Source organism: Eublepharis macularius, chromosome 9 (assembly GCF_028583425.1).
Source record: "Eublepharis macularius isolate TG4126 chromosome 9, MPM_Emac_v1.0, whole genome shotgun sequence".
In the NCBI taxonomy this organism is placed as follows: domain Eukaryota; kingdom Metazoa; phylum Chordata; class Lepidosauria; order Squamata; family Eublepharidae; genus Eublepharis; species Eublepharis macularius.
In genome coordinates, this window is record NC_072798.1 from 65,460,057 (window position 1) to 65,532,145 (window position 72,089).

At 43.1% G+C, this 72,089-nt stretch overlaps 1 protein-coding gene across 1 annotated transcript; it reads left to right on the top strand.

Moving 5' to 3' along the window:
• Positions 1–491: 491 nt before the first annotated feature.
• Positions 492–52,297, top strand: WIF1 (WNT inhibitory factor 1). Its single transcript, XM_054988938.1, has 10 exons — positions 492–784; positions 1,934–2,073; positions 24,314–24,422; positions 35,485–35,625; positions 36,322–36,417; positions 44,042–44,137; positions 45,968–46,063; positions 47,026–47,121; positions 47,368–47,463; positions 48,245–52,297. The coding sequence occupies exons 1-10, from the start codon at positions 634–636 to the stop codon at positions 48,364–48,366; spliced, it is 1,143 nt and encodes a 380-aa protein (XP_054844913.1). The 5' UTR covers positions 492–633; the 3' UTR covers positions 48,367–52,297.
• The last annotated feature ends 19,792 nt before the right edge of the window (positions 52,298–72,089 follow it).

The window sequence follows — 72,089 nt, forward strand, 5'->3', positions numbered from 1 at the left end:
CCTGATCCAACTCCGTTTCCGTGCCATGTATGCCTCCGGAGGTCAATATGAGTTTATCTCTTCACCGAGATTTTGTTTGTTTGCTCCAGCTTTAGACAACCAGTTTCTTTAGTCATGTTGAAAGGTGTTTTTCTAAAAACAAACAAACTTCAAAGCCATCTGAAACAAACAACCAGATGACAGACCCATGACTTCGCCAGCGATCCTTAAAAAAAATGAAGACGTTTTCCCCAAATGGACACACGGATCCTGTTAAGGCCCTGGGAGATGATTATCTTCGCTGGGCCCCCAACGTTCCCTACCCCAAGATCATCAGGCCGGACGCCCAACGCTCCAACGCCTCTGCCAGGGCGTCCTCGGAGCCGCCGCGCCCCCTCGCGGAGCCCAGCGGCAGCGCCCGCGCCCGCGCCCGTTCCTCTCCAGGCACGTCCCCTTCTCGCAGTCCCGCTCACAACTGCGGCGGCTGCCAAGAGGCAAACCCTCCCCGGACAGCCGGCGAAGAGGCAGGCAGCCCGCTCGCCTCGGAGCCTGCCGAGCGGGGGACCCAGCTGGGCGCGCGTGAGCCGTGCGAAGGGCGGGCTGCCGCTCGGGAGAAGGAAGCGCCCGCGAGGCCCCGGGCTAGCGGCGGGCAGCATGGCCAGCGCAGCCAGCCCCCTCCGCGCCGCCGCGCTGTGGCTCTGCGGCGCGCTGTGGCTCTCCAGCCTGCAGGCTCTGCGCGCCGCGCAGCACCAGGAAGACTCGCTCTACATGTGGATCGACGCGCATCAAGCCCGCGTGTTGATAGGTAAGCTGGGCCTCTGCCGGCGGGTGGACGACGGGGTCTTGCGGGCAGCTCTTCTGCCCCAGAGGCGGGGATGGCAAGCGGCTCCCACCGTCTCCAGGCTCCGTGAGATCCGCTCGGAGTCAGGAGTCGGACCCTGCAAACTTCAGCTAGCGGGACCAGAGCGAGAGCGGGCGTCCATCGCACAGCGTGCAGTCCTCCTGCCTGGCCGCTGAAGCATATGTCAGTTTGCGACTGGAGGGCAGCCTCCCGGGGAAAGGCTCCTGCGGCGGCTGCAAGACTCTTTACCTTTCGCTCTGCTTAAATGTTCTTCTTTGTACGCATCACGGGGAAACGAAGGTGCTGGGGAAGGAGTGCTCTCTCTCCTTCGGACAAGCCACTTCGTCTACCTGGAAAGCCCTTCCACGCAGCGCAAGGGAAAACGTGAAAACTGTAAATAGATGGTGTGCTATGACTGATCGCACATGTGTGTATTTCCTGCGGGGAACCCAGCCCATGCTTCTGCATGTAAACATTGTCATGCGTGATGATCTCATGCACACACCTATGGTAGTAAACATGCGCTATAGACAATCAGAGCTGCATAATGTATGGATGACTGAAATTATCACACACTCCAATATAGCAGAGAGGTAGCTGTTTTAAGTTTACTGCAGCAAAAGGAAAGAAGTCTAGCGGTAAACAAAGTTTATTCCAGCCTAAGCTTTCATGAGCCATCTGAAAGAAAAAGTGAGGTCTGACTCATGAAGGCTTTTGCTGGAAAACCTCTGCTAGTCTTTAAAGGACTGGGCTAATGTTCTCTTTTGCTGCACTCTACCAGATCTGCCCAGAGCCAGCGGGATAAAATCCCCCAGGCGTTGGTTAGCCTGATGTGAGTTGGGCAAGTCATGCAATTTCCTTTCCTACGCTGTTTGGACATGAATGGGGGGGACAGGGATGGGATTTTCCGGGGGGGGGGGGGGTGTTAATGGCTTTTAGCAGTCCTGCAAGCTGCAGACTATTGAAGTGTTTTCTGAGTAGGAACCTGGAGGGGGAGGGAAGCATCTGTGTTTAACGGGATGTGAAACCATTTCAGAGTAAAATGTTTGTTTTTCATCCCACATTCGGATGGATTTCCCACCTGTTTCTTGTTAATTAGTGGCTGTTTTTCAGGCTTTGAAGAGGATATTCTGATTGTTTCGGAAGGGAAGATGGCCCCCTTCACTCATGATTTCCGAAAAGCCCAGCAGAGGATGCCAGCAATCCCGGTCAATATTCATGCCATGAATTTTACCTGGCAAGCAACTGGCAGGGTAAGTAGACCCCGAATCTGGAGTCATCGTGGCAGAGCCTGAGACGGGGGGGAGAAGGGGGGGAGAAGAGAAGCAAGACATTTAGCTGGAGCAAATATTTGGCTTATAAAAAAATTATGGAAAGTATTTCAAAGACGTGCCAAAAAGTGGCTACAGAGTGGTGGCTTGAATCACCTGTCATGAGAAATATTAATAAATCAAACCCACAGCAAGCAAAAAGTAAACAGTGTTCCTTTTTCTCATCCTTCAGGGAAACTCTTTTCCTAAATAAATAGTTCACAGTTTAATCCAGAAAAATATTATCAAATATAAGGTGTCTGAAGAAAAAAAATTCTTCTTCGGTATGCATACAAATGACTAAAGGGCAAGTCGATTGGAAAGAGATCTGAACACGCATGATGCTGCCTTATGCTGAATCAGACCATTGATCTATCAAGCTCAGTGTTGTCTGTTCAGACTGGTAGAATATGTTGAGAAGAAAGAATGCGTAGCTTTACCAAAGACGGGCTTGATGGTATAAGCCACAAGGATAATTCTAGTTTAGGCTTGTGCCTTTACAAAATGCTCTTGGAAGCATTTTAGAATGCTCTTTACAGTTTACGCCACCCTTCTGTGTATTCAAAACCATAATATTTACAACCATCTTGTAAAGTAGATTGGTTGATGGCAGGGCTTTTTTCTGGGAAAAGAGGTCGTGGAACTCAGTGGTGGAACTCAAGACCACACAATGATGTCACTTTGGGTCAGCTGGAACAAGGGGGGAGTTTTTTAAAGTTTAAATTGCTCTAGGTGAAAATGGTCACATGGCCGGTGGCCCCACCCCCTTATCTCCAGACAGAGGGGAGTTTAGATTGCCGTCCACGGCAATTGCTTGGCGGCACGGTCGGCAATCTAAACTCCCCTCTGTCTGGAGATCAGGGGGCGGGGCCACCGGCCATGTGACCATTTTTAAGAGGTGCCGGAACTCCGTTCCACCGCGTTCCCTCTGAAAAAAAGCCCTGGTTGATGGTATTATCTCCACTGGGTGTCAGGCTGAGAATTATCCTTAACAGAATTATACATATCTAAGCCCATGGACTTCAATGGATTTAGAAAGGTTCGATCCGTTTATGTTCATGGCTGTTTCATGGCTTGTTTCAAGGCAAGTAGTAATTTCATATTTCTTGATTCACAGCTTAGTTTTTTTACATTGAAATCCTGAGCAGTGCATAAAATCAATTAATTTTCATGGTCTTAGAAGGATGTGACGCTGCTCAGGACTTGCACCACCAGACCCCGCGCTGCAGTATATCTTAGATTTCAGTGCCGTGGAGTGTAAGCATGTGGATTCAGGATGTTAGCCACAGTTAATATGAACTCATTCAGTTATTACTGTACATTTGATTTGTGGCTAACAGGTCTGGTATTAAAATTACCATGTCCAAATGATGCTATCACCTGACCCATCAAAGTTCATTCCATTTTTATCTTCAGGAATTTCATGTATGACATACTTCAGAAACCAATCACATGCACAGTTCGGCACACTGGCAATATATGGTGAATCTGGGTGAGGTTAACATAAACTGAAAACACGTATTTACTTTTCAAGTTGATTTTTTTGGGGGGTAAAGAACAGTTTATAAATATTAAGTCTTTAAAACATGTATTGAAAACAGACCCTGATAGATTCTCAATAAATAGGTAAGTCTTTCAAGACAAGATTCATTGTTATATCTAAGTTGTTATTTATTTGGTACATTTTATCCTGCCCTTCCTCCAAGAACCAAAGGGCAGTATACCATAGTCTGTGCTCTTCTATTTTATAAGCACAACAATCCTGTGAAGTAGACTAGGCTGAGAGAATGACTGGCCTAGGGTCACTTCATGGCAGACTGAAGATTCGGTTTTTCCAGATCCTAATCTGACGCTTTAACCCCTAAAACACACTGGTATCGTAGCTTTGTTCCACCATAGCAGGAAACTTTTTAAATGAGGCTATAGTAAGATGGAAAATCAGTACTCCATTATAGAGGTTGCTAGAGAATAAATCACCTTACTTTCTCCCTTTGTTTTTGTCTTCATCTGTTTGAAAACATTGTTGATTTTTCAAAGGTGGGCATGTAAAATAAGTAATCAATGTAGTCCTGGACCCATTCCAGTCTGGTTTCCGTCCTGGCCATGGGATGGAGACAGCCTTGGTTACCCTCACAGATGACCTTTGCAGGCATCTGGATCGAGGCAGGTCGGCACTGCTTGTGTTACTCGATCTCACAGCAGCGTTTGACATGGTTGACTATGACTTGTTGACCAGCTGCCTCACTGACGTGGGGATTAGGAGGACAGCCTTACAGTGACTGGTCTCCTTTCTCCAGGGTCAGAGACAGAGATTGGCAGTCAGGGGAGATCTATCGCCCCATCACCCTTTCGTGTGTAGGGTTCCGCAAGGGGCAATACTCTCCCCGATGTTACTTAACATCTACACGCACCCCCTCGCCCAGTTGGTGCGGAGGTTTGGGCTGGGTTGTCATCAATATGTGGATGACACCCGGCTTTTTCTGTTGATGGATGGCCAGCCAGACACGGCCCCAGACAATCTGGCCAGAGCTCTGGAGGCTGTGACGGCATGGTTGAAACAGAGCAGGCTGAAACTGAACCCAGTGAAGATGGAGGTCCTGCAGCTGGTACTGGGGCTGCCAGATGTTGGGATCCAGCTCCCTGCCCTGGATGGGACACCACTGGCAACTTTGCCAGTGGTGAAGAGTCTGGGCGTGCTTCTGGATGCCTCCCTGTCAATGGAGGCCCAGGTCATGGCGGTTGCCAAGTCTGCATTTTTCCATCTTTGTCAGATCAGGCAACTTGCCCCCTACCTGACACCCCAGGACCTGGCTACAGTGACCCATGCAACGGTCACCTCCAGGCTAGATTACTGTAACTCACTGTACGCTGGGCTACCCCTGGGCCTGATCCGGAAAATACAACTGGTCCAGAATGCGGCAGCGCGGGTCCTGACCAGTATATCCTACCAGTCACATATCACACCTGTCCTGTGCCAGCTGCACTGGCTTCCAGTTGAATTCCGAATCAGGTTCAAGGTGTTGGTTCTTACCTTTAAAGCCCTGAGCAGGTCGGGACCGACATATCTTCGGGACCGCCTCTCCCTGTATGTTCCCCGAAGACCGCTTCAATCAACGGATAAATGTTTACTGGTGGTCCCTGGCCCTAAGGAAGCCTGCCTCACTTCAACCAGGGCCAGGGCCTTTTCAGTCCTGGCCCCAGCCTGGTGGAACACTCTGTCAATGGAGACCCAGGCCCAGTGGGACATATTATCGTTCCGTCGGGCCTGTAAGACAGAGCTGTTCTGGCAGGCGTTCGGGGGTGCCATGTCGGCCTCCCACCTTTGGGGTGGGGGTGGGGTTCTCCCCACCATTGCACTTTAATGTACTTTGTTAATTTATTTTATTATTGCTTATTATATGTTGATTTTAAAATTATTGTTTTCTTGTTATTATTGATTTTAACTGTTGTTCACCGCCCAGAGCCCCTGAGGATGGGCGGTTTATAAATCGAAATAATAAATAAATAATAAGAAAGCAGAAGCTGAGTTGGCACTGGTTAGTTTCACTGGTTCAGTTTCCATATTGGAGCATTGTTTTTGTGACTGTCTGCACCAGATTTACCGCTATTAGTAGTCACTCCAGCCATTATGCAGCTTTTCTACAGTTTTCCTGGGAGCACTTATACCACGACTTTTTAAAAATTCCGCTTTGCATTAGACTGTTTCCCTGTGCATACTCTTTATTCAATTTTTGGTGTTCCCCCCTCTCCTACTTCCTGCCAGCCCACTGCATTGTGATTGGCTACTCTCATCTAGCCAGCCACTCCCTCTCCCCTCATTTCCATCTCCTTCTCCTTTCCATTCCTCCCCCCTCCCCTCTTTCCTCTTTTTTTTTTAAGTCCAGCGCAGGATAGATGAATCACTGGTTTGAAAGCACACAGGGGGAAGTTCCCTTTTTATTCTTTTTGCCTTGAGATGAGTGGGAATATTGTTTAGGGGGCTAAATATCTGAGTATCAGAAATAAAGATTTTAATATCGAGTTTTAGATTTTAATCCCATGGTGAAGAAACAAATGCTTGGGGGCAACAGAGAAGGAGGCAGGAACAGAGCTTTGCCAGCAGCTCATCACTGCTCCAATGAGATGATCACTTCAAAATAAAATTCCTTCTTTAAAAATTTCTTTTAAAAAATATGATTTCTCTTTGTTTCTGAGAAATAATAGTTGCTTGTTTGTGCGAGTGATTCAAGATCATGCATAAATCGCCCACCCACCCCTCCTCTATTGTTTCCACTGTTTGGCTGGCCAATAGACAATTCTCACAGCCAATCACGCAGCACAGGTGAATCAGCCAGTCAGGATCAACAAAGGGAGGGCTAAAGAGGGTGAAATCCAGGAAAAGGTTGATCCAGCACTCCTGCGATGCATCAATTCAGCACATATGCAACAAAAAAAAAAGGAAGAAAGGGCTGGCACTTTGACACATCAGTGATGACAATGCAAGCATTCATGTTCCCAACTCATTTTGACATGGTGTGGATGAAAAAGAACTAGGGCCACATGGACCAAACATGAGAGGTGCGAACGTCTACATACAAGTTGATTCCATGCAGAAGGGACTAGAGAGATTAATTTTGCAGCAAATGTATTGTCATGTTTGGTTAGATTACCAGGCGAAGGCCTGCTATTGTACTTGCATGTGACCCCCTTCTTCAGTCTGTTCTGCCTTGGGCAAATATGGTTATCTATGATTGGCAAAAATAATAAAACATACACAAACAAAATGGAGGTGACCGAGCAATGAGGATGGTGCTTCATACCAGTAGCTTTTGTGGCACAAAATACGATGTAAACATTTATACTTTGCATTTTTTTAAAAAAAACTGGTACCAATCTGTTTCAAAGCTGGTGCAAGCCCCATACATATTTGCCTTATAGGAAACACCAGGTTGCATTCAGATACTAACAAGCTCCAATTAACCAAGATGCTCATGAACACAGGTTATTACCATGCTTGGGTGTGCACCCCTTTCTTACCTTCTTACACAGAACACAATTAAGGAATCATGGTTTGAAACAAACTCTGGTTCCCCATAATACATGAATACAGGCGCACAGCTGAATTGGAGATAGTTTACTCTCCACAAGGCAGGATTCTATATCTGGATTGACCTGTGGTTTAGAAACCTGGCTTGTGGAGAGTAAACTGACTTTGATCATGTGCCTGAATTTTCATATGATGGAGAACCGTAGTTCATCTAAACTGGAAACCCTTAGTTGCTCTGTGCCTGAAAGAAGGCATGTAAGTCTGAACATCAGCAAACCGTGTTCATGCATCTCTCAGTCATCTTCCTGCTACGTAAAGTACTTGAGTGTTGAGTCGGACTCATCCACGATTATACAATAAAGTCATTCCATTGTGTTACAACTTCTCTTTCTTACACAAGGATGAGAATGAAAAATGAAGTGGCAGATCTCGATTTACAGTGAAATCCTAAGCAGAGTTACTCTAGTCTAAGCCCAATGAAATCAATGGGCTTAGACTGGAGTAACTCTGCTTAGGATTTAGTTGTTAGCCAAATTTAAAATGAAAAGAATGTTTATGCGTATTTGGGAAATCTTACATAAAAGCCAAAAGATATTCTGGCTTTCCCACTCAGCTGTTCAAAACAGTTTTAGTATCTAGCATCCAGATAATTACAACAGATACAAACGTGTGAACAAATTCACAGGAAATGTTGTAAGGCAGGCAACACTGAAGGCCCAGCCTTTCAGTGTAAAGGCTGTAGTCCAAGAGGAGGGAAATATAATGGAGACTGGCAAACATAGATGTCTACTACCTGGGGGGAAAACCAATGTACAATGACTTGAATATCTTTGGATTGAGACAGGTGTTACTGAGTTCAGACGTTGGCTTGGGGAGAAGAGGAAGGGAATTTTGGCTGTGCTAAGGTTACCAGTTTGACCCAAATCTTCCCTAGAAAGGTAAATAGACTGTTTCTTTTTCCCCACTGTTAGCATAAGGGCAATATATAGGGATTTTAAAAAAAACCAATATGATAGTATCTTTAGATAATGTAAAGTGTGGTGTTGTGTTCAGTTTCAGTTGTCTTTCAAAAGGAACTGCTAAATGTACATAATCCACCCTCTTATAATATCAATTCAGTGAACAATCCTGAGCATACCTTCTCAGAAGTAGGTAGGTCCCATGTTATTTAATGGAGATAACTCCATGGAAAGTATAATTAGGATTGTACTGAAGTAGATTTGGCATCCACCCCTTGCCCTTTATACATTCATAAATCACCCTTTCTTTGATAACACTTTATTTTTTCACTGCTTCTAAAATTCTTTGATGAATTCAGATCACATTCCTCCCCAATGTCTCTTTTTCCTCTCACACTCCATTCCTTTTTTTATTCTGCATTTCTCAACTAATAGCCACACAAGTGGTCCGCAGAGCTATAGACTTATGGCCATCTTGGATACTGCGGCTGATGCAATTGTTCATAACCCTCTACCTTGAACAATACCTTTACTATGCTTTCATGTCACCCAGCAGGATAAATACAATCTTTTAAACTTCTGCGCTGCAGTTGCAATGTGGAATGTGGAGCTTATGGGCACAATAAAAAAATGGGAATATCTGTATCAAAAGCAAAGCTCTCAACTTTTAATATTTAGATTCAGCTCTGCTGTGGTATTTTGCATCTTGGTGTTGTAGACATGCCACCAGAGATCAAAGAGTCATGCTGTAGAGATCCCACTTCATTTAGCAAAGCAGGCATGTGCCAGCCATCTGCTGTAGCTGTTGACAGAAAACAGCACTAAATTTCTCAAACTTTTGCCAAAAAAGCTTTACTGCTCAGCAGAGATGAGTTACAAGGTACCTTGTAAGCTACATCTGGTTTGCATAGTAATTTACATGGCATATATGTAAACTACAGAAGTACTCCTTTTTCATAGTAGCATCAACTTTTGGCAAATACAGTATTTTCTATGTGTACATTTCTAAAACAAAGACAAAGTGCTTTGACTAAACATACGAGCACAGTAAATTGCTTTTCTTATTTTGGCAACAGTCAGCTTTCATAACCAACAGCAGCAGCAGGAATCAACAGAATAGCAGCTGAGTAGCACAAGTTGCACCAGTGCAATCAGGAAATTGAGCTGCCATCGCTCCCACGGCATCCCATGCTCAGCAGTTGGGGGAAGAAAATCCATCTGGCCTTTGCAGGTGTAGATCTTTTCCCTCCTCTGAAGACTCACCACTGGCAAAGCAATAGGCACAACTTCGTTGCCACACGCAGCTGCCGTAGACACTCTAGTCAAGAATGTTGGCTTTCTACTCTTTCTATCCAGAAGTACCTATGACCTTCAGGGGCAGCTGACACCCAAGCTACAAGTGACGCCTTACACAGGTTGGACACTTGTCAGCTTACCTCAAGTTTTGATGGGAAATGTAGGCGTCCTGGTTTTACAGCTTGGCTCTCCATTACAGCTGCAAGACCAGGATGCCTACATTTCCCATGAAAACTTGAGGGAAGCTGACAAGTGTCCAACCTGTGTCAGGCGTAACTTGTAGCTTGGCTCTCAGGCTGGCAGGGTAGAGAGCAGGGCCAGAATCAACAGTAGGCACAGCCAGATACTTCTGATTTTGTCCCCATTCTCTTTACCCTTGTAAAACTGCAGAAGAAGACAACTGCCTTTAGAAGACAGTCTAGAAGCATTTCTCCAACTGTACAAAAGGGAAACAACAAACCCTATGCAAGTGTCAACCAAATGCAACCTCTCCTTTGGCTGTTGGGTTTACAACAACACAAAGCATGCCCAACACAGGAGAAAAAGTCTGCCTCATATCCTCCTTTCCTAAAACCCATCCCCCAACACTGTAGTCAGAGGAGATGTATGAGACAACGAAGGCTATGAGCATAGCAAGTCTCAGTTTGGCCAACTCTCCAAATTCCTAGCTCAAGAACACATTTTCCATGCTATAAAACAACATAAAGCAATGAGGGCTTTGGCTGCATGCAGATTATAGGGCAATTAACTGCACACAGTTTCAGAAGTGAGACTTTCAGAAGTCCCAGCATCCTTCATTGGGGAAGAAACATCATTTCAGAAGCTACAGCAATGAGGTACCACTGAACTCAAATCCTGCTGTTCTGATAACAAAATGACTGAGATCATGTGCAGAGTGCCTTTAATTTGCTACTAATACTGCAATTCTATGTATGTTTAATTAACAGCCAATCTCTCTCAGGCAATTATATACAGGATGGCAGCCTGAAAAGGTTTGGTTTTCTTTGGGTAACAAAGTTTATATTGGGAAGGGTGAAGCTCTTTGTTCAACAACTGAGTTACTGAAGAAGTTATGCTTTCAGAATTCTCCTTCTTCAAATTTTGACACCCAGGGGAAAAGATGAAGGGCGTTTCCCCCCTCAAGTTCCTTAATTCTGTAGCAGTAAAATATCGTAGCAAGAGACATACCTGTTAATCTTCCTCTCCAGAATTCCCTCCTCTTATGAGCAGAAAATGTCTGTTTAGTGTTTTGAGTTTGAAGAGGCAGTGCTCTTCCTTTTCAAACTGAGTGAAATGGGCATGTGTTACAAAAACACCTTGAATTTTTTCCTCCTGTGTAGGCCGAATTCTGAATACTAGGTACATGGAGACAAAGAGACAGTACATTAGTAGTCATAAAAATACTCCATCTGAGAGAGTCCAGTCAAGGACTTACTTCTTCAAGGATTTATTCTTCTCCTCCCTGGGGGTAAAAAAAAGATCAACAGGTCCAGTCAATGGATTCTTATGGATCCATTGACCAGTCAGGAGCTCAGAGGAAGCCATAAGGCTGGCTTCTAACCCAATAAAATAATGTTATGCTGTGGCTGGGTCTGGCTTAAAATGTAAAAAGCTTTCTGGTCTCTGTAGGGTGACTGTGGTGGTTAGCACCTGGCTGACACCCCTTGTCTTATATTGTGACTGCCAGTATGGTGCTACCATATTATGATGGGGGAAAGATAAGATGGGAGAATGAAATGGGGAGAGCTCTGAGGCAAACTGCCTCTTTAGATTGAATGTAGTCTCACTACTCCTACACTGTGGCCCCTCCTTTCCTTCTGTGTACCCCAACTGCCACAATATCTATAAAAAGAGGGACCCGAGCTTTTATTTACTGGATAGTAGTATGTAGTTTTTTTCCTTAAAGGGCTTGTAGTTGTGACCTTAATAATGTGGTACGTGATAGTGAGATGATTAGAAACCCCTTTCTCCCAGCTGTTTTGACTCTATAAACAGCACAGAGTTGGAATAGAACAACAAGATTTATTTACAGGAAAGTTGTCAAAACAGGTAAGATACAGTGGAATGAATAATAAGCACAAATGTACAACTGGCTTGTAACTTCACTCCCCAGATGTTGTTTTCCCTACCGAGATATTACTGATTGAACCTAAGCCTAAATTAACACAGAGAGAGAAGCTATGGGGAGAAAATAATTCTTGTTTCTCCAGGTAGGGCTCCTCAGCAAATAATCATTGCTGACAGGCTTCAACTCAGGTTCCAGGCTGCTCTGTAAACTTTTAGAGAACCTCGCTTGAGAACAGGTTTCCAGGTCCCCTGGGGCTGAAAGCCAGGTACTCTATCCTAAAAGCCAAAATCCTGACTGAACCCAAAAGTTAAGCCTGACTCAGCTTATGCCTTTATCCACTGCCTTGATCTCCCTATCCAAAAGAAAAATGTATCAAAGCTCCCCTTTTTAAACTGAAATGGCACATCCCTTCCAATCCAGTGAAGCTCCAGAGGCTGCAATTGGCTGGCCAGTCTCTAGGGTTTGCTTGAGGGCAGAATCAGGAGTCGCATATGGAAAGCACATTGGTTCATTTTTCTTTCATTCATTTGGCTGTAACTGGCCTCTGCATCTTTAACTATGTAGCAGGAATTTTTCTCAGTTTGCTGTATGTATGTATAGTTCGTGCTGGACAAAAGCTGTGGGGAGGGGGGAAATCCACTTAGAGGGCTGAAGCCAAAGTTTCCATTAACAGAAAGTGCATCCATCAGTGGAATGGAAATTTTCTGCCTTCTTCCTCCTACTGCAGCCTACTGAGCTTCCCGAAGTGGTCCCCTGTTGTCCCCCCCCCACCAGCATTTTGGGGATATCAGTGGGCTGCAGTGAGATAGGGCAGACAGAAAAGATCCAGAAGCACCTCCATTCATTTAGACTGGGTCCAACCCAAAGTACTAGGGTTGCCAGCCTCCAGCTAATGGCTGGAGATCTCCTGGAATTACAACTGGTCTCCAGGCCACAGAAATCAGTTCACCTTGAGAAAATGGCTACTTTGGGGGGTGGATTCAATTGAATTATGCCATGCTAAGGTCCTTTCCCTCCCCAAATACCACTTTCTCCAGGTTTCACCCCCCAAATCTCCAGGAATTTCCCAACTTGGAGCTGGCAACCCTACAAAGTACTGGCATCCAAATGTAGGCCTAGCGTCTTTAAAATGGCTTGCAATGTATATTGTAACATTTTACTTGGCACACCCTAAATTTCATTGGACGACAGGTGTTTGCGGATGTTAAGAATCACAAACCAGAACATGACTGGTAACACCATAAAGGCTGTTTGCATGCGTTACACAGCTAAATAAAAGTAATATAGTGCTAACCACATATAATACAAAGACTAGCAAGTAATTTTCTAGGAAGCAGTCTCAAATGAATTTGCTTTGAAAATGTGCTAAAGATTACTTTTTAAATTTTATCAAAGGGGTACAGACAAGATTAGGGTTGCCAAGCTCCAGGGGGAGCTCTCCCAGAATTACAACTGATCTCCTGACATCAGAGATCAGTTCCCCTGGAGAAAATGGTCACTTTAGAGGGTGGGCTTCATGGCATGATACCCTGCTGAATTCTAGCCCCTCCCTAAACCCGACCTCCCTAGGCTCCCCACCCCTCAAATCTTCAGGTATTCAGAGCTGGCAACCCTAGAAGAAATAGCCTTGAACACAGTGTCACAATATTCTCTCAATAATAAGATTTTCTCTTCTCTTAGGAAAAAAATAACACCAGCTCCTACTTATTTGCATACACTAATTAATTAAAATACTCATGATTTCAAAATTAGCCATGACATAGCCTTAAGGACAACTTTAGAACAAAAAACCTCAAAGCAAACTTTACTGTACATCCTAGTAGCATTATTTCAGATAGGTAATGTTGAGATTAATAAAAACTTAGAGATAAAATAAGCTTAGAGATAAAATAAGCTTACTAGGCATTATCCACTTGATTTTATTTCTGTTGTTGCACAAGGTAATAATATCCAGTTTTCTGCCTTATATAAACGTGCTTGCAATGTCCACCCTAAGATACGGAGAAGCTGTCTGATCCTGTGTTCCCGTGCAAGTTTCACGCAAGGACCACCAGCTTTAAAAGACAGAGAGAGAGAGAGAGAGAGAGAGAGAGAGAGAATTCTTTATTTGCATGCTGAGAGATTCCAGAATGTGGTGTTGGGTAAATGTTTACTTTCTGCTACGGGCTGTCCTGTCAGATCCTGTAGGACTCCTACTCAGAATTCTTCTGCGCACATGTGAGGCCACAAAGGGAAACTGAGACTTCAGTGACTTTAGCATCTCGTTACATTCAGCTTATTTTCCTTTTAACCCTGCTGAATTTAATTAGTACCCTTCTTTTATTTTCAAGAGCCTTGGCAGAGCAAGAGATCTGGATGAAAGAGAACAGGCTGAGCCTTTGCTTTGAAAATTTCAAGGCAATGTTTATTGATAGAGAAAGCTTGACATAAATGGACCAAAGAGTGCGCAATATGCTTGCTTAATCAGTTAACAATCCCAGCTGCTATTGGATATCTCAGACAGTGCCGTGAACCACCTAGTAGACAAGCAGTGACAGTGGTCTCAGAGGTGCCTTTTAATTAAACAAAAGGAATAGGTCACTCTCATCTAGTAGCAGTTCTCCTTTACACCTGCTGGTTGTTGACCCACTGGTTGTGCTAAACGGTGTAGCAACCGTAAGGACTGCTATAGCCTGAGGCCACTTAAAAGGCTTCATCCAATTCCCGTAGCTGCCCTTCTAAGAGCCAAACTACAAGTGACGTCTTACACAGGTTGGACACTAGTCGGCTTCCCTCAAGTTTTGATGGGAAATGTAGGCATCCTGGTCTTGCAGCTGTAATGGAGAGCCAAGCTGTAAAACCAGGGCGCCTACATTTCCCATCAAAACTTGAGGGAAGCTGACAAGTGTCCAACCTGTGTAAGGCGTCACTTGTAGTTTGGCTCTAAGATGAAAAACAAATACAGAGGAACCACAGAAGAAATGCCATGCCACAGCAAACACTAAATATTATTGAGTATGGTTATTGCATTACTTCCAAAAAATACACAATGACAAGGAATAAATACAATTTAAAAATTACAGTAACTGGGAAATATCATTCACATATAATAACTATGGAATAGCAACAATGATGCTGATGTAACTAACAGGAAAAGTACCTTCAGGGTAAGGAACTTCAGGGAAATGTCCCTCAAAGGCTCAAATGGAAGACTAATCAGAGCCTGAAGAATAGTATAAAGACTCTATGAAGGAAACATTTGGACCGTCGGAGGCTGAGGCAAGGTGACTCTCTTCAGAAATCTCTTCTCTGCTGGGTTTCTGGAAAGTGACAGAAGTACAGTGCTTAAGACAGCGATGAAGAGTACTTGCTGTTAGACCTTGAGAAGCCCCCATCCTGTAGGAAAGAATCTCCAGGGAAGATTCATGGTGTCTGGTTGGAGTTTTTCCTCTGATGACCTTCTTCTTGTCTTTGATCTCAGTTAAGATATACAAACCCTCTAGGCTTTCCCCAAATAATTTACTGCCAAAGAAAGGCCAGGATGCTATTTGAGACCAGGATGCTATTTGAGAAATGGAGTCCTTTTTCCAGGACTTGAGCCAAAGATGTCTTTTGGCTACCGTTGTGGAAGCCATGGCCCTTGCTGAGAACTTAATCATGTGCTGGCTAGTCTCTGACATAAAGACTGCAGCCATTTCCAGCCTATGCATGTAAACTGATCAGGCACTATTTTAAATCTGGATATTCATGTGACAGGATGAGGCTCTTGCTATCAGAGAAATATCAGCCGAAGCTTTAAAAGTCAATACCTTTGCAGGCTCTGAGCTATGTTGCTTCTTTAATCATTAGGGTCTTTAAACATGCCCTCTCCCTCCTTTGGAAGAGCCACCGCAATGCAAATAGATATTGGAAGGATCTGTCCATTCCTCTCATCTCAGTTTTAAAAAAGGAGGAGGCAAGAAAGGTTGAACCCAGCTCCCTAACACTAGAGAACACCTTTGGGGCCACTTCATCATTCTCATAATTCTGCTGATGCTTAAGGATTTCTACTCAAGGGCAGGAAGCTGCAGATTTTTAATGTTCTTTGAAGCAAAGAAGGGAGCTCCTTATGAGAAAAAAGATGGGGAGTTGGCTTGCTCTCTTGAGAGGCTTCCTCATCAGACAACCAACCTTCCTCTATATCCCAATCAGCATCAGAATCCTCAAGACCTAAGGGAAGATCCCTATCTTCAGTTATCTAATCTGAGATTTAAAATAATTGCTCCTAATGAGAAGGGAGCTTTTATAAGTGGCCTTGGTGGGCCAAGAGCAACCCTGGCTTTCTTCTCTGTGAAAAGTAGAAAGGATTTATTTTTGTTTTTGTTTTTAAAGGGGGTTGGGGTGGAGGTGGACGAGAGGCTCTTGTATTTTCCTGAAAGGTAAAGAGGCTCTCGAAAGGAGGCAAATTGTTCTCACCAGTACTGAAACCCTTATGAGGTAACAAAAGCTTCTCCCTCCTCCTGGGTTCCTGCATTCTGGGGAGCTGTTGTCTCCTGCTGACTCACCACTCCCATGGCCCTGAAGGCTGTGTAGAGAAGGCTTGATGGGCCAGAATCAGCTGTTTCAGCTGATCAGTCGAGGGCATAGTTTTGGTGCCAGAAAATGAACTGGTTTCTTCATTCCCCGAACCAAATACCTCAATGGCTCTCCCCAGGAGCTCGGCCACAGCTGGACAGACAAGCAGGATTGCAGGGCTATCCTGCTTTTCTGTCTGGAGATAACATTATCCAGCTCTTCCTTGGAGGAGGCCCCATTGGTCAGAGGCCTCAGCTGCTTATCTGCCCAAGAACATCACCGCGACTGAAGAAATAGGCAAGCAAAGGCTGCCACAGAGAAAATGAGATGCTGAAGGACAAATGAAGGATTTTTGTTTCATGAGGGGAAGGACACACAAGAAGACACAGGAGCTCTAAATCCACTGTTCTTGCGGGGGGGGGGAGGAAAAAGATTGATGGGTGGGCTCTTTTCCCCCCTCTCCCCAGATATTCAAAGTGCAATCAATTTCCTGCCTCCAGGGATTGTAGGAACAGAACCCAAGCATATTGGAGTGTTCTCCTCCCCCTCATGAGAGAATGAAAGTCTTGGGCAAGAGGACTTCAATGGAGGTAGTAGGAAATGATCACAAAGATGGGATCATTTCTTGAGAAGAATTTCTTCTCATGCTGAATCTCCATCTCTGGCGTGAAGTAGTGGGAGATTTGTTGAGAACGTAAGATGAATGGTTTAACATAGGGGTGCTGACCACATGGTGACTTTGCCTAATGGGAAACACTGTGAACGTTCAGTACTTTTTAGATGGTGTAGGGGAAGAATCAGGTACCAATAATATTAGGAAATACAGTGTATGGTTCTGAAAGGCAGCTTTAAGTTGCTAGGTAGCACTTTAAGAGCCAGCTAGACAGGCAATACACACGATTCACAAATTCAAAACAGTAGACCCCCCCCCCCGCACATACACACACCAGGGCTGAATAGAGACATAGGATTCTTATCTCAATACAGATGCTAATTTATTCTGATACTCTCCTTTGCTACGCCCATCTTTGCTACATCCTTCCCACCTAAGCAAGCTGCATTGTACCTCTGCATCCTTACGCCTTTCCTTGTGACATCCCTTCCATCTTCTGGCTGGGATGTAAAGGCTCAGGATCTTTGTTCCTACTTGTATCTGAAGGAGTTTTGACTCTCAAAAACTTTACCCTGAAAATTTTGTTGGTCTTTAAAGTGCTACTAGACTCGAATATTTCTGTTCCAGTACACACTATGGTAGTGTTAGGAGGAAGAACTGAGATTTGTGAGGAATTGTGGAAGAGTTTGGGACAAGCAGAGCTTGGGCAAAAGAGATGGACGCCACAAACCATAATGGAACCAGACTGCTGGCTAGAGTTGCCAGGTCCAAGTTGGGAAATTCCTGGAGATTTGGGGGGTGGAAACTTGAGAGGGCAGGGTTTGGGGAGGGGAGGGGCCTCAGAGCAGCCATTTTCTCCAGGGAAACAGATCACTATTGCCTGGAGATTAGGTGTAATTCTGGGAGATCTCCAGCTACCACCTGGAGGCTGGGAACTCTACTGCTAGCATTTAATGCCTTCTCCCCCCAAAAGCTGAAGAGCAGCTTTAAAATGACTTCATGGATGGGAGACAAAAACGTTGAGGGTCGAAGTGGAGGGTATGATATAGCTTCGTAACAAGCATGCAAAAACCATCTATAAAGGCTAAAGAGTCTAGGATATTTCAAACTGCACCGGTGAATGGGTAACAACTCAATTCAATGGAAGTAAAGTAACGCATATTGGGGCAAAAAATCCCAACCATATACATTGAGCATCTGAACTAACATGTAACTATTTAGGAAAGAGATCCTAGGGTCACAGACTAGATCAAGGAAATTATCAACACAATCTGCTGCAGCTGTGAACAAAGTAATTGGTTTAAGAGAAAGGCATTGGAAGTAAAACATCTATTATGCCTTTATACAAATGGTATTGACCCATTTGGAATACTGTGTACAATTCGAATCCAAACCATCTCAAAGGGGTATCCTAGAGCTGGAACAGATGCAGAAAATGACAATTAAAATGATTAATGGATGGGAGCATGAAAGGTTTAATTGTTTGGAGTTCTTTAATATAGAGAACAAGTTATTAGTGTGACATGATGAGAGGATTATAAAATAACAAATGGGTACCTGCAAGAGCTGGCAGGGGGCATCTCATGTTCCTCTCACACCTCATGGCCTCTTTCCCTTTCCTGCCCCTCATACCCTCTACCCCTTTTCCTGCTTCCTTCTCTCCTTCCCACTTGCCTTTGTCTGTCTCCATTTTCACCTTTCCCCTTGTGGCCCAGTTGCATGGTGCTGGCTGAGCCAGGCCCAGTTGCATAGTGGGGAACCAGCAAGGACTTGTGGGGGTGAGGGTACTTCACTTTCCCCTGTATCTCCTTCCTCACACAATTTCCTCTTTCTCTTCTCCTGGCAGCCTCCATATGCTCATCTTTCCCTACATCTTTCTCCAGACCAGTTAAACAACTTACCTTTTATCCGTCCCCCATCTTCATCCATATTTAATAATTTACTTCATTTATATACTACCTTTCTCCACAGTGGGGCCCAAAGTAGCTTACATCATACTTCTTGTCACCAAATTATCCTCACAACAACCTGAGAGGTAGGTTAGGCTGAGAGTGTGCAACTGGATCAAAGACTCCCAGTGAGCTTCTCAAGCCAAGTGGTGATTCAAACCTGGGTTTTCCACATCCTACTCTGAAACTGTAGCCACTATACTACACTGGCTTTAGAGGCGGGGCTGCTGTTGAGCAATAGCAAGCAGCTGGGCCTGGGTGAGTCATGTAAGTCATGTGGTAGTCCCAAAGAGTCCTCTCTAAAAGGCCAAAAAAGTCCTGGAAGGGCCCTAGGGCTCTGCCCCCTCCCTCTCCCTTTCCCCGACAGAAATCAAGCTTGGAATATTGACCTGTTACTTGGTTGTCTAGCAACAGCCACTAATTAAAGTTGGTTAAAGCTACAGGAGCTCCTTTAATCATTTTAGGGTTTTTTTTAAAAACCCCGATGTATTTTTTTTTGTAAGATTTCACATTTTTCTGCAAACCTGGGCATTTTTTCATGTGCGTAGGAAGATCTGTCTTGTCTGTTCATGGCTCTAGTCTCTGGATTTAAGTATCCTCAGATCAGGGCCACTTGGCTATTAGTATATAAGATGTATGGTATGGAGAAAGTGAATAGACTGAATGTTTCAGCCGTATGTGGACATTTTAACGTGGTCTCCAAAAACTAGGGTGTACAACAGGGAAGTCAAACCTTGTCATATGTGCTACTTAGAAGCAGTTCTGTGACGCAATATTAAGAGTTCTAAATTTCAGCATTTTAATCATCTCAACAGGGTATTTCATCAATACCAAATTGTCCCTTCTTTTCCAATTTATTGCAGGCCCCCAGCTTGTATATCCTTAATAGTAACAAAATTTCCCCCCCCCAAAGGAGAGAGCAAAATTATTGGCCCCTTTTTTTTCTTAATGATTGCTTTCTACATTTTCAATTTCAGTTCTGTGGCTTTTCTGTTAACATTGAAGTCTATTAGAGGCTAGATTTCCACAAAGTCTTCTTCATGCCTAAAAGATGAGTGAAATCCTTCTTTATGACCTGAATATATATTCATGGCTGACAGTAGCTGCTGAAATTTCATCACTTTTATAAAAAGAGTTTTAAAAATTTGAGGAGAGGGGATGTTTAGTATATAAGAGTGCAAGCTGAAGCTGGTAGAGAAACATGTGGAACCAATGTGGAACCAATAAAGGTCCAATTACAAGATTTTTGCTTTTAGCCACATTTTTCGCTTACGTAAGTTATTGATTATACTTTCATGAGATCATAATCAAAAGGTTATTCTTTGGTAATGGCGTGTTAGAGGAGTTCTATCCCAGACTTCAAAGATGTCTTCTGAGCCCTAAGAACAAAGGCTTGCCAGTCTGAAGCATCGCCAGAGTGATCTTACATGTTCGATTCATGTTTCCTACCATTAAAAGAGGTAGATTAGACTACCGAAAGGCTACAAACTCTTCTCTCATCACAAGGTTGGCTTCCATCACTCAAGGATGAAGCACCTTGAAATATCCCTCTTTAATGAAACAGGGTGACACTCAAAATGTTGTACAAATAATTCTTAAGAATTATTTTTGTTGCTCCAAATCTACTTCAAGTATTATTGACAAAATAACAGCCTTAAAATCAAATGTATCGCCACGTGTGGCCAATGTTGGTTTTGTTCTTCAAAATCTTGTGACGTCCATAATAACATTCTACACATATGCCAGCAAACTATTCAGCTTTTCTTCAACCACTTTGCTGGCACAGGAAGATGTACAGCTGGAAAGATTATAAGTGTGGGGAGGGCATCTGCAACCTTTTACCCAGAAGCTGAAAGAATGATCTTCTGTCTTAGGCTATATCTCTATTACAACACTGCAAGGCAGTCTAAGTAGGGCTCTTTCAATGTGTTCATATAACCAGAGCTTTTTTTTCAGCTGGAACGCGGTGGAACAGAGTTCCGGCACCTCTTGAAAATGGTCACATGGCCGGTGGCCCCGCCCCCTGATCTCCGGACAGAGGGGAGTTGAGATTGCCCTCCGCGCCACTCTAAGGAGGCTGTTCCAGCAGCACAGAGGCCATGTGACCATTTTTGCCAAGGGTGATTTAAACTTTAGAAAACTCCTCCCTTGTTCCAGCTGACCCAAAGTGATGTCGTTGTGCGGTCCTGAGTTCCACCACTGAGTTCCACCACCTCTTTTCCCAGAAAAAAGCCCTGTTCATATATTTTGACAGCAGCAGCCATCACACCAATTCCCATTTTCACTTCAAGCCTATTTGCATGTCTCTGCATGAATCCATGCAGCAGCTCTGATAATCTCAACAGTTGCTTCCCTCTGTGCCCTCTTTCATGAAAGTGTCTACCACTGGTGCTCATTCTGGGACTTTTCTCATTTTACCTCATGGTCTTTGGAACATCCTCTTTAGAGTGTGAGGAAAGCCCCTACTCTCTTTAGTGTTCAGATGAGACTGTCAAGACCAAGCTTTTAAAGCAGATATTTGCTGGTTTTAAGACTCATTGGTTCTTTTTTTTTTAATTAAGGGTGAAGAATGTTTTGGTTGTGCTGATTTGCATTGGGGAAATGGCGGGTGAAGAATCAGTTCAAATACATTTATTTACAGTGCATTCAGACTTTGGTCCAAACTAGCCCTTTTTTTAGCCACCAGACACATTTCTGGTGTAAAAGCTGCACTTGGAAAAAAAAAATATTTCAAACAATGGAGCCCAATGAAAGCAGGGTTCATACTCTTCACGTGAATAAGAAGACATCTAAATAAATAGCCACGGGCACCCTTTGACAAATGTAGTTTTGCCCTTAACTGGCATGAATAGTTACTTATCACTGAAGGAATAGTGAGTGGCTGTAGCAGAAGAAGGTTTGTCTAGACAGCCCTCTTCCTTGCTGCGTAATATTGGGCTCTTAAGAAAAAGAACCCACTGCTCCTTGACTGTGGTGGTAAGATGACTCACTCCTTAGTTGCAGCATCAAACCTCTCAGCTGAGCGGATACAAAAATAAAGCAATTGGGAGAATCCAACCCAAGTCATTGATCTCCAAAGTGTCTCTCAAGTTGCCTATGGGTAACTTGTGCCCATGGTTGGAGGCACGTTTGTTTGTTACTGCTTCACATCTTTCAGGGTTGAAAGCAGTTTCCTGATCTGATGGATCATAGATAAGATAAAACCCTTTCAACAAAAATCCCTGCCACATCTTATTTCTAGCAGCCCCATCCTGAGGGATGGTATGTTTAGGATAGGGAACTATACTAGATGCCTTTTTTAAACTCCATCTCATTTTGGCTTGACTTTGCTTTTAATTTCTCCTCCTTACAGGGAGTCTTAATGAATCCCACATCTAGCTTTTAAGCTAGGCATGAATGGTATAAGGCTTATGGGCTAATGGCCTTCCCTTCCCTATTTACAGACCTATAATGGAATTGCAAACATGTCTCTTTTGCATCCCAAACCCACTCCTTTAGGAAAATATTCACATAGGCACATAGGGCCCAAGATGCTCAGGAGAAAGGCAGGCATATAAATATTTTAAATAAATAAATATATAAATACTGATGAAAATGTGCTCCTCCTATCCCTTGTGGGCATTGCTAGACTCCTATCCTTTGTGAAGTTAGCTTGTTTTTCCAGCCAATGACAGTAACACTTGTGCGAGAGATACAAAAATGTGATATATTTCATAGGATAGTAAGGGTCAGAACGGTTTTCAGTGTCAAAGAGTCTTCTGTACTTATGCAGAATCTTATTTATTATTTTATTTTATTTTATTTTATTTTATTTTATTTTATTTTATTTTATTGATTTGATTTGATTTGATTTGATTTGATTTGATTTGATTTGATTTGATTTGATTTGATTTGATTTGATTTATACCCCGCCCTCCCCACAGATGGGCTCAGGGCAGCTAACAACTTCCTTATTTTTTACCGGGGTGGGGCATATAATAAATACTACTTTGCTGAAAAGACGAGTGTGGAGTTATTTTGGTTGACTCACCAGTTGTTGTTTTCCTACTACTAAGAACATGTTGTTTTAATCACAAAATCCATTATAACCTGTTTTTAGATATAATTAAAACATCAAAGCTAAACAATGAGAAACAGACAGTATGGCAGTAGCTCTGTTGCCATGGCTTTGTGAGGGTCTACAGGGAACAAAACAATTTTTCTCCCAAACAGATGATTTTATTTAAAAAACAAGCACTCATAAACTAAGCTGTATGGGTCATTTTGTTATTCTACGTTACATAAAATTGCTTGTATTAAAAGCCAACCTTAAATATTGCTGTAGACCGTCTCTGATCTCACACTTTGCTACCCTCCTGCTTTGCATTTGATCTTTCTAAAACACCCTTCACTAAGAGGAGCATCCTATATTTGGCAGGTTTTCATTTACTTGCCAAGGATTGAATTCAGACTACTGCAAATGGAGTTTTCCTTGCAGAATGAGGCATTGCCTTGTCCCCCTTCCCAATGCAGCCCCTGCGTCTCTCAAAAACCACTCTAGAAAAGTGGTGTTAGAAAAGACTTCAGAATGGCATAGGATGTGCCCACTAGATGAGGAATTATCAGAAATTAGGAACCCTCCTTGTCAGGGCTTTTTTTCTGGAAAAAGAGGTGGTGGAACAGTGGGTTGCTCTTGGAGAAAATGGTCACATGGCTGGTGGCCCCAACCACTGATCTCCCGACAGAGGGGAGTTTAGATTGCCCTCCGCGCTGCTCGGAGGCATGGAGGGCAATCTAAACTCCCCTCTGTCTGGAGATCAAGGGGCGGGGCCACCAGCCATGTCACCATTTTCAAGAGGTTCCGGAACTCTGTTCCACCGTGTTCCTGCTGAAAAAAGCCCTGCTCCTTGTAGAGGTAGAAGTGACTTCAGTTTGCTATTGCACCCAAACATAAGTGTTGAATGTGAAATCCTAGGAATGCTTTCCTGGGAATAAGCTCCATGGACCTGAACAGACCTGAATAGGATTCTGAGAAGGCCTGTTTAAGATTGTTCTCTGAAAGATGTTGGCTGTATGGATCTTTGGAGGAAAGAATAATCTGAAGGTCACATCAGAAGTGACATCATTGTGCCAGGGATGAAACCGGTGAAATAGCCTCCCACGTTCCTCCCATCTCCTACCAGTTGCCAGCCACAGCGTTTACAACTTGTAAGATCTCATATTTAATTCATGCCAAAATTAGAGTAATCAAGAAGTTCCACTAAGTCTAAACTGAACTGCAAATTAAAATTTTTATTCAAAATGTGAATGGCAAAAAATTAGAAAATTTGGCAGGTTTTAAATAATTTTCATTATTTGTTTCAGAGCTAGAAAAAAATTCTACAGCTGTTTCAGATCCAGTTAAACCAGGGGAGTCATGATGAGATCCCCAAATACATACTTTAGCTGTAAAAGTACCCCAAAAAGCCCAAATATGGATTTGGGAAAGGGGTGATCTGTCCTGGGCCACTTTTCCAATCAACCCCCCCCCCAGTTGCAGTAATACCTGGTACGAGGGAAACAACAGGCTCTCTGGTTTAAATATATTTGTGCAGCCTTTTATTTTTCCACGTCTTTTGATTTTCGTTTAAAATGATATGAAACATTTTACAATAGCAATAAAAATAAACACAACCTGTAAATGGTCTGAAATGTAATAGGCTGAATGACACAAGTGAGGCAATTAGAATAAGCATATCTTTTAAATGGATTTTCTTTTAGGCTGAATACTTTTATGAGTTCCTGTCTTTGCGTTCATTGGATAAAGGCATAATGGCTGACCCAACTGTAAACATCCCTCTGCTTGGAACAGTACCTCACAAAGCATCAGGTTTGTGGCATTTACATACAGTTAATAAGGTGTATGTTTTGAAACACACACTGGATTGGATCATCAAATGGGGAAAAAAAGCCTTCTGTGCAAGAGAAGAAGGCTGCACAGAGCTGCCTTCTGTCGAAAGACCTAGTGGAAGGGAATCAGTGGAACCAGCTAAGTGTTCCAATAAAACAATCACTTCTACAGCTAATAGTTAAGATATTTCTACAAAGTGCACCGACACATCCCAAGAAAGGTTTGCCATAATGACAAATATTTATACTGTAGAAATAATGTATGATCAGCTTACTGTATCTCCACCTTTAAAATATCTACTGAATAGCCTCTTTTATATATTTTCTCTATACAAGCCAACCTTGTTAATCTTGCTAATGGATGCAGTCTAACAGGAGGCAGTCCAAAATGCAGTGCGTAAAATGCACATATATAAAATATGGTTCCCATTCAGAATGCTCACAAAGCAACATCTATATAGCTTTCGCCAAATAGTTGATGGATATAGCTGTACAGTGAGCAAAAACATTGCTACGGTGTTTTACATCCACTTTAATACTGCAATTGACTGGAAATGTGAGGATTCACCAACATTAGAGCCCAAGGACAGTATGTGGCAGAGGCCTCATAAGACAGTAACGGCATTAGCACCCTTGTCTTGAAAACTGCCCCAGATTTTTTTTGTTTAGGGTTGTGGTGCTGTAAAAATTGGTATATAAAATAAATCTTGTTCAACTGTTTTGGTATGCATGTAGTACTGAAGATGTGGTTGTTTTAAAGTCCTTTAGCTTAGTTTATGAGCATTCTAGTACATCTTTTATTTTGTGAAATGGTCTTCAATTTGATCTGTCTTAAATTTTATATCAATTTTTGTGGTTGCTTTAAATAAAACCAGTAAACCAATCTGCATCTGACTAAAGACACAAGAATTATACAGTATAATCCGCCACCTCCCTCTGCATCTCCCAATTACTGCATTTAGGTTTATGTAGCAGTGATTAGACCAAAAACCTCTTCTGGCTTTACTGGACTATTCAACTAATTTTAGGTTTTGATATAGCTAAACATCTGTGCATGCATCCTTCCACTTATACTATCACAGGTAAGGACAGATGTATTTAGCTTTAAAGGAAGCATACTTACCATTACAACATATGAACAGGCTTCTTCCCAGAGTCAGGGATAGTCTGGTCCAGTTTGTCACAAAAACCAGATTCACATAGGACTGATTAGCTGTTCTTGTGTCAGCACAAAACCACCTTTTCCCTTTTCGACCAGGGTGCGCAGAGCTGATTGCCCAATCCTTATGTCAATCACAAAGCCAACTTTTCCCCCACTCTGATCAGAATTTACAGGGGTTTTCTTTAACATAATGGATGGATGGATAAACAAATGTTTCATTGGGTGAACATGCCTGGCTCTTGAAGGAAAAAATGGTCCATCCTTCTGAAGCATGAGCCCTTCAGGAAGAGGTAATCTGGAGTAGATCTACAGGGATACGTGAGGGTGAAACAAAACAAAGGCAGGCAAACATTGTATGGAAAGGGCAAGTAGAGTGGTTGTCCAGGAAAGCCTTTGCTGAGCTTGTGAACTTGGAAATTAAATTTGAAAGAGATGCAATGACACTTAGAGGGAGTAAAGGCTTTTCCAGGCCAAAGCAGCAGCATGACAGAGACCTCAAAGATGAGAAGAATGGAGATAAATGACATCAATACATAGCAGCTTTCTGTGGAGTGAGACAGCAAGACAAGGCTCCGCATCAATTCCAGCCTTGATATTCTGAGGAACCCCAGTCTCCATTCCTTGCTTGCTCCATATTTTTTGTTAACATTAAGTAAATTCATTCAACAATCACAACATTTAGAGGCAAAACTACAGTCCGGGAAAGCAAAGTGCCTAAGGTGGCAGATTGTAAACTTTCACAGAACCCCTGGGAGATGCTCACAGAAATCAAACGATCCACTGAAGCTTGCTTGAAAACCTCTGGTCTAATCAAAGGATGACAGAAATTGGATGTGACTTTTACGAAGTGGCAGATCTTGGAGGTGCTGAACAGGAACAAACTCTGGGAACCTTTGTGGGAAAGGAATGAAACATGGAAATTGAATATGATTTAAAAGATCTGTGAAAGATGGAATAAAACCATATACTCAAAAAAGAGTGCTGACTGGAGAGATAAGGAGGGCTTTTTTTCTTACTTGCTTTAAAGGGCACATGCCTTGGTATCAGCAGCTTTTATAAAATAGAAAAGAGGGGGGGGGAATTATTGTAGACAAGAATAGGGTTGGATGCCAAGCAGAGGGGAAGGAAACAGTGAGAAGACTGAAAAGCTAGGCATAGGTGACAAAAAAAGACATGGGAGATAATAGAGCCCAGAGAATGGATTGAGAGACTATATGAAAGGTGGCTGCAATCAGACATCACAATAAACCAACGTTTGATTAAACGTCGGTTTATTGTGGTGTATGAATGCAGGCTGCCCAATAAACTAGCTTAGTAGTAGGTGCTAAACGAGAATTCTAAACTACAGTTCATACCTGGCTTGTTACTCTTATTAGCATTGTGGGTTTTTTGTGAATTTTTTTGAATTCACAAAACCCATTTTGCTCAGTAGCACTGCCATTCCCAGCCACTTGGTTGCAGAGTCCACTGCATAAAGCTGCAGAAAAAACTCCAGCTACTGTTAACTATCACTAGCATTTTCCAACACCCTCCCTTTCTCTGCCTTCTATGTCTGCTCCTTCTCTATTTGCCAAACAGGACTGTATTGCTTCAGCTTCTCCCAAGAGAATTTTGAAAGGCAGAAGGACAGTCTCACTTTATCATATGTTTTATTCAGTTTGCCAGTATACACAATAGATTCTACACAATCAAAAGCCATTCTCAAACCACCTTTCTCCCTGTAAAGGAAGTTTTCCCTCCACTTTACTGAGTGATGTGGCCTTGATCATGTGTTTGTCCCCCATCTTCTGAGAGAAAATAAAGATATAGAATGTGACAAAATGGCAAGAGAGAAAGGAGATGAGTAGTTCAAAAAAATCGGTGTTGTTTCAAAGACTAAAACTTTTGCAGAATGCAGTGGAATGGTTAAACAGGAAGACAAAGGGAGAAGGTGGCTAATGAGCTTGGCTTGCCTTCCTGTTCCACTCCATTTATTGCAGCCAACCAAAGGACTGCATACTCAGAGCGGAACCACAAGTGACGCCTGACACAGGTTGGACACTTGTCAGCTTCCCTCCAGTTTTGATGGGGAATGTAGGCAGCTTGGCGGAATGTTGGACAAGTGACAGTTGAAAAGTCCATTGGACAGCAGTTGGAGAGCCAAGCTGCAAGACTAGGATGCCTACATTTCCCATCAAATCTTGAGGGAAGCTGACAAGTGTCCAACCTGTGTCAGGCGTCACTTGTGGTTCCGCTCTAAGTGAAGCTTTGCCAGCAGGCAGGCAATGCAAGGCAGCTCAGGATAGCATCCTGGAATTCTGCTTAGAGGCAGGAAAGAAGAGACAGACTACAGACCACGTGGGGTTTAGAAAGAAGCAGTAGTCTATTGCATACTTGTGGTAGAGTAACCAGGGTTTGCACAATGAACTGTGATTGAAACAAACCATGGTTTATCATGATGTGTGAATATGAAGGACATGGGGAATAAGAAGGCAAGACAAGAAGAGAGAATGGTTGTTTGTTAAGGATGAGACCAGAATTGAAGAAGAACTTAAACTGAAGACCAATAGACATGGGGAAAGGAAATTGCTGTTTCATTTCATTAAAGCAGACTCTAGAATGGAGAACCAAATCCTGTAAATCAAATCATAATGACACTTTCCCACAAAAAAGTTTGTGTTTCTTTTCATTTTGTTTCTTATATCATAGTGGCAGCTGCAGCAGGCAGGCACAGGATCTGCACAGTAGCTTTTCCTTCATGGCATTTACCAATCAGATCTCAAGTGGAGAAAGCTTTTACATTATTAATTAACTCTGTTGACAGGAAGGGGGAATGTGTGAAATGAACATGAGTACATTATTTCCCCGGCACTACTTGGGCAATGGCATTATATCCCTGCCAATCAGGTCCTCTCATGGGGAGGCCCCTTCCTGCCTATCAGTTCTGGAAATGTTTGGAAGGGGGTATGTGCAGACTTCAATCATTGGTTGCAATTCTAAAGACACTTCCCAGGAAATAAGCACTACTAAATAACATGGGACTTACATCTGAGTAGTCCTGTTTAGGATTGCCCCCCCCCCCCGCCCGCAAGCCATTTGCCTACTCTGTCCTTTCAAAAATAATCCTGCCTGCCCACAGCAAAAGGGAAACTCATGGGAAAAACACGTCTGCTTAGGTGCATAGGGGAGATTCAGACAATCTGCCTGCCTGCACTTGGATGATGGAGATTGATAGTAATTAATGCAAGAACACCCCCTCATTGTGGAAACAAAACTGCAAAGCACAAGGAAACATGGCATCAACAGGATATAAAATTGGCACTCTAAAAACGAAAAAGAACATAAAGCAGGATTGTTTTTGATGCCAGCACTGCCCTGCTATCTCTTAGCAGCCAGTTTCCCATCATAGTGTGCACCCACCAACACTCGCTTTCTTCAGGGTCTGTTGTTGTGTGTGTGTGTGTCTCGTGTAACTGAGGAAAAACTCAGTGGATCAATGGCTTAGAGGGAGCGCTGTGCTGTGCGATTTTGTTGCTATTAAGTGCAAAAACAGCTGCCTCAAAGAGCCTGGAAGTCCTCATTGCACATAATGGGGCCAAAACTCATGATAAGCAAAACCAAAACAGATTAGACCCACGTTGGCAATGCCCCACCTGGAAAAAAACCAATAATGGTGCATAGTTCCTTTAAAACTGAAATGGAAAGTTTTTGAATGCACACCCTAATATATATAGCTCACAGATCCCACAGACAAACAGAGAACAAGAGACACAGTAGATACACAAACAAGAACGAATACTAACCTAAGCATTGTAGTGATCCAACACTACTACTCAGGGCCAAACTACAAGTGACGCCTGACACTAGTTGGACACTTGTCAGCTTCCCTCAAGTTTTGATGGGAAATGTAGGCATCCTGGTCTTGCAGCTTGGCTCTCCGACTGCTGTCCAATGGACTGTTCAACTGTCACTTGTCCAACATTCCGCCAAGCTGCCTACATTTCCCATCAAAACTTGAGGGAAGCTGACAAGTGTTCAACTAGTGTCAGGCATCACTTGTAGTTTGGCCTGCAGACACTGCTCACAAGTGTCTGAGAGGCTGTAAAAGATCTGCTTGTGTGAAACGGCTTGCACCCATGGATCCCCTTCCCTTCTTTTGTATGGGGTAGATACCTGCTAGCACTCAAATTTATTTGCCTTCCCTTGCTGTCAGCAGTCTGAGGCACTGGTGACATGTGTGTGTGCAGTAGGTGCTACACACTGCCCTCCCCCTGCCTGCTAGCCCTCCAGGTCAGATAGATTATTTGGTATATTTGTGAATTAACAGGATCCTGAGTAAAAACTTTTTGACCACAGTCTGAGATCTTTAGAAGTGGGAAAAGATCTTTATTTAGTAACATACACCTCTATTTTCTAGTAGCACAAGAGTATAGGAAACTAGTATCAAAACTTTAGCAAAAGGGTTAATAAAAAGAAACAAAACCAAGAAGCTATGTAGGTTGTACAAGTCACTGGTTTCACCTCAACGTATCCTTCAGAGCAGGGCTTTTTTTCAGCCGGAACACAGTGGAACGGAGTTCCGGCACCTCTTGAAAATGGTCACATGGCGGGTGGCCCCGCCCCCTGATCTCCAGACAGAGGGGAGTTTAGACTCCCCGCTGCACGGAGGGCAATCTAAACTCCCCTCTGTCAGGAGATCAGGGGGCGGGGCCACTCGCCATATGACCATTTTCACCGAGGGCGATTTAAACTTTAAAAAACTCCCCCCTTGTTCCAGCTGACCCAAAGTGACGTCATTGTGCAGTCCTGGGAGCGTGTGTGCACTTTGCGCGCATGCATGTGATACCACCTCCCGCCAGGAGTTGCCCCTTGTCCTGGCAACCCACTGAGTTCCACTACCTCTTTTGCCAGAAAAAAATCCCTGCTTCAGAGGAATGAACACAAGCAAAGCTGGAACTCTGAAACAGAGGTTGGTCAAGGCAGCCTTTACTCTATTTCTCTCCATTTCCCAGTTCTTGGCTTACCTGTTTTCACACAGCGCACACAATGAACTTTTTCTTTCCCAACTGGGAGAGTTCCTCTCTGACCTCTCCAGAAATGGAGGTTTACTCAACACACTTCCCTCCATTCCCTTTACCCAATCATACTGGAGCACATCTTTGATGTTTATGGCTCTAACTCAAGTTATCCCAACAGCGATCTATCTTCCCTCTTCCTGGCAGGTGAGCAAATAGTTATTGATTCCCTGCCCATCTGTCTCTATAAAGAACAACCAGTTTCACTCAGCCTGAATCCCAAGGATTTAATTGCTTGGTTCCCAAGCTAGAGTGTTTTTTCTGAGGCCAGGGGCCTCTTGGGTGTTAGTCAAGACATCCTGCATTTCCTTATCACAATCATTATTGCACAGAAAACTGTTTGTTTCTGTGTAGTGCTAGCACCACATGGAGGACACATAACATGGCTTTCACACATTACACCTATCACCTGGAATTGTTAGCTGAGTCTGCATGGGTCACTTTTGCCAGTTCAGTTCCCATACTGCAGCATGTTTTTCATGACTGCATCAGATTTGCTGCCATTTGCTGCCTCTGGCCACTCTACAGCTCTCCCCCCCCCCCCCCCCCGCTAACCTGGGAGCACTTATACCCAAACTTTAAAAAAAAAAAACTACTTTGCAGTAGGCTGTTTCCCCGTGTGTACTCTTTATTCCATTTTAGTGTTCCACCCTATTCTCCCCTCTCCCACCCCTTGCCAGCCCACTGCATTGTGATTGGCTACTCTCATCTAGCCAGCCACTCCTCCTGCCCTCCTTTCCATTCTTCCTCACTCCCCTCTTTTCTCTTTCTTTTTTTTAAATTAAGTCCAGCACAGGATCTATGAATCACTGGTTTGAAAGCACCAGGGGAATTTCCCTTTTTATTCTTTTCGCTTTGGCATGGGTGAGAATATTGTATACAGGGCTAAATATCTGGGCATTGAAAATAAAAAATTTTATAGCGAGTTTTAGAGAGGAGCAAATGGCCACATACAATCCAATTCAATGCCTTTCAGCTTGACTTCAGGGAAAGTGAGGAGTTATGTCCCCAGTGCAGAAGGGGGCATAACTCCTTCAACAGTATTCCATTTGGTGACTATAGCATATAGACATATTTAGAAACCTTAATTTCATGTCTCAATCACTAGAAATAGCCGACTAGAAACAGCCAACTTGTGCAGACTGCATCAGTGAAAATGTTCTGCGAAGTATAATTGAACAGGAAAATCATGCAATGTGCACGTGAAAGGATCAGTTTTTGTGCACAATATGTCTGCCTCCTCAGGTATATCCCACATCCCCTCAGACTCAAGGCAGCTAGCAAAGGAAGAAGCATGAGGATACAAGAACGAGCATTTTGAAGCTTGCTTCAGTGTCAGTAAATGACCATTTGAGAGGGCTGAAGTCTAGTAGTCCATTTCAACCAGCTTAATGCTCTGCTCTTGTTAGGAAGAGAGAGCTTCTTGTTTCATACAGGAGTTCTGCGAACTATCGTTTTGGGAGGTCTGAATGGAATGAAAGTAAACTTGTTGTAATTGTAGTTCTGGTGACTGAGTTCCAAGACAGCCAGGAAGATCAGGAGTGTATTTCCATGTGGCAGGCATGTGCAGATATACAAATATACCAACAGTCTGCAGTGTAGAATAAGTTCACGCTAAATTAATACATATGGCATGCAGTAGTCATCAGTAAAATGGTCTGAAATGTGTGTGTGTGTGTGTCAAAATGACATATTAGTAATTTAATACTCAACAGAATTGGTTAGCCCAAATGCAGCTAAATGAATAACAGTGTTTTGACAGGCTTTTTCTGTCAATGGGAACGAAGGCAGGGCTAAAGACAGATGCTTTTAAAAGAATTTAAAGGCAAGAATTGTATATAGAATTGTATAGGAGCTTTGGCCATGAGGAGCTATGGACTGTGTCAATCTAAGACAAGGAAATTATGATATCAAATTGATGAAAATTCATTTATAATGTAGAACGTTTACATTTTGTATAATGTATATTTGATTGTATGTTGTTTGTTAAGACAGTGAGAAACCCAAAAAATAGATTCACACCACATTAGGAGAGTATTTTGCAGTAAAATCTCAAATGTGCTGGAAGGGAGGGGGAACTAAGTAGCAGATGTAGTTTTAAAAGCATCAATGAGAAGCCAGCCATGAAGAAAGCAGATAATTGTCACTATTAATCTTAAGCAGTCTTCAGATGAAACAACCACAGAACAGCATTCCAGTGCTGTAGGGTTACCGGGCCTTTCTCCTCATTAAAATACTCCAGATTTACTGCCTTTCATTGACTCTTTGTAGTTTAAAAAAATGTATTGGAAGCAGCCGTCTCCATCTATCCATTGTATTTGGAACCCTTGACAAAACGTGTTAGTGCTGTGTCTTTCTGGAGTCCCCCCCCCCCCCACACACAGACACACGCTGTTTCTCATCTTAACAGCCCTTCGGGATCAGACTAAAGACAGGCACATCTCATCTGACATTGCGCTTCCCAGGGTGGTCAGCTCACTATCCTGGGACATCTACAAACTGGGCATGATGATTAGCTCTCCTCACTGTTGTGCCCAGCAACTGGTATTCAGTGGCATGCTGTTTGTGAACTCAGAAGATCCATTTAGCCATTGTAGCTAAGCTATTAGTAATTGATGTTCCCATACATTTTGTTACCTTATTAGAGAAGCAAAAGGAATGTTGCTACAAGCAGTTAACCAAGTTGGTTTTTACTAAAAACTTTGGGATGGAACAGTAACTTCCCTTCTTGCTGGTACTTGTTCCCCCCAAAATTGACTTTTCTCTTTAAAGTAAACTTACAATTGTGTTGAAGTATGTATAACAAAAAGAGCATATTTTCCATATATAACAAGTCAATCTGATAATTTATGTAAAGGATTGATTGTAGGTTACACCTCTGGCCCATTCTCCATCTGCAACTCAACCCCCCAAATCAGTATTATGCTTTTGTGGCAGCTAAGATGAAGATGGCTCTCAGATGAAAGACTAAGAACATTCCCTCAATATTTATTTATTTTCTTACAGAGTTCATATATGTTTTTTAGTCTGCCTTTCTCACTGAGACTCAAGGTAGATTAAACGTTGTGAATTAGTACACCAAGGTCACTGAGCAAGCTTCCGTGGCAGAGCAGGGATTTGAACCGGGGTTTCCCAGATCTTAGTCAGACACTCTTACCAGTACATCATACTGGCTCCCTCTAGCAAGCAAGGCATAAGTATGATGGTATAATGTGCTGGCTGGCCTGCTTACTCTCCCACTGAGGCAAATTTTCCCTCCAAAACCGACAAGGTTGTTTGATGGGGCTGTGAAGCCTCTGGGAGTGTGTATCTGGGTGTAACATAGAATTCCTTTCGTCCCACACTTAAAAACGTATATATATCTGGCTTATATACCAGCCCAAAATTAAGTAGGAGAAAAGAGGAAGTCCACGTCTTCTTTAAAATGAAATGGCACTAGAGGCTAAGTAAAGTTCAAAAAGTTAACAGCAGGTTTATTCAACAGGCAGGAGTGGTATGTAGGTAGGCAGGGAAAGGAAAGTTGCGGTTTATTTTGTTTGTTGAACAGAATACCTCACAAGCATTAGGCACATTAGTCTTCTAAAAGCTTAGTTTCAGTAGTTACAGATCTTAGAAGTGAGAGATTAGTTTCAGACTTAAGTTACTTAAACAAGGTTCCTTCATTGATTTCACTTTACAGCTTAGGTGTTCTGACTTCAACACAGCACTCTTTTCCTTTTACTCCAGATCGAGGGTACAGAGCCAACCCCCCTCCCCTTTCCAGACACTGGGCAGGAATTATTCTTCCACTAAAGACATACCTTGATCTCTTGGCTGAAGGAGAGTCTCCTTTTACTACCCACTTTCTTTGCCAACCACACACTCCCAGTTCTATCTTAACTAAGTAAAATTAGTGCTGGCTTACCCACTTTAGTTCGTCAACTAAAAACTTTTCATAAACCTTAAGCTGTTTCAATTAGGGCAAACTTTTCCCTTCCTTTTTCCTCACACAGAGGATTCTCAGTCTGACCCTCCCTGGTCAGATTCCAAGCTTTGACTCTCCCCTGACAATCCTGTCAGCTTCAATGTATTACCTTCTCACTGGCCAGTCACAGAGAGAGGGGGAACAGCGTGTCCTCCCTTCAGGCAGTTGTTTTAGCCCTTTACCTTCCACTCTCTGGATACATAATTTGATAATGCTTGCAAATAAAACTCATTCTGTCGCAGATGGCAACAACTTTCCCTCCTCCCACAGCATCTAAATTAGCCTGGATGGATGACAGGTCTGTCCATAGCTATTAGAACATCCAGAGGTTGTATGATGCTTGATACAAAGGCACTAGAGACATGCAAAGGAAGAGCAGTGGCCTGCAAACCTTGCTTGTGCACTTCCTGCCTAAACACTGTTGCAAATGGAATAGATATGGCTCATATCTGTTCTTGTGATGGATGCCAGTAGAACATGTTCACTGAAATGAATAAGATAGCAATGCATTCGGAGTGTGAACAAGGTTCGCCATAGAATTTGATTGTCTTTTTCTCTACACAGTAATTCTTTTCTCTATATGTATGTATATGTATCAAGTCACAACTGACTTCTTGTGGCCCCCAGTAAATGGCTTTCAGGACAAGTGAGAAGCAGAGGTGGTTTGCCATTGCCTTTCTCTGCAGAGTTGTCCTTGGTGATCCACCATTCAACCCTGCTTAGCTTCTTAGATCTGACAAGATTGGGCTATACTATACTGCCTTCCCTCCTGATTGTTTTTTCTAGTAGAACAGAAATTGCATCTCTTGTCATTAATAAGTTTATATTTGACTTCAATAACATTACTCCCCCAACCCTTTAGTTGTTCAAGTTGGATTTCCTTGCCTTGGGAAACAAGATGGAGTGGCAGCATTTGAAGTTACAGTGATCATAATGAACTCAGAAGGCAACATCATACTTCAGACACCACAAAATGCCATCTTCTTTAAAACATGTCAGCAAGGTAAATGGAAGTGAAATATTTGTTTTTCTTGTCATATTTGAGGAGGATAGACAGATTATTACCTATTCAGATGCAAGACACAGGAAAAGGCAAGAAACTGTGTAATTGAATGTAGCATTGGTATCATCCAAAGTATGACTATCATAAATCATTACCAGACTTAATTCCCAAATTGGCTAAGATATAATGAGCCTTTAGAAGATTTTTAAGAAGAGAATTCATCTTCAGGCTGGGTACTACCCTGGATTTCTATAGATTTCTGCCGTGGGTCTCAATTGATAGATTTTCATGCTGTCTAACTTATTTCTGTGCTCTTTGGTTCAAATCCAAGTTAGTTAAAACTAACTTCAGTGCACTACCCTGGATTTGTTTAAACTAAGTCCCATTGAAAACAGTGTCTTTATTACCTTTTTCCATTGGCTTTAGTCAGGACCAGCATTAGCTGGATCAGAGGCAATAAGTGTTGGAAAGCTATGGTTTAAGTATTTTAACACTAAAAAACAGAATAGTCTTACGGATGTTTTCCTGAGCATCTCAGTCAACATGCACTACCCCATCAATTATATGTATGCTGGAGTTTGCGCCAAATATTTTTCACTGTTATATTATCATTGGAATCTGATGTTGCTCAAAGACATGTAACAAAATTGTTCACAACACATGCAGTTATTTCAATCTGTATTATTTTGTTTCAAGCTGAATGTCCTGGTGGATGCAGAAATGGAGGTTTTTGCAATGAAAGGCATGTATGTGAGTGTCCAGATGGATTTTATGGGCCTCATTGTGAAAAAGGTAATCAAAATGACTTCTTCAATAATTTTTTGTACTTCAGTCTTCAATAATTTTCTTCAATAGCTTTATGCAATTTTATTTATATTGCAAGGACAGCCAAGCCATCTCAGCCTTTCAAAATATTGTTTTGTGGAAATTTTAAGATGTGTCTAGGTTGCTTTCAAAAATTAAAACTACAGACATAAGAAAAAGATTTTATGAGTTGTGGCTTCAAAGAAAGCATAGATTGTTTACAGAAAAGATAGCATTGTCTCCAGCAAAGGATTTAAAAAATGAAATCTAGTTGACAAACAATTGAACAAGAGACCATTTGGCAAAACATTAAGCAGAATGCTGTTGCTAATGAACACCAGCTATAAGACAAAATATCACTCTGCTATTTTTGTTACAGATAGTATTTTGATCAGAAAGGTGAATCTGTGTCTGTGCAGATGCCTCTAACAATGTGTACAGGAGATAACAAATGATATTGTAAATATTATTATTTATTTTACAAAATTTATATCCCATCTTTCTGCCCTCACAACAGCTATCAAGGCAGCTAACAAACTAAAACATACACAATAAAATCACATTTTAAAACCATTAAAACCAACAAAAAACAACATTAAAACAATTAAAACCTGGGCTAAAATACATACAAAACATAAAAATAATTTAAAACATTGGGCAAGAAGACGACAACGTAAGGGGACAGATGAAATTCTATGCAGAGAGAGATCCAGAGTTTTGGTGGCACAACCCAGAAGGCCCTCTCTCAGTTTGCTACCACCTAATCTCAGAAGGTGGGGGCACCCAAAGCAGGGCCTTCCAAAGATGACCATAATGGTCTGGTAGGTTCATGCCCGATGTTAACCAGGAACAGTCAGGAACAGAACATGTTGACTCAGATGCACATGCACACTCATCATGAACACTGAGGGCCAAGCTACAAGTGACGAATGACACTTGAACGGCAAGTGGATTGAGTGGAGGGCAAGTGAACAGGGAGAAATACACTTGCCGTTCAAGTGTTATTCGTCACTTGTAGCTTGGCCCTAAGATACAATACAGTGCATATGTTGGAGGCTTTTACAAAATAAGTGAATACAAATGGACAAGAGCCTTCATATATTTACACTTTTGGTGTAAATATATTTACTTTTGGTGTAAATACAGGAACAGGGGAGTGGATCAGTGGTAGAGCATCTGATTTGCATGCAAAAGGTTCCAAGTTCAGCCCCTGGAATCTCCAGTTAAATGGATCATATAGAAGGCAATGTGAAATACTTCTGTCAGGGACCCCAGAGAGCCACTGCTTATCAGAGTCTACAATATTGACCTTAATATCAATTTATTTGGATACAGAATCAGCTCAGAGAGTAAAAGAAGAATAGAATTTAAAAAAATAAAAAATAAGAATAGGGAAGGCACATGCAGTGTGATGAGCACAGAACTGTGGGCGCAGGTTGTAGGGGGGCAGAGAGATGATACCTTCCTCCAACAACGAAGTAAGCTATTGAAGCTCAATGAGCAACAGTTACAGGTGAGTGCAACCCTGCTTTCATCTTTGTGGCTTCTGAGCAGTCCCTCATTGGGAGAGTAGTAAGCTCACCTACTGAAGGAGGCAGGTGTGAAGTTTTCAAAGTAAGAAGCCTTGGAGGGCCGCCTTCCCAACAGATGCTTAGCATCTCATTGAAATTCACCCAGAAGTGATTATAAAGAAACAAGGAGCCCTCTACAAGTGTCCCTGCCAAAGTGCATGCAGGAATGTGGCAAGAAAAAACAGTACTCTTGTAGAGAGCCATGATAGGTAAAGGGCATTGGACAGCCATGCTGCACTCAAGGCAATGTGTGACAGCTTCTGCCAACCCACAAAGGCAGGGTTTAGGAGGATACTGGCAGATCGCTCTTGGAGCCTGAAACTAATTATAGCATTGTGAGACATAATAACTGAAAGCCAACCCCGGGTTTCACAACTTTGTGAAACTTTATGTATGGGGGAACATAGGTTAGAACCCACAATGTCCTCATTCCACAGGTGGGAGTGCTGCACCCTAAAAATGAAGCACCAGGGATGTGTAAAAAGTTAACAAGCAGTTATACGCCTATTTGAGTATAACCGCTTGTCTTTGGAATTTCGGTAAGGCCGAAGAAAGTTTAGCGTGTTTGAGTCTCAGCCATTGGCCAAAATATAGGCCGTCGTCACACAGGCTTTTATTTAGCGCTAAAATGGCGCTATTTCCCGGCAAACACCCACCTTATTCCAGCACTGTAGCGATTTTCTCTCTTCTGCTTTGTGCTTGATAGTCGTGCTATTTTGTGCCTCAGTGTGAATGCCTCACATCGATGTATTTCGCCTCGCAACGCCCTATGCCCTCCCTTCAATCCCAGAATCAATTTCTTCCTGCGACTCCCCTTTTTTTTATTTTATTATGTCCTTATAACGCCATAACGACATAACACAATGCAAACTTTCTGCTGAAGTAAAAATGACTCAATCGCCATGGCAGAGTCTTCAGCGATGGGGATCACGTCAGACAGGGAGTTTTCTGCGGGCAAAGGGCTATTTATATAATTTCAAAGTTGGAAAGACAAAAGGGTCGTAATGTTTTGCTCTAACGGAATGTTTATATGCTGTTATTCCGTTATAGCGGAATTAAACGCCAGAATAATTAAAAAAAAGGGGGGGGAGGAGCTGCTTCTGCACGGTTAGAGAGAACAGAACAGAGTGCTTCGGTGTGGACAGCTGGTGGCACGAAGAGCCATTAGGTGACCCAAAGAAACGTTACTGTGCCGATAACAAGTAGGATGCTATATGCTGTAAATTTAACGGAAGAGATGCCCGTGTGATGACGGCCATAATCAACAGCACAAGAAGTTCTGCTATAGCCTCATTAGAGACTCTTACCAATGTAGAGGTACAAGATATGGTAGACAATGAGTGGCAGTTGCCACTAAAGAATTAAAAAAACCTGAGACTATGGCCATAGTGTAGGAAAACAAGCTGACCAAAACTGCTGAAGTCATGAGTGGAAATGAAAACACAGAATGCTCAAGTGAAGGGAGAGGCAATGTTAGCCAGGAATCATAGGAGTTTAAAAGACAGAGCTAAAATCTTTGTCACTTTCACCTCTCTACAAAGCTGGGATCACTCCTTGGAGGGCTTGTGAAGGCTATGTTAATTTCACCTTGCACTTGAGAAGGAAAAGAAGAAATAAATAAACCCTCCGAGGAGTGATTTCTGGCAAAAGTGAAGAAGCCTTTGGCTCTGTTTAAACTCCTATGTTTCCCGGTTAACATTGTGTCTCCCTTCACTTGAGTGTTCTCAGGTAAGAGGTCTTGTGTAGAGAGACTCACAGTGTGTCATAAGTCCAAATTGTCTATGCCTCTGATCAGAATATCTAGGAGTTGGTGCCAGTTAGCTGAGGAAAACATAGTTGCAATGCATCCCATGACAATGTGGAATATTTACAGTGAAACAAAAGACAAATAAAAGTAAGATAAGTCTAGGGCTGTAGGTGAAATTAGTAGTAGTGTGACAGACTCATTTTGCAGAAGGCCAGAAGCCACCAAGAAGCACACCCTAATAGCAGGGCTCCATACCCCAAGGGCAGCCCCTGAGATGGTGCTAATTTTTTAAATAGTTTTAATTTAATTTTCTAAATATTTTATTAACAACAACATAACATATTAACAATACAATAACAAGCCATAATTGATTCAATTTCCATTGAAGTATTTAAGAAGTAGAGAGTTGAATACTAAGTGCTAGTAAAACACAAAATCTCGAGTATTGTTGGCAAAGAAATATAAGATGATAATTACTAGTTACGTAATCAAAAAAGGAAAACCATTTTTCCAAAAAACATGATTGAAAGTTGGTGTCATTAACTGTTCGGATATCTTATCCATTACCATAACATCTCAGATTTTTTGTATCCACTATGTGATTGAGGGAACTTTATCAGATTTCCAGCCCTGCGCTATTAAAGATTTAGCTATATATAATAGTAATGAGATTAAATTTCTCCCCGGTGGTAGGACTGAACTGTTGTTCCAAAGATTTGATAAAATGATTCCTGAGTTAAGTGGTATGCTGTATCCTGTTATTTTCATGATATAGTCTACAATCTTACTCCAGCAGGTTTGTATTTTGCAGCAAGACCACCAAGGCCATTTCCACACACTTCTCAAGCGAAATTGCGCCAGGAAGACACAATTTTGCACAAAATTCCCAGATAACAGTATCTTCCTGGCGCGATTTCGCACAAGAAGACGCTGTCTTCCGGGTCTTTTGCACGATGTTCTGCAGGCAGGTAACGACCCAATAGTGGATAAAGGCGCCATTCTCTTCACAGCCTTTCCAGCATTTAGGGTTATTTTTGGACTTATAGTGATATAAGTTAAGTGGCATTAAATACCATCTGTTTACTATTTTAAAGGTTTGTAATCTAATATTTAATGATTTAGATGAATAAAGACCTGGTGACCAAACTGAATTCCAATCGTCACTGAATTTTTTCTTACAATCTATATTCCATGCTTTTTGTTGTAATGTAGTTGTTGATCAATATGATTTATTTATCAGTTTGTAGATGATGGATGTCATTCCTTTGGCTGTATAGTTGTTTTTCATTAGATTCAAAAGGAGTAGGATCTCTGTCCATTAGCGTATGGAGACCATCTTTTACCACCGTATGATGGATCTGATGATATTGTATACAAGGGACACTAGATCCAAATTTCTCTATTTGGGCTAATGTGGAGATTTGTTTTTGTAGATAATATTGTGTAACCTATACACTCATTTGTCCCTGCATATCTTGAAAGTGTTATGAGCATATCCCGGGACAAACCACTTCTGCCCAAGAAAAGCTTCGGCTGGGTAAACACCTGGTGCCAATGTTTTTCTGAATTTGTCCCATATAGATAAGGTGAATGACAAAAATGGATTGATTGTTATTTTTTGGGGGGGGGGTTATCTTTAGGTTTATTCCATAGTATTTCTTTTAAATAGGAGGGGGAGGCATAAATTTGTTCTGTGTAGTCCCAATGCTTACTTGTGTCTTCTGCAGTATAAATTAAAATGTTTTTTACTTGTGCTGCATTAAACTACATGTTCAAATTAGGAGTGCCCACTCCTCCTAAATTAATTGGATGGGTTAGGAACCTAAAATTTGTTCTTGGTTTCTTGTTTGATCAAATGAATTTATTAATCTTTGATTGCCATGATTTCATTTCATTGTGTTTGACTGGTATGGGTAAATTTTGGAAGAGGAACAAAAATTGGAGAGGTATAGTTGATTTAATTAGTTCTATTCTTTCCAGCCAGAATAAATGTATTTGTTCCCAATTTTTTAGTGTGTTTTTAATTTTTTTTGTATAGCGGTGTATAATTAAAATTTAAAAAATTCAATTTAGTTGGAATATTAACTCCTAAATGCCTCCATTTAATAATTACCTGTTTAAAATGAAAAGACTCTGAGATTGTTTTAAGAGTCTGGGGTTTCAATAGGCACTAATTTTATATTATGGTTGTTTTTATATGTGTGATTATATGTTATTATCTGCTCTGAGCCCACTAAATAATCTTGAGAGGCCCCTTTTGAGCTGTAGTGACAAAGGGAAAAACGGGAAGTTTTCATCTTTAACTAATTTTTTTCTTCACTAGAATAATTATTCATGATTTTTAAAACTTTTAAAAGAAACAAGTCTCCTCAGCCTTAAGGATGAGATGAGGAAAAAACAGAGAACAGCAATGGAGATTCTCTCTCTGTGGTGGCAAAAAGAGAACTGAGGGAATAGTGCCCCTCCTCCTGATCATGTGAAGATTTACACAGGAAAGTGCAAAGGGGAGGAGGGGCACTCCTAGTCTTCTAAAAAGCTCTGGAAATCTTTTCCAAAGTTGGACTGCTTTTGCACAGTCCCAAAGTGGGACTGCACAGAAACCACAAAGATAGACTATATTTATCCAAAAGAATGATGACACTGGGTATCAAACAACCCCCTCCGTTTATTTTTCAGTCAGATTTTGCCTTTAACCCTCTTCTTACACCCTCTGGATAGATTGCTGCTACCAGGAATTATATTCCAAAATAGTTAATTTAAATTTCCCCTTTACCAGTGTGCCCAAGCATCAGGCTCCTTCATGGGACTATGTGGCTCTGAGGAAAGGAATGGGATATAGGAATAACACATACTCTGGGATGGAAAAAAACAAAAAAAACCCTTTATTTTTACAAGAAGTATATCAGGTTTACACTATTACTTAAGCTTGATGGTTTCAGTTCTCAGTTCTTACTGTTTCTTTACATAGGCTCAGTTACACAGATATACATCAACTTTCTCTCACAGGTGCACACACAGTTTGCTTGTTTCAGATAGATCAATCACTCACGCAAATGTACATAGACTTTCTCTCAGACGCACACACAGTTTGCCTGTCTAGACCATAATTATTTATCTCAGAAATGCATAGACACCCTCAGGCTGCATACAGCTTGCCTGTCTAAACAAAAAAGCCTCTTTTCTCTCTGCTAAAAACAGCAGTTCACTCTGCCCACACTCTGAGTCATCAACCAATCATCTCACTCACTCATCCTGCTGTTTTACCTCCCGTTCTTCATCTGTACCACACCAAGCATTTAAAGACACACACACACACTTAAAATCATTACACACACCCTTTCAAAAAAAGTTTTGCACAGAAACAGATGATCCTAATGAAACGGACAGTGTGAGTGTGTGTGCGCGCACACACGCGCGCACATGCATGCGGGTTTCTTTTGTCTGGCACCAGCCAGAAAGCATGGGGTTGGGGGAACAGCACCCACTAGCTGCCTTGCTATGCTGCTTTTGACCCAGAGAGATGGGTGGTGGTGGGCTCTCCTCTGTCTGCCTCTGCATCTTCTGGCTTACCGGTGGGACCAGAAGGTTTGGCTAGAAAGGTGGGGCTTGGCCCTGCCAATCATCAGAGTCACAATGGTAGCCTCCCACCACTCAGCCAGTGCCTTATACCCAAATGGAAGATGCCCCTCCTTCTTCATATAGTGAATAAAAGTTTTAAAAAATCATCTTTTGGGGTAAATAAATTCTACTACACCTGGGCATTGATAAGAAAAGGAATTTGCTGGGGCCTGCCAAGACACAGAAGGATTACTGCCTGCCCAGCAGTGTCTCCACACTTCTCACTTTACATGGAGCACATCAGAAGATCAGAGATCCCTCAGTTTGTATGCCCCAGCTCCTCCAGGTCAAGGGAATGCATGGAAAGTGTTTTGCTCAAGGGTCTTCAAAATCCTGGAGCCAGCATTACATTATTGTAATTATTTTGTTATTGTATTACAGTACTATTGTAGCACATTACAACCTCCTTGAGTATATGAGCAAACTAAAACTTTGCTTCTGCAGCAACATGATGTTCAAAATACCATTTACAAAATGCCTTGAGTAATGGCTTCTGCATGGCCCCAGAGCTAGGCACTGTCACTGATGCAACTATTTTGTTTGCACAAGACATGAAGACTTGTCTTAATACAGAACTGGGGGCTACAATACACTTTATACTTCTATGCTACTCAGTCTTGACTTTTTAATATTCTATTTGCTCACTTGATGTACCCCTTCCATCTCTTGCCATCAGCTCTGTGCACACCACACTGCATGAACGGGGGGCTGTGTGTCATGCCTGGATTGTGCATCTGCCCACCTGGCTTCAACGGCATCAACTGTGATAAAGGTATGCTGAAAAGGATTATGAGCAGAAACCCAAACTATGACTGATTAAATCTGAGACTGAGCCAGTAAAACCTTAAATTGCAGATTATAAATAGACCCTCAGTTAATTGATCGAGCTGTAATCAACCAAAATCTCTTGAAAGGAACCCTGCAGGCTGCACAGATCTTCCACTTTCCTGTGCCAAATTTAATAGGGGTTTACCTTTGCAATTTTTTCCTGTTCCTATCCAGCTAACAATTATTTTGGTGTTTTAACATGATGCCATTATGGTTTTCCTTTGGCTAATAAGACCCACAAGTAAATGCATGAGGGAAGAACAGGATCATGCCCACCAGCTGTGTCTCAAGGACTCAATGAGATACAAACAAAGCAAGGACCCTATACAAGGCAGGTTTCCTGATTGTGTGGTCAAATGCCTTCACGCTTTTCTCTGCACACCCAGAGCTTGGAGTGTGTTCCACAGGAGCAATCCTGCTCTATCTCACCCCATCCAGTCAATGAGTATTATTTTATTGTGTGAGTAAGTCTGGACCATCAACAGTATGGGCTAGGTGAGAACTTATTAATTTTAGAAGCTATTTTAACTCTGGCTTTTTTTTTGGATAATGCTTAATATTCTTGTACATAAATTGATAGAAAACAAAATGTTAGATATGGGGTTGGATCCCACCAAAAATCTCCAGTAACTAAAGGATTTCTGTCAGGAGAGCATGACTTCTTCACGCACACCATTGCTGCAGTTTCAAATGCCTCCTGAAATGCTGTGCCTGGTGGACCCCAAGGACCAGCGAGAAGGAGAAGTGGGAGTTCTGTCACGGGACGGGGGAAATCAGTGAAAATCTGCCCCATGTTTGGTGGGATCCAACCCATGGCCTTTCTTGTTATAATGAGTGTTAGACTAAATGTCCATCAAGGTAACATCTAGGGAAGGGACATGTTTCCAATAGCAAGAAGGGAAGAGGTCTGGTTCCCTCTCTCCTTTTGTCGCTTAACTTCTTCTAGTGATAAGCTCCAGAGCCAAGAATCTTTCCCATCTCTGTTCAGTTTCTGTGCTCTGCTTCTTGCTTGTGTTGGTTCTGCAAGGTCACACATGGAATAGGAACAGTCACAATTCCCACTGCATCCAGTGGGAAATCAGTTTTCACAGGAACACAGTAACTCATCCATTCCATGACATCCTGTCAGTTTGCCCTGAAAAGACCAAGCTGGTGCAGCCTAGTTGATTCCCAAGCACAAACAGAGCAGTAATCTTAAAATGAGGCCAAAGGATTCTGGGACAGCAGACAAAGATGAGTTTCCATCTTATGTTGTCAGCCCTGGCAGGAACTCATCATCATTCCCAGAAATAACAGAAAAGTCAGATCCAGAATTATCTGCTGTCACAACAACTGGCCTGTGACTGAACAAGAGTTCTCTTGCCTGAAGGGCTGCTCCATTCAGTTCAATGAGAATGGGAGTTCCTTGCATACAAAGAGATACTGGAACTCTGGGAATACATTGGAGTTGGTTGGTTGGTTGGTTGGTTGGTTGGTTGGATTACAGTCTGCCTTTCTCACTGAGACTCAAGGTGCATTATGGGGGAAGGGGAATACAGAGCAGAACCTTGCCTCCATAGTCTTTTATTTAATTTACTTATAAGAGAGCAAGAACTTTGTTGTGCCCTATCCAAGCCATACCACGTTCTTTCTTAAATCTCCATACAGGATCAAACACATCTGGTACCCAATATAATTTGTAAGCAGCCTCAAAAGCATTTAGCTGAGAGTAGCCAGGGTACACAGTTTAAAATAAATAAATATTTGTGTTAATATTTTGTTTTATTTCCCTCAGCAAACTGCACAACGACCTGCTTCAATGGAGGAACATGCTTTTTTCCAGGAAAATGTATTTGTCCTGCAGGATTTGAGGGGGATCAGTGTGAAATTAGTACGTTCCAGATTTAAATCTTTCACAATAGCAAAAGTATTTTGCTTGAGGTTCCTAAAAGATAAAGGTTATTTGTGGCCAAAATAAGTCACAGGAAACACAGCACAGGGCTACCCAGCGATTATTGTGCATTTTGTATTTAAGAACAATGCAGACAAGATAACAGTTAGATGCATTTAGTCACGCACTACATGAATTCCATGTAGTGAAGAATGAATGACTCAGCTTGTCATCTAGAATACAGAGATTAAAAGGAACACAAAGGTTCACATTCTACAGTTAAGTGAGAAGTAATTTACAGAGCAGCCCTAGGAAAGTTATACGTTTCTAAATTCTCTGAATAAGCTTTAAAAGGTGTAGCTCTGTTTAGGATTGCACTATTAATCATGAGTTTCAATAAAATTAGCCACCTTAGTCCACTGGAGCAAATAGTCAAGAGAGTGATGAAGCACTTTTATGAGCTGACGAACAACATGTTACAAGCAAATGTATGTAACAGAGTCCCAATGCAAGATGTTTTGCTTTTTAAAGAAAACCTCTTGGTAAGAAATTGATTTTGAGTGGAAGCGATGACGCTGCTTTTCTTTAAAGCTACCTGGCACAAGACTTTTGTTACACATGTTCGAGTGAAACATGTATTCTACTATTTAGGATTCTTGGCCAGAATACAAAGGGGTTTATGTGCACAGTGAGTTTTGAAACTTCTTTGAACAACAACCCTCCCTCCACAACAGTTTTCTAAGCAGTGGGAGAAGGATTGAATGTCTTACAAGGTACAAGTCATCTGACTGTTCCTACTCTATGGTTGGGAAGTTCAGTTTATTGATCATGCTGACAGCCACATTACTGGTGTATATCATAGTCACCATACATACTGTTATCCTGTAATTACTCCAGTTCTGGTAGTAATGGTTTTCATTTAATGTGTGTTAACTGTTAAAGGCACTGTTTTCTATTTCTAGGCAAATGCCACCAGCCATGTCAAAATGGAGGTAAATGTACTGGGAAAAATAAATGCAAGTGCCCCAAAGGCTACCAAGGAGATCTTTGTTCAAAACGTAAGTGCCAAATTAATGTTATGTCTTTCTCTTTTTCAGGATTTTATTTTAGTTATTTGCTTTTAAAAATCTAGGCCACACAGTAATTCGCAAGTGCTTTGCACTTCACATACAAATAAAGCTTTTGTAAAGCTGTTCTATAGTGTTACTTTCACACTAAAGGCAAGTTGTCCGTGTCATAGAATTATTGATCCTTCAACAGAAAGGAAATTGGTTTGGCTATTAAGAGCAGGTATTTTCTTTCAGCGGTCTGCGAACCTGGTTGTGGATTCTATGGAATCTGTACCGAACCCAACAAGTGCCAGTGTCAGGAAGGATGGCACGGAAGGTATTGCAATAAAAGTAAGTGGCATGAAAAAAATTCTGATTCTTCAGCATATAAATATACAGTGGGGTGATAATAACTTGAGATGATGTCGGCACAATGACATTCCTTCCCATCTTCTGTTATTAAGCATTAGGTACAGATTCATTTCCACTAAGTGAGAACCCTTGTCCTAGCAGAGGGTGCTCTTTCTGGCAGATGAAAGCTTCCTCACTTAGTGGAAGGGCATCATAGAATCCAATCCATTATCGTTATCCAGACTAACTTTCTGAGGATTGCATTCATTACAATGTACCATGCGCCTTTAGAATGGGGAACAGTAAGTAATCTGCAGTTTGAAGGTTTGTCGCATAAAGTCACATGTTAAGAGCAGTTGTGAAGTCAACACTGATTTTTTTCCTGTGGCGTATGGATGTTTTACTTGATCATGTTTCCCAAATCCTTTAAAAAGTGAGAAATCAGAACAGCAAAAGTTGCCACCCTCAATGTGTCGAAGCATTTAAAAGGCTAGTTTAATGTGCCAGAATCTACGCAGGAAGCAGTCAAACAAAAGCAATCAAACAGTTCCGATTTTGACTAGTAGTGATCTAGTATTGAATGCTAGATCTAGAAATGTCATAGGAAGTGTCATCTTTTCAAAATAAAATTTGAGTCACACATCCTTGGATAGTGCCAGGGCTTGTATGGTCCCTTGCTACATTCAAGGACAGAAAAATCTTTTCATTTGAAATATTAACAGTGAAAAACAGCAGGTCTGCATTTGTAGTTTCTTTACTCTTGAACTGGATCATTTTTCAGGGTATGGAGCCAACCTTGTGAATGCCCTGAGGCCAACAGGCACCAAGCACAGGCAGCACACACCTTCACCTAAAAGGGCCGAAGAGAGGCAAACACCACCCGAATCCAATTATATCTGGTGAACTCCAACATCTGAAACGGTTTACGTTACACAAAGTTCATCGCCTTCATTAACCTTTCATGTGTTGAACATTAAAACGCTGTTCATTACATTTTAAGATTACTGGCCTGAATTTTACTAGTTTCATTATAAACCACTGAGCTGATAGTTGCTATTCCTTTTTAAGTTTTACTTCTCTAGCACAGTTATAGAGGCTTCTTATTTTCAAAGCTTTTGACCAGTTCATTTTTGTACTTTATTTCAACACTCTACCAAGTTAAATTTTTCTGAAATTTATTCTTTGGAACAAATTGACAAACCAAAAAGTGGGGGAGGATTTTAAAAAAATGTGGCCTGAAATACACAAGTGTGACTCTCCCCCAGTAGATTCTTCCTCCCTTCGTATGGCTTCCATTTAGTTATTGCCCATACCATAACTAAGCACTCCATCTCCACCATACTCGCCCACATAGATTCCAGTTATACTGTATGGAGAGGTAGAAATCAGATGCACTGGCCCCATATTTCTACAGTGATTGGTAAGCTGTGGTTGCCCTGGGATAGGTATAAGAGGATCTTTTTGGTTCCTAAGGATACTCTTTACCTGCTCCACCTGCAACCTGTTTGGAGTGTTAAATTGCTTCTGTCCCATAACTCTACCCTCAAATAAGTTTGTCCTATCCCATAAGACCTGTTCCTGTCCCTCCTTTCCATATATGCATATAGAATCGGCCATTTCCTGTTGAGATATGGCTTTAAAAAGGGAACGTGCCTGACCTTTGAACATTCTCTGTCCTTGCTGGTATATGAAGTTGATATCAGGTAGTCTTTGCTGAGTGTCTGTTAATCCTTCCCTGACAAATTGAAACGTGCTTCTTCTCCCAGGACTTAACACAAGGACCTCCTCCTCTTCTTTGCACCCTATCCCATGCGCACGTGTCTCACCACCACATTTGGTTCTGCTCAGTTTGATGCAAGTCCTCTCCAGCCATCTGGATAGTATTTAGCTTGGTTTGCAAAGTCTCTCTATCTGTGCACAGGAATTCATCCTTTTCTTGCACTGGTGTTGAATCGATAATCTTTCCCTCTGTGCCTTGGTAACAGAGAACATATTTCAATATTGGCTCTCATAAACCACCAGGGTTTTAACATTTTTTCTTGCAGAATTGGACTACTCCTTTTTCCGCATGAGTGAAACATGACGTAGTCTGACCTTCCTTTTCATACAGTTTAGGCAACATCTCTCTTGCATTTCTTGAAGACTGTCAGAGAATGCTCCACTGCTTTCTAGTATACTGCAGTCTCCCTGGTTTTCTGGCAGTAGTGCTGCAAGAGCTTCTGCATGCACTTTATTATTTTGTACATACAAGGATGCATTTATTGGTTTGGAATGCTCACATTCAGGATATACTTTGTCCTTTCCTCGGTCTTCTGTCACAATTGGTTCCAGTCAACAAGTAGACTAATCTGAGGTACTTTATTACTGAGTTTTAGTTGCTTGTGCAGATGTCCTAATGCTAAATACTGAAAGGTGATTCATTTGAGATTTACTGTGGGATGCTGCACCAAACTCTTGTGTTGATAGTTTAGCTATCTTCTGACTAATTTTTATTAATCCTATGTACACCCAGGTGACCAGCTACTGAACAGGTATGTGCCATCCTTAGCAAGTCCATTCTGTATTTTCTTTGTACCACTAATTGTTTCTGTGGTTCAAACGTAACTTGTTTCCTTTTCTAAAGGAACTCTTGGTATGATTTTCCCAGTTTGCCTATAGATCTTACTGATTGTTCAGGTGACAAGTTAGAAGGATTTGTGTTAACCGTGTCCCTTCAGGATTCTAATGTGTCATCCTGTTGGTTTGTTGCTATACACTCAGCAGATCCTTGTTTCTCCATTGGAATCACACTGATCTCCTCCAACCAATCCTGTTTAACTCTCTTCTCAGAGATTTTATTATTTTGTAAGCTTTTTTGGATGCCCACCCCTTCTTCTTGGTGAGATGCACCTTTCTGCATTTTCATTTGTGTGCAAATGTTCACACCCACCTTTGCTATGTGCTTGGGTAGTTCATTACCCAGGTACATGGGGACAGGGATTTCCTTCAACATCCCAACTTCCCAAACTCCTTCCCAGTCTTTATATTGAATCTTGACTTCAGCAACAGACACTGTGAAAGCAGGACCTCCTAGCCCTTTAATTATCCATGCTTTCCCCTCCCATCAGGTTCTTTGATTTCATTTAATGACACTTCATACCCTGAATCCCTTCAGTCTAGTACTTGGGGTCTATCCACACCACAAATTCACTATAGTCTGGGTCTATGTCCTTCTCAGGTGTTACTCTGACACACTCTGACATGCCCTGAATTTAAAATGGCAGCTGGTCTGTCTAGTGTCTCTGAGCAGAACCACAAGTGACAAAAGGCACAGATTGGACACTTGTCTGCTTCCCTCAAGTTTTGATGGGAAATGTAGGCAGCTTGGCGGAATGTTGGACAAGTGACAGTTGAAAAGTCCATTGGACAGCAGTCAGAGAGCGAAGCTGCGAGACCAAGATGCCTACATTTCCCATCAAAACTTGAGGGAAGCTGACAAGTGTCCAATCTGTGCCTTTTGTCACTTGTGGTTCTGCTCTCTCTCTCTCTTCCTAGGAGCCTCTGAACATTCTAAGAGCTGGTGTTAACTGTTGAGGTGCCATAGTAAGCTGTACTTATTTAATAATGTTCACTTGATTTGGTGTTATCAGGGCTGTCCGTTTATTAATTTTGGGGCATTCGTCGTAACACAAGTGTTCTTTTTCATCACACTGATAACATCATTTCCATGATCCCTCTTCTCTGCCCTAGATGGTATTCCTCTAGCAATTCTGCTTCTGCTTCCACCTACTGGGTAGTTTTTGTCAGGCAGACAAGGTTATTTATGTGGTTCACCCTTTAAAAAATATTTTTCTCCCCTCATTAGCACCAGTTTATCCATGATCTCTGCAGCCTTAGCTACTGTCTCTGGCTCTTTATCTTGTACCAGCAAACAATACCCAGTGGGTAGTATTTTGTAAAACTGCTCCAATCCTGTGAGATTGATAACATCCTGGCAGCTATCTGCTTTCTCCAGCCATTGTTTTAATAACCAGTCTGGTTTACATGCTACCTGAGCATAAGTTTCCTCAGGTTTCTTCCTTAGACTTCTAAACTCTTTCCTGCTATGTCCTGGTGTTACTCCAAACCTTTGTATGTTCACTCTTTAAATGCATCATAAACGTTTACTGGATCTTGCCTCATTTCACTGGAAACTTAGACTCTCAGAGATTTGAGATTTTCTCTAGGTCATATTCTGGTCATCGGGGATGTTAAAATCCTGGCAGGCTCTCTAAGAATTCACAAAGTAAGTCTCTAGATTATCCCCCTTTTGGAACTGAGAAATTCTCTTCCTCTCCACCCTCATGTTGTTATTTTTCTGTGATCTAAGAGCTGGATTATCCCCTTCCAGTTCCTTATCTCTCAACCTAAGTGTCTGCATTTCTATATCTGCTTCTTTCTCTGTTCTGATCTCAGCTAGTTCCAGTTCATGTTGCCTTTTGCATTCTTCTTTACATAATTAGATTTGCTCGTGGGATATTCTGGATAATTCAAATTCTTTTTCTCTGTCTCTTTCCTCTTTTTTGAGTGGCTAGTTTGGCTAATTTAATTTTTTCCTTGCTTCTTTGCAGTTCTAAAGGATTTGTTCTCTTTCTACTTCACTGTCACTACTAATCATTGCTTCAGCACCTCCCTCTTTCTCTGTACCATGTTTTATTTTCTTAGATAGCATTTTGGTGACGACTCCACACATTATCTTTTTTGCTTTTACCTCAGCAGTGTCAAATCTTTTTGCCACACCTATCCTGTTTCTTTTAAACTTTCTGGGATCTTTATTACTGATCCTTCTTGGCCGAATCCACATTACCTTCGCGCGTCCCGGTGTTGCGCTAAATGTCCGCGAAACACCCGGAAGTATAGAGTCTTTCAAGCGCGATTTCAGAAATCGCGCTTGAAAGACGCTATACTTCCGGGTGTTTCGCGGACATTTAGCGCCGCGCGGAGGTAATGTGGATTCGGCCTTGAAGTTACCTTAAACTTTTTACCTCAGATTGCAACCCCTTTTATTAAATCATTCCTTTCTTGTAACTCACTCTGTGACCCTCTCCACAACACCGTCTTACATTTACCTTCAACTTTTACCTCAAAAGGGCTTTGGTCACACACTGAATTCCTTTTTAATCCACCACACATCCAATTACTGGTCTTCTCTGCCTTTTCCAGGCTTGCTGCCTCAAGAACACCACATATTAAGGTTAGTATCTCACAGCTGATCCAACACTTTTGTGGACCCCCCCCCTCCAGTCCCACTGCTACCCACTTTAAGTCTCCCTTCTTAAGTTCTGGGCTACGCAGACAGTTCAGGGTAGTCACAATTTGCCACCTGTCCAGTCCCTAATTGTCAGGCAGAGAGCCCTGATTCAAATTCACACATGATCCTCACTCTCCTCTTCCCAGGGACGCTATCAGACAGGCAGCCATTTCCCTGAATTCACTACTCTTCACCCATCTGGATGCCCATGGCTATTGGAGCTAGGGAACTCTGTATTTCTTTCCCTTATTCACTGCCAACATTTATTTAATGAGATATATTGGCATGTGTTACTTTCCCTGAGACACTAGGCATCAAATCAGCAGGTTTTAAACAAAGAAAACCAAACAAGTTAGTAAAGAATTCAGTAGCACCTTTAAGATTAACCAGCTTTATTGTAGCATAAGCTTTCAAGAGCCACAGCTCTCTTCGTCAGATGCATCTGACAAAGAGAGCTGTGGGTTTCAAAAGCTTATGCTACAATAAAGTTGGTTAGTCTTAAAGGTGCTACTGGACTCTTTACTATTTTGCTACAGACTAACACGGCTAACTCCTCTGGATCGAAAACAAGTTAGCAATTCATACACATACATTATTCTTAAGACATGAACTTAAATCTCACACTGTTATAACTGGATGGTTTCAATATAATAAAATAAATGTCAGCAGCCAGCTATCTATGCTGCTCCCTTCAGCAGCCTAAAAACCTTTCCCCCTTCTAACTGTTCTAACAGATCTCAACAGCCACCAGCTTCACCATTCTGTTAGCTCTCATCGGCTGTTTGTTGTTGAGAGAGGTGGAACTTAACTTGTCTGTCACAACAAGTTTTGCCAGCTTGTGCTGAAGTAGCTTAAGCAAAGGCAGAACATTTAATTTGGGAGCATGGTGGATTTTTTAACATTTCGGTTTATAAAACAAAAAGTTTTAAAATTTAAAACCAATTTCCATTTCTTCTGTATTAAATAAAATGTGGTTGTGGCATTCAAACAATATAATATATTGGAAACAAAGTGGAACTATGAAGTATGAACACAGTCTTTGCATCAGCTTATAGCAATATAATATATTGTACACAAACAGCTCTTATGTAATAAACATTTTTATACTGATTGTTGTGTATGAAATAAAGATGCTGATTTAATGTTCATTTGTGGAGACACGGTGACACGTGACATTGTATCTAAAGGATCTCATTACTGGGCTGATCTTATGGTCGACTATGATGAGGTGCACAATCATTGTACCAATGTCAGAAGATCCCAAACAACCCCTTGTGTCATTGCAACAATACATTGGTCATTCCCTTCATTGCTCTTCCTGAGCTCCTGTAAAATCCCATAGGAGCATCATCGGGAATTTTTATGGGGTGCAGAGATTAGAAGACGAATGTATTTATTTTGTTATTTCTTGTGTAGTACAGAAAGAGTCATCCCTTGCTCTGATGCAAGCAAATCCCTGTAGTGTTTTTTTTTTATAAGTAGTATATATTGGCATGCAGAGCAGAGCATAACATACCATCTGAGGAATCACCATGGAATCAAAACTTTTTTCTAAAAGAAATGAAAAAGTAATCTCTTAGTTACTTTTAGGGCAGAATAAGATTTTTTTTTGCCGCCACCATTCTGCTGCAGCCCCCTCCATGCTGTTTCTAGAAGCCGCAAGACCCTCCAGAAAAGCATTTTTAATGGATTTGGGGCTGCAATAGGAAGGGGAGGCAAGAAAATCATACTCCACAGGCAGAACTACTTCCACCCATGGAAAAAATCCAGTGGACCCAAGCTGTAATAGAAAACTATCTGCCACATACGTTATCCAGTCACTGTGCGTATAAAAGCAATTCCAATAAGTGCTGTTTATAGACTTCCATTGTTTTGTGTAATATTTTCCAGATTAAATTACAAATGTCAGTGCCAGAGCACTCCAACCTAACCTCATTATCAAAACTAAACTGATAAGGCTCATTGGATAACACGGAAGAAGTTGGTATTACTATAGAGATTGTTGTGTAACGGCAATGCTGACCCACTAGCCCCATTCCATTTTATTCAGTGGTTGTCCTGAATCTATGCCTAGTGATGCACCACTCTCCTGAGTTCACCAAAAAATTTTGGGGGGGGGGGGTCCTTGCTCTTCTCATTCAGTGTGCTGCTACCAGCTAGTCAATTTCTAAACTTCCTGCCAAGAGGGCCAGTGCTCCTAGTTTCCCATTCACGTTGCTGTTTAAAGACTCCAGCTACAGTCTGCATCTCATGCTATGCCAAAATATGTCTCATTGTACACTATGATGCCATATTGCCAAGAAGCCTAGAAGCATTTTAGGCTAAAAATATAAACATGTTGAGCACAATGAAAATATGATTCAGCTCTTTTATGAGTGTAGTTGTGTCCATCCTCAATAGTGAATAAGAGGTATATTTATACTTAGAAACAAATGGGAGGAGGTTTCCATAGAACACACATGTCTGTAAAAGGGCTAATCACTTGGCATGGGGGATATTTCTCAAGTAAATATAGCAAAAATATTTTAAAGTTAAGGTTCAACATATTCTTATTTGTCATAAATCTCCTCTGAAACAGGGAAGACAATTATTTGAGACCATGAAAGCTGCACAGTAGTACAAACACTGTAGAAACGTATGCTACTGTAGCATAGTGTTTAAGTGATTGGGCTGAGAATCAACTGGGTGTCATCCGCATATTGATGACAACCCAGTCCAAACCTCCGCATCAGGTGAGCGAGGGGGGCGTATATAAAGATTGAACAACAGGGGAGAGAGTATCGCCCCCTGAGGGACACCATACACCAAAGGCTGGCATGTGAACAACCTCTCCCCCAGTGCCACCCTCTGTCCCCAATCATGGAGAAAAGAAACGAGCCACTGCAAGGCCGTCCCTCGAATCCGCACGTCGGTGAGGCGGTGGGCCAACAACTCATGGTCAACCATGTCGAACGCCACTGAAAGGTCTAACAAAATCAGCAGCACTGACCCGCCACAATCCAGGTGCCTATGGAGGTTGTTCGTGAGGGCAACCAACACTGTCTCCATCCAATGGCCCAGACAGAAACCAGACTGGTATGAGTCCAGGACAGAGGTCTCTTCCAGAAAAACCTGCAGCTGTTCCACCACTGCCTGCTCAATCACCTTTCCCAGAAACGGGAGGTTCGATATTGGGCGGTAACTGGACGGGTCAGTAGGAGCCAAAGATGTTTTTTTCAGAAGAGGACTCACTATAGAGGCCTCACTAGTTGGGAAATTCCTGGAGATCTAGGGGATGAAACTGGAGAAACCTGGAGAAAGTGGGGTTTGGGGAGGGAAAGGTAGTGGTAGGTAGGTTTAATTTTATATGGCCAAAGGCTGTCACAATACAAAGTTTAAAAGGGGAGGGAAAGGACCTTGGCATGGCATAATTCCATAGAGTCCACCCCCCAGGAGCCCTTTTCTTCAGGTGAACCGATCTCCGTGGCCTGGAGACCAGTTGTAATTCTGGGAGATCTCCAGCCACCACCTGGAGGCTGGCAACCCTATCTAAGCCCCAGCTTCCTAGCTGTATTGTGGGCATAATAATAACACTGACTATGGACATTGCTCTGAGTAGGCACTAATCTGTCTAGAAAAGCAGTATATAAGCCCACTGATGTATATAAGCCCATTGCTATGCACAATTCACTATTTATTTCTGGTGGACATGAGACCCAATGTGTTATCTCTGGCATTGATTGTGTGGGCCTGGTGTGGAATGCCGAGGAGAGTTTGGCTGTCTGCTTGGTGTACCGACCGCCCAGCGCAACAGCAGACGCCTTACCGCGCCTGCTAGAGGTGGTTGCTGGGTGGGCCTTGGAGTACCCCAGGTTGATGGTGCTGGGGGATTTCAATGCCCATGTAGATGATGCCACCTCGATACAGGCCACGGACCTGGTGTCAGCCATGGCAACACTGGGACTCTCCCAATTTGTATCGGCACCCACACATGAAGCAGGCCACACGCTAGATCTGATCTTCGGGATGGGATTGGATGTGGTTCTGGATAAAGTAGAGTTGGTGCCATGGTCAGACCACGTGGTTGTGAAGGCCCGGCTGGGCGTGCCACCCCCCTCCTGCAAGGGCGGTGAGCAAATTTATGCTCGCCCGCGGAGACTGATGGACCCAATTGGGTTCCAGAATGCTCTGCGGGAACCAATGCTCCACGGTGGTTCATTAGATGAGCTAGTGGAGGGCTGGCAAGTCCGGCTCTCTGAGGCCATCGATGAAATCGCCCCCCGTCGTCCTCTTCGCTGCCGGAATCGCCGGGCTCCTTGGTATACGGAGGAGCTGCGGCAACAGAAACGGGAGCTAAGACGACTTGAGCGCGTGTGGCGGCGATCTCGTGACGAGGAAGCAAGAACATCTTATAGGCTGTTTATGAAGTCCTATGAGATGGCGGTGAAAGCTGTGAAGAAAGAGTATTATGCAGCTTCCATCGCATCAGCTAGCTCTCGCCCAGCTAAATTATTTAATGTGGTCCGTTCATTGGTCTCCCAATCAGGTGGAGACCATCAAAAGTTGAATTTGGAGATAAGCTGTGAGGCTTTTGCGAGCTTTTTTACTGATAAGATCTTGCTTCTCCGCCGCGACTTACCAGCCACAGTTGATACAGTAAATGAACTAGAGGCCCCTTGGTCGTCTTCGGGACCCATATTAGATCATTTCAGCCCTCTTTTCGGGGAAGAGGTGGACAGGATTCTGCAGGTGGTACGGCCTACCACGTGCCCCTTGAACCCGTGCCCGTCATGGCTGGTGAAAGCCAGTGTTGACGGGCTTCGGAATTCCTTGGAGGCGATTATAAACCTGTCCTTGAGCTCTGGGGTTTTTCCCAAGGCGCTGAAGGAAGCTGTGGTACGGCCTCTTCTGAAGAAATCATCATTAGATCCTGCTGACCTGCTCAATTACCGACCAGTTTCCAACCTTCCGTTTTTGGGGAAGGTGATTGAGCGGGCGGCAGAGAAGCAACTGCAGAATTTCCTGAAGGAGACCTCAGCCCTAGACCCCTTCCAGTCTGGTTTCCGTCCGGGACATGGGGTCGAGACATTGTTGGTCACCCTCACAGACGATCTCCGCAGACATCTGGATCAGGGCGGATCAGCACTGCTGATTTTGCTGGATCTGTCAGCAGCGTTTGATACGGTCGATCATGAGCTTTTGACCCACCGCCTTGCCGATGTGGGGATTCAGGGGACAGCACTGCAGTGGCTGGTCTCCTTTCTCCACGATCGGGGACAGAGGGTGGCGCTCGGGGAGAGGGTGTCATCTCGTAGGCCACTGGTTTGTGGTGTGCCACAGGGAGCGATACTCTCTCCATTATTATTTAATATCTATATGCGCCCCCTCGCCCAGCTGGTGCGGAGTTTCGGGCTTGGGTGTCACCAATACGCGGATGACACCCAGCTTTATCTGTTGTTGGACGGGCAGCCTGGATCGGCCCCTGATGCCCTGGAGCGTGCTTTTGAGGCTGTGGCTGGTTGGTTGAGACAAAGTCGGCTGAAATTGAATCCCACGAAGACGGAGGTCCTGTATGTGGGTCGTGGGGAGATGGCTTTGGGACCCCGGCTTCCTACACTTGATGGGGCAGCACTTACACTGGCCCCGAGGGTTAGGAGCCTGGGGGTGATTCTGGATTCCTCCTTGAAGATGGAGGACCAGATCACTGCAGTTGCCAGGTCTTCCTTTTATTATCTTCGGCAGGCCAGGCAGCTTGCCCCTTATTTGTCTCCCCGTGACATGACTACAGTGGTCCAAGCAATGGTCACCTCTAGGTTGGATTACTGTAACGCGCTCTACGCTGGGCTTCCCATGGGCCTGATCCGGCGGTTACAGCTGGTACAGAATGCAGCAGCGCGGGTCATTGCTGGAGCACCGGTGTGGGAGCATATTACACCGGTGCTACGCCAGCTGCATTGGCTGCCAGTGGAGTACCGAATCAGGTTCAAGGTTTTGGTGTTAACCTACAAAGCCCTACGCGGACTGGGACCGACGTATCTGAGGGACCGTCTCTCACCATATGAGCCCCGGAGGACTCTCCGCTCTGGCGGAAAACATCTTTTAAGTGTCCCTGGCCCTAGGGAGGCCCGCCTGGCGTCGACCAGGGCCAGGGCCTTTTCAGTCCTGGCCCCGACCTGGTGGAATGCTCTGTCTTGCGAGACAAGGGCCCGGCAAGATTTGCTTGCATTTCGCCGGGCCTGTAAGACAGAGCTATTCCGCCAGGCATATGGCTAACGCCGGGCAGTGCCCCCCCGTGAAGGGGGGGTTAAACCATCACCCCTATGCAAACACAGAGGCATGTATGAACCACTGGGCAGCATGAATTGTTATATTTAATGTTTTTAAATGTTTTTAAATGTATTATTTAATGTTTTTAAATGTTTTTAAACATGTTTGTATTTGTTATCCGCCCTGAGCCTGCAAAAGCAGGGAGGGCGGAATATAAATATAATAAATTAAATTAAATTAAAATTAAATTATAGTGGTTAGAGTGGTAGACTGGGATCTGGAAGATCCAGATCTGAATCCCCACTGTGCTGTAAAAGCTTCCTGGCTTACTTTGGCCTGTTACGCCCTCTCAGCCTAACCCATCTCACCGCATTGTTATTAGGATAAAATGGGAAAAGGAGAATGTTATAAGACACTTTGGATCCCTGCTGGGGAGAAAAATGGGGTCATATAAATGAAGTAAATACATTCTCTGTATCTATTATACATTTATACATTATCCATTTATACATTCAGTTGATATATTTGTACACATCTACTCTGCAACAGCACAGCCAATAAAGCACATATCAGATCTTTTGGCTTCCATGACATCACAGCAGTTCACATTGATCATAAGGATCAACATTATCATACAGTGACACTTGAAAAAAATATATACACAAGTGTCTCCTGCAAATTAGTGGTAAATAGATACATTCTTATACTCACCAAAGAATGCCCTGTGTATGAAATGATGAAAGTATGTTTTAAGTAGTTATGAGTCAAATCCACATTACTCATTCTAAGTCGCATGTTCCCCGCATTCCCCAGGCAATCCCAAGCGCCGGTCACATTACCTCATTAAAAAGACGCATTTCATTCGCATTTCTCCCGAATATGTGGTCACAGGTTTTCAACTGGAGTTTCACGGTGGCCATGTGTCAGACTGTGGCTAAATAATGTCCTTCTCACAGGTTCCCCTTTACAAGCAAACAAGAGTCCATTGTTTGGATAAGGAAACTTTACTGTAGAAATGGTTCATTATAGTCCACTGTCCTGAATAGGAGACTCAGGATGGTACAAGATCATTGTTACCAATGAAGGGCAAAGCATGAGGTACAAAGTAACAGTTCCCAGCCGCACCAGCCTCCCCCCATAGTTCTCAAAACAATATCTTGCAGTCTTGGGAAGCTGCTCACTCTCAAGGCCAATCCTTGGTGGAACGATGTCAGACAAAACAATCTCGTCCTGTGAGAAATCTGCTTGGGAACCGGTGCACCTGTGGGGAAAGCACTTAAACACTAGAAGCATTAGAAAATGGAGTCAGTACAGTTATATATACACTGGACTTGACATTTCTGCCCCTCTTAAAATAAATTCCCCCCTGGTTTATATGGGTAGCGCGTATGAAAAGCTTTGGTTAATCTAGGAGCATGAACATGCACAGAGTTCACCCATTCATCATATCCAGAATCAAAGTCCTTCCACCTGATGAGGTAAAAAAGCTGATTACGTTTGAATTTAGAGTCCAGAATTTGTTGCACTTCATAGTGTACTTGGTCGTCTATTAAAGTTGGGATGGGTGGAGCTTTGACATGCCACTTGTCGTCGGTTGGAGCTCTTTTTAAGAGACTGACATGGAATGTATCATGAACATGGCGCAAATTCTTGGGTAAATTTACAGCAACGGTCACCTTATTGATTACTTTGCGTACTGCAAAAGGTCCAAGGAATTTTAATGCTAATTTGCGGCTGGTCTGGGCTAGTTTCAGATTTTTGGTAGATATGTAAACATGATCTCCAGGATGTAAATCCCAATTGGCCGCACGATGGCGATCGGCGTACTTTTTGTAATCCTGTTTGGCTTTTTTGAGGTGTTGCTTTATAAGAGTCCATTGTTGAGCGGCCTCCCCCCACCATGAAGATACATCTGGCGAACTAGAGGCATGGAGAGGGGGAGCGTCCAACGGAAAAGGGTTGAAGTGAGCTCCATATACGACTTTGAAAGGAGCCTCCCCAGTGGAGGCATGTACACTGTTATTGTATGAAAATTCAGCTAGCGGGAGAAGGTCCACCCAATTATCTTGTTGGAAGTTAATGTAGCAACGAAGGAACTGTTCTAAGATTTGATTAGTTTTTTTGGATTGTCCGTCGGTTTGTGGGTGGTGGCTTGAACTGATTCCCTGTTCAATGTTCAACATTCGTAAAAGCTCCCGCCAGAAGTTGGCAACGAACTGTCCGCCGCGATCCGAAATCACCTTGGACGGAAAAGAATGTAATTTTACGATGTGTTTTAAGAATAAATCCGCCAATTTTCGAGCGGAGGGTACAGCAGTACATGGAATAAAATGCGCTTGTTTGGAAAACAGGTCTACCACTACTAAAATGCAATTATGTCCTTTTGAATTAGGCAAATCAGTGATAAAGTCCATGGATATTGTTTCCCAAGGTCTGTTAGGTGTTTCCAACGGTTGTAAGAGACCCGGAGGTTTTCCTTTCCGAGTTTTGGCGCTGAGGCAAATGGGGCAGGAGCCTACATATTGGGAAATGTCTTTGCGCATGCCCGGCCACCAAAATTGCCGTTGTATTAAATGTAACGTTTTCAGGTACCCATAATGACCGGCTGTGGGGGCATCGTGACATCGCTGCAAAACCTCCCGTCGGAGGCTGTCTGGGACATAAAATTTGGTTCCGGCCAGCAAATCCCCCTGTGGGGATTGATTCAGTTTGTTTTTAGGTGCCTTACCCCCCTCCTTTTCCACCTCAGCTTTAAGTTTCGATTTCCACTCTTGGCTGTGCGGGAGGGGCTGGTTTGCTCGGCTGCGGGTAGTCACCACGCCTCCCAATTGCGTAGGTGAGAAGACGGTGTCTATAGTCTCCTCCCGTTTGCTTTTGTGTTGGGGCATGCGCGATAGGGCGTCCGCGAGAAAGTTAGTTTTGCCGGGGAGGTAATTCAAAGTGAAATTGAATTTGGAAAAGAATTCTGCCCATCGTAATTGTTTGGCATTAAGTCTGCGAGGGCTCCGAAGGGCCTCCAAATTTTTGTGGTCTGTCCAAACCTCGAAGGGGTGCCTCGCTCCCTCTAGCCAATGCCGCCAGTTAGTGAGGGCTGCTTTTACAGCAAAGGCTTCCTTCTCCCACACATTCCAATTCCTTTCAGCATCAGAAAACTTTCTTGAAAGGAATGCACAAGGCCGCAGTTTTCCATCCTCCCCCTTCTGCAATAATACCGCTCCAATGGCGGTATCGCTGGCGTCGACCTGCACTATGAAAGGGCAGTTTTCGTCAGGGTGGCAGAGGACGGGTTCTGTTACAAACTGCCCTTTTAGGCATTCAAAGGCTGTCTGGCAATCGGGTGTCCAGTGGATTTTGGAGGAGGGTCTCTTTGCGTTGTCCCCTTTATCTTTGGTTTTTAATAGTTCTGTTAAGGGGAGCGTGATTTGCGCGAAATTTGCAATGAAGTCTCTATAAAAGTTGGCAAAACCCAGGAAGGACTGCAGTTCTTTACGGGTGGTGGGAGTTTGCCATTCTTGGATCGCTTGTATTTTAGACGGATCCATCTTTAAACCCTCTGGGGATATACAATAACCAAGGTAAGTGAGTTCAGTTTTATGGAATTCACATTTGGATAATTTGATGGGTAATTTATTCTTCATTAGCGTAGCCAGAACTTTCTGAACCAGTTGAATGTGGTCCTCCTCGGTGTCTGAGTAAATTAAAACATCATCAAGGTACACCACAACTCCTTTATAGAGGAATTCATGTAGGACTTCATTTATCATGGACACGAAGACGGACGGGGCTCCCGTCAAACCAAAAGGCATAACTAAGTATTCAAACTGTCCGAGGGGTGTATTGAACGCTGTCTTCCACTCATCTCCTGCCTTTATACGAACGTGGAAGTAAGCATCTTTTAAATCTAATTTCGTAAAGATCTTACCTTGTGCCACGACGTTGAGTAGGTCTCGGATGAGCGGGATGGGATAGGCGTTATTGGTTGACACCGCATTAAGTCCCCTGAAGTCCGTGCACAGCCGAAGTCCCCCATCTTTTTTCTTCACGAAGAGGACTGGAGCCGCATGGGGACTATTGGCTGGGCGGATGAACCCCCGTTGGAGATTGGTGTCGATGAATTTCCGGAGCTCTTCTCGTTCATGGAGATTCATAGGATAAAGTCGGCCTTTGGGTAGTGAGGCTCCGGGTAAGATTTCTACTGCGCAGTCAGTTCTTCTGTGCGGGGGCAGAGTATCAGCTTCTTCTTCGGAGAAAGCATTTAAAAAGGGCCAATAATATTCGGGTATTAGATTTATGTCTTCCTGGGTGAGAAGAGCCTTTTCGGTGTGGGTGGGATCACTACCCCAATTTTGGTTCCATCGATGGGTTTTACAATTGGCGTGGTTGAAGGTGACGCATCCTTCTGCCCAGTTTATGTGGGGGTTGTGATCACATAGCCACTTGCTGCCTAGAATTAACGGATATTTGGCTGTGGAGCTGATGACAAACGATCTTTTCTCCCAGTGTTGGCCCATGCCCGTGGCCACTGGAATGGTTTCAGTGGTAACAGGGTTCATGTTGGTACCGTCCATTTGTTCAAAGATAACTGGGTTTCGCAATTCCCGGACTGGTAGGACTAATCCGTTGACCAGGGCTGGGGCAATGATGTCTCTTGAACAGCCCGAGTCTATGAGTGCTTGCACACGGATGTGCATCTTCCTCTCCGGGTTGAGCAAAGTTACTGGTATGAATAATATGGACCCATGCGGCCGTGTTGTGACGGGCTTGGGGTGGATCTGTCGGTTGGGCCCTTTTACGACAGATCCATTTCGTTTCCCGACTGAGGACTTTCTGGATTCCCCTCTACATTCGGGGTAGCGGGGTCGTATTCCATGACTTCTTCCGCCTCTAACCCCCTCTCTGAGGTAGGTCGCTGGGGAGTGCCACGACCCCTGCCCGCTCTGGGAGCTGGTGTTGGGCGTTGGAATGTAGGAAATGGAGTAGGGGTTGGACGCCGTAGTTGGAGTGGAGGTCTTTGCACAGGCCTGTAGGGGCATTGTGCTGCAAAGTGACCGGCTTGTCCGCATTGCAAACACAACCCTTGCTGCCATCTAGCATCTCTCGCTCCGCGGGTGGCGTATCCAGTACCCCGTCCTCCCTTCTGTAAAGTTAAGGATCGTCTTTGCCCCGTTTGTTGTTGTTGTTCAACCAAACGGACCTCCAAAATGCGATTTTCAACTTCGCATGCAAGTTGAATCCAACCCAACAAAGTAGGAGGGTTGTCCTGCATAAGGGCTCTATCTAGAAGTCTCGGGTTCAGCCCTTGTTTGAACAGAATAATTTTGGTGGATTCCTCACACCTAGGGCATTTAGCAGCTAGCTGTCGGAATTTCGTAACATAGTCTCTTGCCGACATGCTGCCTTGTCTAATGGCTTGCAGTTCTGTTCGGGCTCTGGTTTCTTCCAAGGGGTCTTCGTATTGTGCTCGGATAGCATCCACCAACCCCTGTAAAGTATTGAGTTCTGGGGCCCCAATATTGTATAATCCTACATACCAGTCTGCTGCTTTGCCTTGTAGACGAGAACCGAGATGCTCAATTTGGCTGGCCTCGCTACCAAAGAGGTGTCCCCACCGGTTGAAGAATTGTACTACCTGCACTAGGAAAAATCCCAGTTTGGAGGGATCCCCGTCAAAAGTAGCTTCCAGTTGCACCCAGCCCATGGGAAGGTCTTGTCTTGGGGCTGGTGCTGGGTAGAAATCCATCGGAACCATCAAGGGCCCTTGCGGCACGGGAAGCGGTTGTTGGGGCCATGGTTGTGGCAGCGGTACTGGCTGTGCTGGCGGCGGTAGCACCGGCTGGGCTGGCGGCGGTAGCACCGGCTGGGCTGGCAGCGGTGGCCTTGGTTGGGTTGGTGGCGGTAGTAACAGCTGGGCTGGAGGCGGCAACCGCGGCCGGGCTGGCGGTGGCAACACCGGAGGCGCAGGCCGTAGTGGTTGAGGTGGAGGTGGCCGAAGAGGTTGGGTCATGATCGGCCGCTGTGGGGCGGGTCGGCGGGGTCGTAGTGGTATAGGCCCCACTGGTTGATTAGGAGGTGGTAATATTGGTTGGTCTGGAGGCAAACGTACCGGTTGCTGTAGAGGTATTAGTTGCGGTCGAAGCGGGAGGGGCCGCAGCGGCGAAGGCCTGATGGGTGCTGGGCCGCGCGGGCTTGCCCCTCCCGGCGTCGTCAATCTGGGAAGTAGAGGCTGTTCCCTTGGCACTGGTAGACCTTCCCCTGGGATTTGCTGAATGGGAATAATTACTGGCGGTTGGTGTGGTGATCCCTCCCTTGGAGGAGCTGGAGGCTCTTCTAATTGATCCGGCCGGACCGTTATTGGAGAAGCTGGAGGGGGTATCACCGGCGACGTGGTCGGACGGGTTGGCCCTTCTTCACTGTCTCTAGGCACCTCAGCTGGAGCATCTCTGGGAGGTGGATCTCCGTCCGGTCTAGGGGTATCCGTTGGAGCTTCTCCAGGCACCTCAGCTGGAGTATCCCCGGGAGGCGGAACTTCGTCCAGTCTAGGGAGTTCCGAGGTAGTTTTTCCCGGTTCTCCAGGATAGGTTTCCTCCTCTCCTTCCAATCTGGGAGGGTCGATAGGGCCCTCGCCAGTGAGGCGGGATCCTTCTTCACCCTCGGCAGGGTAACATGAGTGCGGCGGCTGCCACGGGACGATATCCCTCATATGGGGAATAACGCTTTGTAATGTTGCTATTTGTACGGCCATCTCTTCAGGTGATGGTCTCTCGCCTGCTACCATCACCGAGAGCAGATGTATGGCATGAGCTAGGCTGTCCTCCATGTCGATTAATCTAGCTTCCAGCTGTTGGATTCGACCTGGACCCGGTTGTCCCATCGTAGAACCTCCTGCGGCGGCGGCTACCGGGGAAAACGGCCCCCAGGGTGGAGGGTCTCCCTGATCGTCTTGCGATCTCGCTGCTAGAATTCCTTTGGCTAGGCCCGTCACTGCCGAAATGCCGGAATCTACAGCCAGGGTGCGATTTTGCATCTGCACCCAACTTGATTCAGGAACCTCCTGTGGCTCCTTCCACTGGGCAAGTTCTGAATAATCCCAACTTAGGACGCCGCGGCGGGACGTGTCCCATTCCGTGTGCTCGGTCGTCCTATTCCAAAACAGCCACGGTTGGCTGCTGTCAAATTCAGGGACTGTCTCTAGGCTCCGGCGCCCGTCCATGGATAATTGTTGGTGCACCCCACTGGCCCTGCGCTCCCTCGTTTCTCGGGGTCTGGGTCCCCACTCCGACGGTGTGGGTAACGAGAACAAGGGGAGGGCGGTGGCCGTCGGCCTTTCCCCTCCACTGCCAAGATCAATGAGAGGCGGGGTAGTAGTCGAAGCTCCGTTCCCTGTTGGCACAGGTTGCTGAGTTTCTTGGGGTTGCACTGGTTGATTGTCGGGAGGCGCATACGGATCAAACAAAGGATCCCTGTCCAGGACTGCCTTGGATTCCGCTGGGCCCGACTCAGGCATGATTGGTAACAAAATGTCAGACTGTGGCTAAATAATGTCCTTCTCACAGGTTCCCCTTTACAAGCAAACAAGAGTCCATTGTTTGGATAAGGAAACTTTACTGTAGAAATGGTTCATTATAGTCCACTGTCCTGAATAGGAGACTCAGGATGGTACAAGATCATTGTTACCAATGAAGGGCAAAGCATGAGGTACAAAGTAACAGTTCCCAGCCGCACCAGCCTCCCCCCATAGTTCTCAAAACAATATCTTGCAGTCTTGGGAAGCTGCTCACTCTCAAGGCCAATCCTTGGTGGAACGATGTCAGACAAAACAATCTCGTCCTGTGAGAAATCTGCTTGGGAACCGGTGCACCTGTGGGGAAAGCACTTAAACACTAGAAGCATTAGAAAATGGAGTCATTACAGTTATATATACACTGGACCTGACAGCCATGAATGGGCCAATGCGCAATTTACGCGGTTTTTTAAAAAACCACCCCCCTTCCTGTCTCTCCGGCCGTTCCGAGGGTTCCTATTGGCTGATTCAACTTGCAAGTGCTCCGTAGTCTGCAAAAGACTGTTTTTGACTTCATAGCATTGGATTTATTGATTATGCTGTTTCTGAATCAAATCTGGTAGTTTGAAAAATCTTTTTGGGGTGAATCCATCCTCAGAACGGACTCGCGAAACTTCCTTTTTAACTGTTTTTTATTTTTTTTATTTTATATTACTGTAATATCGAAATTACGAAATATCGAAATAATGACACTCCAAGGAAGTGAAACTTCAGTAAAATTCAGGCACTGAACTGTCCTGCATAGGAAATGCCCATGAAAGCTTCCCACATGCTTCCAAATTTCCAAAAAAGAAACGGGAGAGAGCCATCAGTGCTGTCAGTGGGGGAAAGAGAGGCATCATTATCTTCAATGATGTTTCTTTATAAGGCAAGATCGAAATAACGGAAAAGTGCGCTCAAAAAATTTGTTAAAAATGGGCGGGGAAAAAAGGTCCCGCCCAAAAAAGCGGTTTTCGAGCGGCCGTGCGACCGGAGGGACGCGCGAGAAAGACGGATTGGAAGCAGGAATGTGAATGAAGAGGGAAAAATCGCGGATTGGAGGCAAACGGAAGATATCCGATAAACATGCGGGTAATGGGTGAATGTGGATTCGACCATGGTTATTCATTTGTTCTTTTTAAACTTCTGTCTTGGTAAGCATGGCAGTTTGGGGCCCTTTTTTAATGTGAGGAATGTTGGTTCCTGGGCATACAGATAGATCTGAACGAAAGAGGGAAATGGTGTAGGGGCAAAGGTAAGATTAGAACTGGGTGTTGCAAGGATTTATAAGAAACTAGAGTATGGTTTGTGAGTTCGTATATAAGCGGGGACCTATGTGAAACTCACAGGGGAAGGAACATCTCATCCACCACCAATGGTCCCTGCTTATTTCTCGTACTTCTTTCTGATCCCCAGTCCTTACCACAGCTACCTTCTTTTCTTCCTTTGCCACTACCACTGCCACTCACTTGCTTTCTCATCTGCCTGCCCCTGGCACTGCTGCCACTGCCTCTTCCTCCCCCTTCTTTGCCTCTGTTGCTACCTCTCCCCCACTGGTTCACTTGCTCACCTGCCTGTTATCCTTCCCATTCCTTACTGACTACCTCCTTCCTTCACTGTTCCTTCCTCCACCTGTCTCCCAGTGTCCCGCTCTTGCCCTCCCACCACCACCACCTTAATTGTTCTTCTATAGTGAAAGTTGTGAGCCCCCTTTAACATAATTAATGGGATTGCTAAGTAGTGGTGACTAAGGTTTCATAATATACCTTGCAAGATCTTTTTTTTTCCTTTTAATTTTTAGAGGGAGGGGTATTCTTTTTGATTTTTTCTGCAAACCCGAGGGTTCCCTCAGATTTGTTGAAAAATTCCCCTGACCTGTACAAGGCCCCATTGTACATATCTTTTGATCCGCACCCTGGGGCCGTGCTCAGAGTTAGATATATTGATCTGAACTGAGCCATAATGGATTATCGGGTGTTTCCCCCACAGACTACTGTGCTGAGCATTTGATGTTATGGATAATAACATGGTAGCTGTCACAGGCCTACTTAACACTTGGCCCTTAATAAACACAAGCTCTGCATTTCTTTCCACTCTCAGAGAGTTGGCGGCAAGATTTTATAGAAGAGTCTTACTGTGTAAGCATCTTGCATTTAGTCCTTTGGCTTGTTCTGAATCATCATGATTATCCAGCAGCTTTTTTTCTGTTTATTTTAATGTCTTTGTAACTGATGGGTTGCCAGGCTTAGCCTCTAACAGATACCATAAGGCAAAGTTTTCACTGTTAAGTCTTTTGATATTAAAGCGACATGAAAAGTATTTACATCTGTGTAATGGAAGTATCCATTTTCTATTCCTCAATTGTATTATTAGACCACAGTCCAACTCTTAAGTATTCACGATTAAGGCTGAAATTCTATGTATATTTACTTGGATGTATATTCGTAAAGACCAATGGAACAGGGCCATAACAGCCTGATTATATGCAGTAAATCATATTGAATCTAATAGGGAATATTCCTTGGTGAGTTAACAATATTATACAAGAATAAACCCCATTGAAGTCAATGCAGCTTACTTCCAAGCACTTGTTACTATTACATTTTTATTGTTCATTATACAGAACTTCAAAATGTTTGGCACTTTCTAGGGTACAACACAAGAGTTATGCCCTTCTATATCCATTGAAGTCAAAGGACTTAGAAAAGTATAAGATTGCACTGTCTAAAAAAAAAAAAAGGTGAATCTACATTGGTGTAAGAGATTTTAGAATTGAAGCCTGTACTCAAATGTAATCTGAGTGTGCATATACTTGAGAGTAACTTGGCATATATTTCAATGATGTTTTCAAACAGCTCATCTTAGTCTTATACTTCTGGAAACATCAATGATCTATAGGATTGTTTCAAAACAAATCACTCAGATTATATTTCAGCAGAGGAAGAAATGTATTTATTTGTGTTATTGGTCTGCTTTCTCACTGAGCCTCAAGGAAGATACCACAGTATAAATGAATACAGTCAATGGCTGGGACATTCAATATTCTATGGATTGTAGAAAATTAAAACAAGCGTAACTCTAAACACAGAGAGAAAACATTGCTTCAACAAAACAAGTAATTTGACATGATGTATTTTCTGATAATAATTTGACATGACATATTTTCTAATAGTAATATTTCTAAAACCCTGTACGCTAATGTAGTTTCATTGATTTCATCAGTGCTAGAACAGAGATCCTTAATCTTTTTGAGCCTGCAGGCACATTTGGAATTCTAATGCGTGGTGGTGGTGGGTGCAACCACAAAATGGCTGTCACAGGAGGCAGAGCCAACCAAAAAATGCCAGGGGGCATGGTTATACATATCTCTGATAGTAACTCTTCTGTATTTTAGGCAGAAGCTCCATTTAACAGGATTCCTTTTTAAATGAACATATTGTTTTAAAACATTTTCTGGCATACACTCAGCTTATCTTCAGTTACACAGTGAAGATTCTTGTTTTATGGTGGCAGCAGCTGCTGAAGAACTTACTTAAAAATCTGCACAACCAATAAGATCTCCAGTGGCCAATCAAAATCCCTGCTGGACAAAAGCCCGATCTGGTTTCACCCACTTTCTAAAAACGTTTGACAGTTGCTAGGAAAGGTGTCAGCAGACACTATGGCACCCAATAGCACTACATTAGGAACTTCTGTTTTAGAATAAATAGATGGCCATTTTAAAGTATCAAGAATTAAAGCCCCACACTGAAGTTTGCAATGTATCCTGAATTGTCTATTCTGGATATAACTTTGAAATAAATTTCAGGGTTAAATGATACTGGTTACATTTTACTTGTTTGGATTAGACAGCTGGGGTCAACTTCACACACACACCCTTCTTAGCAATGTGTACTATGAAGTATTACATAGGTGCACACCCAATATCATGTCATTTACTTACATTAGGTGTATGAAAAACATAGGACGTGTGTTTCTGTCTATGAAAAAAAAGACATTCAGAGGAAATTTAGGTATTGGAGTAATAAATTCTTCAGTTCTGCGTGTCCCCTTGGTGATATTTTTTCCACCAAAACCTGTTGAGAGTATCTTGAGACCACACACAGACAAAAAAGAGACTGGGGCTTGCAGAATATCTTGAGGATTTCAGGAACAATGAGAAAACAGTTTGTTGTTTTCGTATTTAGACTGAAACTCTTTTTGATCATTCAGATGGCTCTGCTTTTCCTGAGAAGCATCAATCAGTTTTCTCAGACAGCAAATGAAAAAACAAACAGCTAAATCAAAGATGGAGATCCATTATGCAGAGAAAATACAAGGCAACAGCACCAAGTTTATTAAATATTTAAACAAATGTTCACTTGTTCAGTGTTTTTAAAACATCACAATTTAGCAAAAGGGAGCAAATGAAATTTGAACTTCAAACTTTGCCTATTTGTTTCAAACATCTTTGCAGTGACGTTCCAAAATAGTAATGATAATGGGGATGCAATCCTAACAAGAACTTTTAATCCCAGCACATTGTGACATTTGTTTTTGATTGTCCTTGCTTTTGTAACAAAGGTTATTTGTTCCTTATGCAGCCTTCTGGGGTTCTTTTTAATTAGAGAGGCAGAGGTAAATAATTAAATTCAAACAGACAAATTTAACACAAAAGAGATGCTGGCACTCTGGGAACATCTCACTGCAGAATTTTAGGGAACAGGAAAATGTTACACAGAAATCCATGGGAACACGCAATGAAGAACAATCTTGCTAGCTCTTCAATAACACCATCTTCATTCTTCTCACTGAGAGTCTGATTAAAAGATAGGTTAAACGGATGATGGGTTGGGGCTTGCCCCATGCCCCAACTAAATTCACATTTAGTATGTGACCCAGCACTTATCTTGGGGGGGGGGTGGCAAATCAGCTCCCAAGCTTGCACACGATGGCAGAAGAGGCTTCATAATTCCCTCCAATCCACCCCGTGCACTTTCTCTAGCAGAAAAGAGATCTCAGAGTATAATTGCACATGGTTCCAAAGATCTTACTGAAGCTCATCAGATTTGAATCCAGTCAGTGCTTAAATGGGACACCACCTGGAATCCCTACATACCCAGCCTTGCGTTCCATGATGGGATAACAACCTAATAAATATCAAGAGTTACCACATTAAGGGAAAACATGCACTGGAGTAACAAATAATATGTCTTATATATTTATGGCTCTGCCTTATCTTGAATCAGATCACTGATTATGTCAATATTGACCATTGATTAGGTCAATATTATCTACTCTGATTAGTGAAGTCTCAAACTCAGGTCTTTTACATCACTTACTACCTGTTCCTTTTAATTGTGGAAATTGAACCTGGGACCTTCGGCATGCCAAGCAGATGCTCTACCACTGAGCTACAGCCCCTCACCACCGTCATTTAGGGAAATGTGTTTTGTTCAAGGTCTGCTGCCTGATTGCAAAATCACCTTGAGAGATTTTTGCCATCTCCTTTACTGTGTAGGTTAACTCTTTTACTTGAGTCTGTTTACAGAAAATAATTTTTATATATAGTAATGTAAAGTTAATGGGAGT

What these genes read in the sequence shown, in the direction of transcription:
- WIF1 (XM_054988938.1), top strand. Translation starts at nt 634, where the DNA reads ATGGCCAGCGCAGCCAGCCCCCTCCGCGCCGCCGCGCTGTGGCTCTGC. An exon ending in CGGCATCAACTGTGATAAAG is followed by an intron (nt 44,138 to 45,967) that starts GTATGCTGAAAA and finishes TATTTCCCTCAG; the next exon opens with CAAACTGCACAACGACCTGC. An exon ending in GGGGGATCAGTGTGAAATTA is followed by an intron (nt 46,064 to 47,025) that starts GTACGTTCCAGA and finishes TTCTATTTCTAG; the next exon opens with GCAAATGCCACCAGCCATGT.